Below are 62,944 nucleotides of genomic sequence, written 5' to 3'. Positions count from 1 at the left end.
TCTTACGGGGGTAGGGAGGGAAGCTTACGGGAGGGAAGCTTACGGGAGGGGAAGCTTACGGGAGGGAAGCTTACGGAGGAAGCTTACGGGAGGGAAGCTTACGGGAGGGAAGCTTACGGGAGGAAGCTTACGGGAGGGAAGCTTACGGGAGGGAAGCTTACGGGAGGGAAGCTTACGGGAGGGAAGCTTACGGGAGGGAAGCTTACGGGAGGGAAGCTACGGGAGGGAAGCTTACGGGAGGGAAGCTTACGGGAGGGAAGCTTACGGGAGGGAAGCTTACGGAGGGAAGCTTACGGGAGGGAAGCTTACGGGAGGGAGTTAGGGAGGAGCTTACGGGAGGAAGCTTACGGGAGGAAGCTTACGGGAGGGAAGCTTACGGGAGGGAAGCTTACGGGAGGGAAGCTTACGGGAGGGAAGCTTACGGGAGGGAAGCTTACGGGAGGGAAGCTTACGGGGGAAGCTTACGGGAGGGAAGCTTACGGGAGGGAAGCTTACGGGAGGGAAGCTTACGGGAGGGAAGCTTACGGGAGGAAGCTTACGGAGGGAAGCTTACGGGAGGAAGCTTACGGGAGGGAAGCTTACGGGAGGAAGCTTACGGGAGGGAAGCTTACGGGAGGGAAGCTTACGGGAGGGAAGCTTACGGGAGGGAAGCTTACGGGAGGGAAGCTTACGGGAGGGAAGCTTACGGGAGGGAAGCTTACGGGAGGGAAGCTTACGGGAGGGAAGCTTACGGGAGGGAAGCTTACGGGAGGGAAGCTTACGGAGGGAAGCTTACGGGAGGGAAGCTTACGGGAGGGAAGCTTACGGGAGGGAAGCTTACGGGAGGGAAGCTTACGGGAGGGAAGCTTACGGGAGGGAAGCTTACGGGAGGAGTCACGGAGGAAGCTTACGGGAGGGAAGCTTACGGGAGGGAAGCTTACGGGAGGGAAGCTTACGGGAGGGAAGCTTACGGAGGGAAGCTTACGGGAGGGAAGCTTACGGGAGGGAAGCTTACGGGAGGGAAGCTTACGGGAGGGAAGCTTACGGGAGGGAAGCTTACGGGAGGGAAGCTTACGGGAGGGAAGCTTACGGGAGGGAAGCTTACGGGAGGGAAGCTTACGGGAGGGAAGCTTACGGGAGGGAAGCTTACGGGAGGGAAGCTTACGGGAGGGAAGCTTACGGGAGGGAAGCTTACGGGAGGGAAGCTTACGGGAGGGAAGCTTACGGGAGGGAAGCTTACGGGAGGGAAGCTTACGGGAGGGAAGCTTACGGGAGGGAAGCTTACGGGAGGGAAGCTTACGGGAGGGAAGCTTACGGGAGGGAAGCTTACGGGAGGGAAGCTTACGGGAGGGAAGCTTACGGGAGGGAAGCTTACGGGAGGGAAGCTTACGGGAGGGAAGCTTACGGGAGGGAAGCTTACGGGAGGGAAGCTTACGGGAGGGAAGCTTACGGGAGGGAAGCTTACGGGAGGGAAGCTTACGGGAGGGAAGCTTACGGGAGGGAAGCTTACGGGAGGGAAGCTTACGGGAGGGAAGCTTACGGGAGGGAAGCTTACGGGAGGGAAGCTTACGGGAGGGAAGCTTACGGGAGGGAAGCTTACGGGAGGGAAGCTTACGGGAGGGAAGCTTACGGGAGGGAAGCTTACGGGAGGGAAGCTTACGGGAGGGAAGCTTACGGGAGGGAAGCTTACGGGAGGGAAGCTTACGGGAGGGAAGCTTACGGGAGGGAAGCTTACGGGAGGGAAGCTTACGGGAGGGAAGCTTACGGGAGGGAAGCTTACGGGAGGGAAGCTTACGGGAGGGAAGCTTACGGGAGGGAAGCTTACGGGAGGGAAGCTTACGGGAGGGAAGCTTACGGGAGGGAAGCTTACGGGAGGGAAGCTTACGGGAGGGAAGCTTACGGGAGGGAAGCTTACGGGAGGGAAGCTTACGGGAGGGAAGCTTACGGGAGGGAAGCTTACGGGAGGGAAGCTTACGGGAGGGAAGCTTACGGGAGGGAAGCTTACGGGAGGGAAGCTTACGGGAGGGAAGCTTACGGGAGGGAAGCTTACGGGAGGGAAGCTTACGGGAGGGAAGCTTACGGGAGGGAAGCTTACGGGAGGGAAGCTTACGGGAGGGAAGCTTACGGGAGGGAAGCTTACGGGAGGGAAGCTTACGGGAGGGAAGCTTACGGGAGGGAAGCTTACGGGAGGGAAGCTTACGGGAGGGAAGCTTACGGGAGGGAAGCTTACGGGAGGGAAGCTTACGGGAGGGAAGCTTACGGGAGGGAAGCTTACGGGAGGGAAGCTTACGGGAGGGAAGCTTACGGGAGGGAAGCTTACGGGAGGGAAGCTTACGGGAGGGAAGCTTACGGGAGGGAAGCTTACGGGAGGGAAGCTTACGGGAGGGAAGCTTACGGGAGGGAAGCTTACGGGAGGGAAGCTTACGGGAGGGAAGCTTACGGGAGGGAAGCTTACGGGAGGGAAGCTTACGGGAGGGAAGCTTACGGGAGGGAAGCTTACGGGAGGGAAGCTTACGGGAGGGAAGCTTACGGGAGGGAAGCTTACGGGAGGGAAGCTTACGGGAGGGAAGCTTACGGGAGGGAAGCTTACGGGAGGGAAGCTTACGGGAGGGAAGCTTACGGGAGGGAAGCTTACGGGAGGGAAGCTTACGGGAGGGAAGCTTACGGGAGGGAAGCTTACGGGAGGGAAGCTTACGGGAGGGAAGCTTACGGGAGGGAAGCTTACGGGAGGGAAGCTTACGGGAGGGAAGCTTACGGGAGGGAAGCTTACGGGAGGGAAGCTTACGGGAGGGAAGCTTACGGGAGGGAAGCTTACGGGAGGGAAGCTTACGGGAGGGAAGCTTACGGGAGGGAAGCTTACGGGAGGGAAGCTTACGGGAGGGAAGCTTACGGGAGGGAAGCTTACGGGAGGGAAGCTTACGGGAGGGAAGCTTACGGGAGGGAAGCTTACGGGAGGGAAGCTTACGGGAGGGAAGCTTACGGGAGGGAAGCTTACGGGAGGGAAGCTTACGGGAGGGAAGCTTACGGGAGGGAAGCTTACGGGAGGGAAGCTTACGGGAGGGAAGCTTACGGGAGGGAAGCTTACGGGAGGGAAGCTTACGGGAGGGAAGCTTACGGGAGGGAAGCTTACGGGAGGGAAGCTTACGGGAGGGAAGCTTACGGGAGGGAAGCTTACGGGAGGGAAGCTTACGGGAGGGAAGCTTACGGGAGGGAAGCTTACGGGAGGGAAGCTTACGGGAGGGAAGCTTACGGGAGGGAAGCTTACGGGAGGGAAGCTTACGGGAGGGAAGCTTACGGGAGGGAAGCTTACGGGAGGGAAGCTTACGGGAGGGAAGCTTACGGGAGGGAAGCTTACGGGAGGGAAGCTTACGGGAGGGAAGCTTACGGGAGGGAAGCTTACGGGAGGGAAGCTTACGGGAGGGAAGCTTACGGGAGGGAAGCTTACGGGAGGGAAGCTTACGGGAGGGAAGCTTACGGGAGGGAAGCTTACGGGAGGGAAGCTTACGGGAGGGAAGCTTACGGGAGGGAAGCTTACGGGAGGGAAGCTTACGGGAGGGAAGCTTACGGGAGGGAAGCTTACGGGAGGGAAGCTTACGGGAGGGAAGCTTACGGGAGGGAAGCTTACGGGAGGGAAGCTTACGGGAGGGAAGCTTACGGGAGGGAAGCTTACGGGAGGGAAGCTTACGGGAGGGAAGCTTACGGGAGGGAAGCTTACGGGAGGGAAGCTTACGGGAGGGAAGCTTACGGGAGGGAAGCTTACGGGAGGGAAGCTTACGGGAGGGAAGCTTACGGGAGGGAAGCTTACGGGAGGGAAGCTTACGGGAGGGAAGCTTACGGGAGGGAAGCTTACGGGAGGGAAGCTTACGGGAGGGAAGCTTACGGGAGGGAAGCTTACGGGAGGGAAGCTTACGGGAGGGAAGCTTACGGGAGGGAAGCTTACGGGAGGGAAGCTTACGGGAGGGAAGCTTACGGGAGGGAAGCTTACGGGAGGGAAGCTTACGGGAGGGAAGCTTACGGGAGGGAAGCTTACGGGAGGGAAGCTTACGGGAGGGAAGCTTACGGGAGGGAAGCTTACGGGAGGGAAGCTTACGGGAGGGAAGCTTACGGGAGGGAAGCTTACGGGAGGGAAGCTTACGGGAGGGAAGCTTACGGGAGGGAAGCTTACGGGAGGGAAGCTTACGGGAGGGAAGCTTACGGGAGGGAAGCTTACGGGAGGGAAGCTTACGGGAGGGAAGCTTACGGGAGGGAAGCTTACGGGAGGGAAGCTTACGGGAGGGAAGCTTACGGGAGGGAAGCTTACGGGAGGGAAGCTTACGGGAGGGAAGCTTACGGGAGGGAAGCTTACGGGAGGGAAGCTTACGGGAGGGAAGCTTACGGGAGGGAAGCTTACGGGAGGGAAGCTTACGGGAGGGAAGCTTACGGGAGGGAAGCTTACGGGAGGGAAGCTTACGGGAGGGAAGCTTACGGGAGGGAAGCTTACGGGAGGGAAGCTTACGGGAGGGAAGCTTACGGGAGGGAAGCTTACGGGAGGGAAGCTTACGGGAGGGAAGCTTACGGGAGGGAAGCTTACGGGAGGGAAGCTTACGGGAGGGAAGCTTACGGGAGGGAAGCTTACGGGAGGGAAGCTTACGGGAGGGAAGCTTACGGGAGGGAAGCTTACGGGAGGGAAGCTTACGGGAGGGAAGCTTACGGGAGGGAAGCTTACGGGAGGGAAGCTTACGGGAGGGAAGCTTACGGGAGGGAAGCTTACGGGAGGGAAGCTTACGGGAGGGAAGCTTACGGGAGGGAAGCTTACGGGAGGGAAGCTTACGGGAGGGAAGCTTACGGGAGGGAAGCTTACGGGAGGGAAGCTTACGGGAGGGAAGCTTACGGGAGGGAAGCTTACGGGAGGGAAGCTTACGGGAGGGAAGCTTACGGGAGGGAAGCTTACGGGAGGGAAGCTTACGGGAGGGAAGCTTACGGGAGGGAAGCTTACGGGAGGGAAGCTTACGGGAGGGAAGCTTACGGGAGGGAAGCTTACGGGAGGGAAGCTTACGGGAGGGAAGCTTACGGGAGGGAAGCTTACGGGAGGGAAGCTTACGGGAGGGAAGCTTACGGGAGGGAAGCTTACGGGAGGGAAGCTTACGGGAGGGAAGCTTACGGGAGGGAAGCTTACGGGAGGGAAGCTTACGGGAGGGAAGCTTACGGGAGGGAAGCTTACGGGAGGGAAGCTTACGGGAGGGAAGCTTACGGGAGGGAAGCTTACGGGAGGGAAGCTTACGGGAGGGAAGCTTACGGGAGGGAAGCTTACGGGAGGGAAGCTTACGGGAGGGAAGCTTACGGGAGGGAAGCTTACGGGAGGGAAGCTTACGGGAGGGAAGCTTACGGGAGGGAAGCTTACGGGAGGGAAGCTTACGGGAGGGAAGCTTACGGGAGGGAAGCTTACGGGAGGGAAGCTTACGGGAGGGAAGCTTACGGGAGGGAAGCTTACGGGAGGGAAGCTTACGGGAGGGAAGCTTACGGGAGGGAAGCTTACGGGAGGGAAGCTTACGGGAGGGAAGCTTACGGGAGGGAAGCTTACGGGAGGGAAGCTTACGGGAGGGAAGCTTACGGGAGGGAAGCTTACGGGAGGGAAGCTTACGGGAGGGAAGCTTACGGGAGGGAAGCTTACGGGAGGGAAGCTTACGGGAGGGAAGCTTACGGGAGGGAAGCTTACGGGAGGGAAGCTTACGGGAGGGAAGCTTACGGGAGGGAAGCTTACGGGAGGGAAGCTTACGGGAGGGAAGCTTACGGGAGGGAAGCTTACGGGAGGGAAGCTTACGGGAGGGAAGCTTACGGGAGGGAAGCTTACGGGAGGGAAGCTTACGGGAGGGAAGCTTACGGGAGGGAAGCTTACGGGAGGGAAGCTTACGGGAGGGAAGCTTACGGGAGGGAAGCTTACGGGAGGGAAGCTTACGGGAGGGAAGCTTACGGGAGGGAAGCTTACGGGAGGGAAGCTTACGGGAGGGAAGCTTACGGGAGGGAAGCTTACGGGAGGGAAGCTTACGGGAGGGAAGCTTACGGGAGGGAAGCTTACGGGAGGGAAGCTTACGGGAGGGAAGCTTACGGGAGGGAAGCTTACGGGAGGGAAGCTTACGGGAGGGAAGCTTACGGGAGGGAAGCTTACGGGAGGGAAGCTTACGGGAGGGAAGCTTACGGGAGGGAAGCTTACGGGAGGGAAGCTTACGGGAGGGAAGCTTACGGGAGGGAAGCTTACGGGAGGGAAGCTTACGGGAGGGAAGCTTACGGGAGGGAAGCTTACGGGAGGGAAGCTTACGGGAGGGAAGCTTACGGGAGGGAAGCTTACGGGAGGGAAGCTTACGGGAGGGAAGCTTACGGGAGGGAAGCTTACGGGAGGGAAGCTTACGGGAGGGAAGCTTACGGGAGGGAAGCTTACGGGAGGGAAGCTTACGGGAGGGAAGCTTACGGGAGGGAAGCTTACGGGAGGGAAGCTTACGGGAGGGAAGCTTACGGGAGGGAAGCTTACGGGAGGGAAGCTTACGGGAGGGAAGCTTACGGGAGGGAAGCTTACGGGAGGGAAGCTTACGGGAGGGAAGCTTACGGGAGGGAAGCTTACGGGAGGGAAGCTTACGGGAGGGAAGCTTACGGGAGGGAAGCTTACGGGAGGGAAGCTTACGGGAGGGAAGCTTACGGGAGGGAAGCTTACGGGAGGGAAGCTTACGGGAGGGAAGCTTACGGGAGGGAAGCTTACGGGAGGGAAGCTTACGGGAGGGAAGCTTACGGGAGGGAAGCTTACGGGAGGGAAGCTTACGGGAGGGAAGCTTACGGGAGGGAAGCTTACGGGAGGGAAGCTTACGGGAGGGAAGCTTACGGGAGGGAAGCTTACGGGAGGGAAGCTTACGGGAGGGAAGCTTACGGGAGGGAAGCTTACGGGAGGGAAGCTTACGGGAGGGAAGCTTACGGGAGGGAAGCTTACGGGAGGGAAGCTTACGGGAGGGAAGCTTACGGGAGGGAAGCTTACGGGAGGGAAGCTTACGGGAGGGAAGCTTACGGGAGGGAAGCTTACGGGAGGGAAGCTTACGGGAGGGAAGCTTACGGGAGGGAAGCTTACGGGAGGGAAGCTTACGGGAGGGAAGCTTACGGGAGGGAAGCTTACGGGAGGGAAGCTTACGGGAGGGAAGCTTACGGGAGGGAAGCTTACGGGAGGGAAGCTTACGGGAGGGAAGCTTACGGGAGGGAAGCTTACGGGAGGGAAGCTTACGGGAGGGAAGCTTACGGGAGGGAAGCTTACGGGAGGGAAGCTTACGGGAGGGAAGCTTACGGGAGGGAAGCTTACGGGAGGGAAGCTTACGGGAGGGAAGCTTACGGGAGGGAAGCTTACGGGAGGGAAGCTTACGGGAGGGAAGCTTACGGGAGGGAAGCTTACGGGAGGGAAGCTTACGGGAGGGAAGCTTACGGGAGGGAAGCTTACGGGAGGGAAGCTTACGGGAGGGAAGCTTACGGGAGGGAAGCTTACGGGAGGGAAGCTTACGGGAGGGAAGCTTACGGGAGGGAAGCTTACGGGAGGGAAGCTTACGGGAGGGAAGCTTACGGGAGGGAAGCTTACGGGAGGGAAGCTTACGGGAGGGAAGCTTACGGGAGGGAAGCTTACGGGAGGGAAGCTTACGGGAGGGAAGCTTACGGGAGGGAAGCTTACGGGAGGGAAGCTTACGGGAGGGAAGCTTACGGGAGGGAAGCTTACGGGAGGGAAGCTTACGGGAGGGAAGCTTACGGGAGGGAAGCTTACGGGAGGGAAGCTTACGGGAGGGAAGCTTACGGGAGGGAAGCTTACGGGAGGGAAGCTTACGGGAGGGAAGCTTACGGGAGGGAAGCTTACGGGAGGGAAGCTTACGGGAGGGAAGCTTACGGGAGGGAAGCTTACGGGAGGGAAGCTTACGGGAGGGAAGCTTACGGGAGGGAAGCTTACGGGAGGGAAGCTTACGGGAGGGAAGCTTACGGGAGGGAAGCTTACGGGAGGGAAGCTTACGGGAGGGAAGCTTACGGGAGGGAAGCTTACGGGAGGGAAGCTTACGGGAGGGAAGCTTACGGGAGGGAAGCTTACGGGAGGGAAGCTTACGGGAGGGAAGCTTACGGGAGGGAAGCTTACGGGAGGGAAGCTTACGGGAGGGAAGCTTACGGGAGGGAAGCTTACGGGAGGGAAGCTTACGGGAGGGAAGCTTACGGGAGGGAAGCTTACGGGAGGGAAGCTTACGGGAGGGAAGCTTACGGGAGGGAAGCTTACGGGAGGGAAGCTTACGGGAGGGAAGCTTACGGGAGGGAAGCTTACGGGAGGGAAGCTTACGGGAGGGAAGCTTACGGGAGGGAAGCTTACGGGAGGGAAGCTTACGGGAGGGAAGCTTACGGGAGGGAAGCTTACGGGAGGGAAGCTTACGGGAGGGAAGCTTACGGGAGGGAAGCTTACGGGAGGGAAGCTTACGGGAGGGAAGCTTACGGGAGGGAAGCTTACGGGAGGGAAGCTTACGGGAGGGAAGCTTACGGGAGGGAAGCTTACGGGAGGGAAGCTTACGGGAGGGAAGCTTACGGGAGGGAAGCTTACGGGAGGGAAGCTTACGGGAGGGAAGCTTACGGGAGGGAAGCTTACGGGAGGGAAGCTTACGGGAGGGAAGCTTACGGGAGGGAAGCTTACGGGAGGGAAGCTTACGGGAGGGAAGCTTACGGGAGGGAAGCTTACGGGAGGGAAGCTTACGGGAGGGAAGCTTACGGGAGGGAAGCTTACGGGAGGGAAGCTTACGGGAGGGAAGCTTACGGGAGGGAAGCTTACGGGAGGGAAGCTTACGGGAGGGAAGCTTACGGGAGGGAAGCTTACGGGAGGGAAGCTTACGGGAGGGAAGCTTACGGGAGGGAAGCTTACGGGAGGGAAGCTTACGGGAGGGAAGCTTACGGGAGGGAAGCTTACGGGAGGGAAGCTTACGGGAGGGAAGCTTACGGGAGGGAAGCTTACGGGAGGGAAGCTTACGGGAGGGAAGCTTACGGGAGGGAAGCTTACGGGAGGGAAGCTTACGGGAGGGAAGCTTACGGGAGGGAAGCTTACGGGAGGGAAGCTTACGGGAGGGAAGCTTACGGGAGGGAAGCTTACGGGAGGGAAGCTTACGGGAGGGAAGCTTACGGGAGGGAAGCTTACGGGAGGGAAGCTTACGGGAGGGAAGCTTACGGGAGGGAAGCTTACGGGAGGGAAGCTTACGGGAGGGAAGCTTACGGGAGGGAAGCTTACGGGAGGGAAGCTTACGGGAGGGAAGCTTACGGGAGGGAAGCTTACGGGAGGGAAGCTTACGGGAGGGAAGCTTACGGGAGGGAAGCTTACGGGAGGGAAGCTTACGGGAGGGAAGCTTACGGGAGGGAAGCTTACGGGAGGGAAGCTTACGGGAGGGAAGCTTACGGGAGGGAAGCTTACGGGAGGGAAGCTTACGGGAGGGAAGCTTACGGGAGGGAAGCTTACGGGAGGGAAGCTTACGGGAGGGAAGCTTACGGGAGGGAAGCTTACGGGAGGGAAGCTTACGGGAGGGAAGCTTACGGGAGGGAAGCTTACGGGAGGGAAGCTTACGGGAGGGAAGCTTACGGGAGGGAAGCTTACGGGAGGGAAGCTTACGGGAGGGAAGCTTACGGGAGGGAAGCTTACGGGAGGGAAGCTTACGGGAGGGAAGCTTACGGGAGGGAAGCTTACGGGAGGGAAGCTTACGGGAGGGAAGCTTACGGGAGGGAAGCTTACGGGAGGGAAGCTTACGGGAGGGAAGCTTACGGGAGGGAAGCTTACGGGAGGGAAGCTTACGGGAGGGAAGCTTACGGGAGGGAAGCTTACGGGAGGGAAGCTTACGGGAGGGAAGCTTACGGGAGGGAAGCTTACGGGAGGGAAGCTTACGGGAGGGAAGCTTACGGGAGGGAAGCTTACGGGAGGGAAGCTTACGGGAGGGAAGCTTACGGGAGGGAAGCTTACGGGAGGGAAGCTTACGGGAGGGAAGCTTACGGGAGGGAAGCTTACGGGAGGGAAGCTTACGGGAGGGAAGCTTACGGGAGGGAAGCTTACGGGAGGGAAGCTTACGGGAGGGAAGCTTACGGGAGGGAAGCTTACGGGAGGGAAGCTTACGGGAGGGAAGCTTACGGGAGGGAAGCTTACGGGAGGGAAGCTTACGGGAGGGAAGCTTACGGGAGGGAAGCTTACGGGAGGGAAGCTTACGGGAGGGAAGCTTACGGGAGGGAAGCTTACGGGAGGGAAGCTTACGGGAGGGAAGCTTACGGGAGGGAAGCTTACGGGAGGGAAGCTTACGGGAGGGAAGCTTACGGGAGGGAAGCTTACGGGAGGGAAGCTTACGGGAGGGAAGCTTACGGGAGGGAAGCTTACGGGAGGGAAGCTTACGGGAGGGAAGCTTACGGGAGGGAAGCTTACGGGAGGGAAGCTTACGGGAGGGAAGCTTACGGGAGGGAAGCTTACGGGAGGGAAGCTTACGGGAGGGAAGCTTACGGGAGGGAAGCTTACGGGAGGGAAGCTTACGGGAGGGAAGCTTACGGGAGGGAAGCTTACGGGAGGGAAGCTTACGGGAGGGAAGCTTACGGGAGGGAAGCTTACGGGAGGGAAGCTTACGGGAGGGAAGCTTACGGGAGGGAAGCTTACGGGAGGGAAGCTTACGGGAGGGAAGCTTACGGGAGGGAAGCTTACGGGAGGGAAGCTTACGGGAGGGAAGCTTACGGGAGGGAAGCTTACGGGAGGGAAGCTTACGGGAGGGAAGCTTACGGGAGGGAAGCTTACGGGAGGGAAGCTTACGGGAGGGAAGCTTACGGGAGGGAAGCTTACGGGAGGGAAGCTTACGGGAGGGAAGCTTACGGGAGGGAAGCTTACGGGAGGGAAGCTTACGGGAGGGAAGCTTACGGGAGGGAAGCTTACGGGAGGGAAGCTTACGGGAGGGAAGCTTACGGGAGGGAAGCTTACGGGAGGGAAGCTTACGGGAGGGAAGCTTACGGGAGGGAAGCTTACGGGAGGGAAGCTTACGGGAGGGAAGCTTACGGGAGGGAAGCTTACGGGAGGGAAGCTTACGGGAGGGAAGCTTACGGGAGGGAAGCTTACGGGAGGGAAGCTTACGGGAGGGAAGCTTACGGGAGGGAAGCTTACGGGAGGGAAGCTTACGGGAGGGAAGCTTACGGGAGGGAAGCTTACGGGAGGGAAGCTTACGGGAGGGAAGCTTACGGGAGGGAAGCTTACGGGAGGGAAGCTTACGGGAGGGAAGCTTACGGGAGGGAAGCTTACGGGAGGGAAGCTTACGGGAGGGAAGCTTACGGGAGGGAAGCTTACGGGAGGGAAGCTTACGGGAGGGAAGCTTACGGGAGGGAAGCTTACGGGAGGGAAGCTTACGGGAGGGAAGCTTACGGGAGGGAAGCTTACGGGAGGGAAGCTTACGGGAGGGAAGCTTACGGGAGGGAAGCTTACGGGAGGGAAGCTTACGGGAGGGAAGCTTACGGGAGGGAAGCTTACGGGAGGGAAGCTTACGGGAGGGAAGCTTACGGGAGGGAAGCTTACGGGAGGGAAGCTTACGGGAGGGAAGCTTACGGGAGGGAAGCTTACGGGAGGGAAGCTTACGGGAGGGAAGCTTACGGGAGGGAAGCTTACGGGAGGGAAGCTTACGGGAGGGAAGCTTACGGGAGGGAAGCTTACGGGAGGGAAGCTTACGGGAGGGAAGCTTACGGGAGGGAAGCTTACGGGAGGGAAGCTTACGGGAGGGAAGCTTACGGGAGGGAAGCTTACGGGAGGGAAGCTTACGGGAGGGAAGCTTACGGGAGGGAAGCTTACGGGAGGGAAGCTTACGGGAGGGAAGCTTACGGGAGGGAAGCTTACGGGAGGGAAGCTTACGGGAGGGAAGCTTACGGGAGGGAAGCTTACGGGAGGGAAGCTTACGGGAGGGAAGCTTACGGGAGGGAAGCTTACGGGAGGGAAGCTTACGGGAGGGAAGCTTACGGGAGGGAAGCTTACGGGAGGGAAGCTTACGGGAGGGAAGCTTACGGGAGGGAAGCTTACGGGAGGGAAGCTTACGGGAGGGAAGCTTACGGGAGGGAAGCTTACGGGAGGGAAGCTTACGGGAGGGAAGCTTACGGGAGGGAAGCTTACGGGAGGGAAGCTTACGGGAGGGAAGCTTACGGGAGGGAAGCTTACGGGAGGGAAGCTTACGGGAGGGAAGCTTACGGGAGGGAAGCTTACGGGAGGGAAGCTTACGGGAGGGAAGCTTACGGGAGGGAAGCTTACGGGAGGGAAGCTTACGGGAGGGAAGCTTACGGGAGGGAAGCTTACGGGAGGGAAGCTTACGGGAGGGAAGCTTACGGGAGGGAAGCTTACGGGAGGGAAGCTTACGGGAGGGAAGCTTACGGGAGGGAAGCTTACGGGAGGGAAGCTTACGGGAGGGAAGCTTACGGGAGGGAAGCTTACGGGAGGGAAGCTTACGGGAGGGAAGCTTACGGGAGGGAAGCTTACGGGAGGGAAGCTTACGGGAGGGAAGCTTACGGGAGGGAAGCTTACGGGAGGGAAGCTTACGGGAGGGAAGCTTACGGGAGGGAAGCTTACGGGAGGGAAGCTTACGGGAGGGAAGCTTACGGGAGGGAAGCTTACGGGAGGGAAGCTTACGGGAGGGAAGCTTACGGGAGGGAAGCTTACGGGAGGGAAGCTTACGGGAGGGAAGCTTACGGGAGGGAAGCTTACGGGAGGGAAGCTTACGGGAGGGAAGCTTACGGGAGGGAAGCTTACGGGAGGGAAGCTTACGGGAGGGAAGCTTACGGGAGGGAAGCTTACGGGAGGGAAGCTTACGGGAGGGAAGCTTACGGGAGGGAAGCTTACGGGAGGGAAGCTTACGGGAGGGAAGCTTACGGGAGGGAAGCTTACGGGAGGGAAGCTTACGGGAGGGAAGCTTACGGGAGGGAAGCTTACGGGAGGGAAGCTTACGGGAGGGAAGCTTACGGGAGGGAAGCTTACGGGAGGGAAGCTTACGGGAGGGAAGCTTACGGGAGGGAAGCTTACGGGAGGGAAGCTTACGGGAGGGAAGCTTACGGGAGGGAAGCTTACGGGAGGGAAGCTTACGGGAGGGAAGCTTACGGGAGGGAAGCTTACGGGAGGGAAGCTTACGGGAGGGAAGCTTACGGGAGGGAAGCTTACGGGAGGGAAGCTTACGGGAGGGAAGCTTACGGGAGGGAAGCTTACGGGAGGGAAGCTTACGGGAGGGAAGCTTACGGGAGGGAAGCTTACGGGAGGGAAGCTTACGGGAGGGAAGCTTACGGGAGGGAAGCTTACGGGAGGGAAGCTTACGGGAGGGAAGCTTACGGGAGGGAAGCTTACGGGAGGGAAGCTTACGGGAGGGAAGCTTACGGGAGGGAAGCTTACGGGAGGGAAGCTTACGGGAGGGAAGCTTACGGGAGGGAAGCTTACGGGAGGGAAGCTTACGGGAGGGAAGCTTACGGGAGGGAAGCTTACGGGAGGGAAGCTTACGGGAGGGAAGCTTACGGGAGGGAAGCTTACGGGAGGGAAGCTTACGGGAGGGAAGCTTACGGGAGGGAAGCTTACGGGAGGGAAGCTTACGGGAGGGAAGCTTACGGGAGGGAAGCTTACGGGAGGGAAGCTTACGGGAGGGAAGCTTACGGGAGGGAAGCTTACGGGAGGGAAGCTTACGGGAGGGAAGCTTACGGGAGGGAAGCTTACGGGAGGGAAGCTTACGGGAGGGAAGCTTACGGGAGGGAAGCTTACGGGAGGGAAGCTTACGGGAGGGAAGCTTACGGGAGGGAAGCTTACGGGAGGGAAGCTTACGGGAGGGAAGCTTACGGGAGGGAAGCTTACGGGAGGGAAGCTTACGGGAGGGAAGCTTACGGGAGGGAAGCTTACGGGAGGGAAGCTTACGGGAGGGAAGCTTACGGGAGGGAAGCTTACGGGAGGGAAGCTTACGGGAGGGAAGCTTACGGGAGGGAAGCTTACGGGAGGGAAGCTTACGGGAGGGAAGCTTACGGGAGGGAAGCTTACGGGAGGGAAGCTTACGGGAGGGAAGCTTACGGGAGGGAAGCTTACGGGAGGGAAGCTTACGGGAGGGAAGCTTACGGGAGGGAAGCTTACGGGAGGGAAGCTTACGGGAGGGAAGCTTACGGGAGGGAAGCTTACGGGAGGGAAGCTTACGGGAGGGAAGCTTACGGGAGGGAAGCTTACGGGAGGGAAGCTTACGGGAGGGAAGCTTACGGGAGGGAAGCTTACGGGAGGGAAGCTTACGGGAGGGAAGCTTACGGGAGGGAAGCTTACGGGAGGGAAGCTTACGGGAGGGAAGCTTACGGGAGGGAAGCTTACGGGAGGGAAGCTTACGGGAGGGAAGCTTACGGGAGGGAAGCTTACGGGAGGGAAGCTTACGGGAGGGAAGCTTACGGGAGGGAAGCTTACGGGAGGGAAGCTTACGGGAGGGAAGCTTACGGGAGGGAAGCTTACGGGAGGGAAGCTTACGGGAGGGAAGCTTACGGGAGGGAAGCTTACGGGAGGGAAGCTTACGGGAGGGAAGCTTACGGGAGGGAAGCTTACGGGAGGGAAGCTTACGGGAGGGAAGCTTACGGGAGGGAAGCTTACGGGAGGGAAGCTTACGGGAGGGAAGCTTACGGGAGGGAAGCTTACGGGAGGGAAGCTTACGGGAGGGAAGCTTACGGAGGGAAGCTTACGGGAGGGAAGCTTACGGGAGGGAAGCTTACGGGAGGGAAGCTTACGGGAGGGAAGCTTACGGGAGGGAAGCTTACGGGAGGGAAGCTTACGGGAGGGAAGCTTACGGGAGGGAAGCTTACGGGAGGGAAGCTTACGGGAGGGAAGCTTACGGGAGGGAAGCTTACGGGAGGGAAGCTTACGGGAGGGAAGCTTACGGGAGGGAAGCTTACGGGAGGGAAGCTTACGGGAGGGAAGCTTACGGGAGGGAAGCTTACGGGAGGGAAGCTTACGGGAGGGAAGCTTACGGGAGGGAAGCTTACGGGAGGGAAGCTTACGGGAGGGAAGCTTACGGGAGGGAAGCTTACGGGAGGGAAGCTTACGGGAGGGAAGCTTACGGGAGGGAAGCTTACGGGAGGGAAGCTTACGGGAGGGAAGCTTACGGGAGGGAAGCTTACGGGAGGGAAGCTTACGGGAGGGAAGCTTACGGGAGGGAAGCTTACGGGAGGGAAGCTTACGGGAGGGAAGCTTACGGGAGGGAAGCTTACGGGAGGGAAGCTTACGGGAGGGAAGCTTACGGGAGGGAAGCTTACGGGAGGGAAGCTTACGGGAGGGAAGCTTACGGGAGGGAAGCTTACGGGAGGGAAGCTTACGGGAGGGAAGCTTACGGGAGGGAAGCTTACGGGAGGGAAGCTTACGGGAGGGAAGCTTACGGGAGGGAAGCTTACGGGAGGGAAGCTTACGGGAGGGAAGCTTACGGGAGGGAAGCTTACGGGAGGGAAGCTTACGGGAGGGAAGCTTACGGGAGGGAAGCTTACGGGAGGGAAGCTTACGGGAGGGAAGCTTACGGGAGGGAAGCTTACGGGAGGGAAGCTTACGGGAGGGAAGCTTACGGGAGGGAAGCTTACGGGAGGGAAGCTTACGGGAGGGAAGCTTACGGGAGGGAAGCTTACGGGAGGGAAGCTTACGGGAGGGAAGCTTACGGGAGGGAAGCTTACGGGAGGGAAGCTTACGGGAGGGAAGCTTACGGGAGGGAAGCTTACGGGAGGGAAGCTTACGGGAGGGAAGCTTACGGGAGGGAAGCTTACGGGAGGGAAGCTTACGGGAGGGAAGCTTACGGGAGGGAAGCTTACGGGAGGGAAGCTTACGGGAGGGAAGCTTACGGGAGGGAAGCTTACGGGAGGGAAGCTTACGGGAGGGAAGCTTACGGGAGGGAAGCTTACGGGAGGGAAGCTTACGGGAGGGAAGCTTACGGGAGGGAAGCTTACGGGAGGGAAGCTTACGGGAGGGAAGCTTACGGGAGGGAAGCTTACGGGAGGGAAGCTTACGGGAGGGAAGCTTACGGGAGGGAAGCTTACGGGAGGGAAGCTTACGGGAGGGAAGCTTACGGGAGGGAAGCTTACGGGAGGGAAGCTTACGGGAGGGAAGCTTACGGGAGGGAAGCTTACGGGAGGGAAGCTTACGGGAGGGAAGCTTACGGGAGGGAAGCTTACGGGAGGGAAGCTTACGGGAGGGAAGCTTACGGGAGGGAAGCTTACGGGAGGGAAGCTTACGGGAGGGAAGCTTACGGGAGGGAAGCTTACGGAGGGAAGCTTACGGGAGGGAAGCTTACGGGAGGGAAGCTTACGGGAGGGAAGTTTACGGGAGGGAAGTTTATGGGAGGCATCAGGGGTACTTTAAAAAAAAACGCAGAGAGTTGTGGATGACTGGAAGCCCTCGCCAGGGACGGTGGTGGAGGCACATGGATGGAAGAAAAAGAGGGTTATGGGGTAGGGAGGGTTTAATGCTTTAAGGAATATATGGGTTGGCCCAACAAACCAGGGCCAAAGGGCCTGTGCTGTAGTGTTCGATGTTCTAAAAATGCGAAATGCTGCTCAAGATCATATCTACAGTTTCTTGCATCTTTTACAAGAGGCAGCACAGTTAAGAGTAGCAGTTAGTGTGATGCAATTACAGTGCCAGCAATCCAGTTTGAATCCAGTGCCGTCTGTAAATTGTCCCTGTGTTTGTGTGGGTTTCCTCCCACATTGCAAAGATATACAGGATTAGTAAGTTGACTGGTCACATAGGTGTGTTTGGATAGTGCACCCTGATGGGCTGGGAAGGCCCCTGTGACTGTTCTGCATTTCTAAAGTCAATTAAAATTTTAAAGAATGATCATCGCTTCAATTTTATTGTGAAAGAGTAATAAAATTGATCAGAGTAAACTGGGTCAGAAAGTGTACTCACACTTGGCATTGGAAGGAAAAGTCCATTTTAAAATAGCTCAAGCTGTTACACTGGGCTTCGGAATATCAATCTTGGAACCCATACACAACCGCCCACTAGTCATGTGCTTCTTGCTAGAGCTTCAGGTCCATAGAAGTAAAAATTGTCAAGAAAATTGTTTTTTTTTTCCCAGAACAGGAGAGGAAAAAAAATAATCAGGATTATACTCGTTCTGATGGAGATTGGTGCCAACAGTCCACAAGATGTGACTGCTCAGCATCTCTTCAGTGCTCTAACAAAATACATACGGTATTAGAAACCAGCACTTCATCCATCCAGGTGCAAAGGACCCTTTGGCCCAAGAGGTCTGCAGCAAGCACAATGCCAAATTAGACCCTCTCCTGTCTGCTCATGAACCATTTATCTTCCATTCCCTGCATTTTCATGCATCTCGCTAAAAGTTTCTTAAAAGGCTACTAACATATCAGCTTCCACCACTACCTCAGCAGCCTGTTCTAGGCACCTCGCACTGCTCCAAACACATCCTTTAATCTCAACTTTATCTTCACAAACTTGTGGACTGAAAACTACTGAGAAGCCCAAATAACCATTTCAACGACATTAAATTGACTGGCCCTCGAGTCACTATTTGTGCACAACATTTTACTCCATGTGCCAGTGACTCAAAAGGGCAAGTGTAGCGTGGCGGCATAGTTGAGCAACTGGACTAAGCATTTAAAAAAAAAGGCCTCAATGTAACACTGAAATAGTCAGAAAAGGCTATACAAAGATTTGCAAGTAGGAGGAAACATTTGTCCAACTCGAGAAGAGCCAAGTACCAATAATGAGTTCAAAGTAATGGTTGTGAAGGAACTCTGTCCTTGGATGTGAAAGGCACTATATAAAAAAAACCAGCTCTTCCTTTCCCAGATTTATTATTGCACAAGTTACAAATCCTGACTTTCGTGATACAAATAATTACTGGAACAAAAACACATTTTAAAACATGCATTTGGTTCAAATGTGCGTGATGCACCATAAATGGTCTGGTAAACAGGGCAAAAGTCTGTACAATTTAAAAGGAAACCAAACCAATGCACTTTGCTCTAACTGATACTGAACAGTCTGTCTGGATCAGGGTATTGGCTGCCAACCCAACTTCCTGTCAAGTACACACGCAATGCACAACTTGCCCCAAAAGATTATCAGTAGATTTGGAACACACCTCTAAAATTGCAAGTGTGATAAACTGTAGAGGAAAAGAATCAAGGTCACGCCACACAATGTGTATACAACAGTAACGCTCCACCTCAGTGAAGGAAATTTGCTTGAATTGCAGCCAATACTAACTACAACCAGTCGAATACAATTTTCTCATCACTGAAAGGCAATTAACCCCCCCCCCCCACCTACACAATGCAGGATGGCTATTACATCACCTTGTCAAGATACACAAAATGTTAAATTCATTTGGTCAACGAAACAAATGAACCATGAAGTCCAAAGCATGCACCGAGATAGATTTTCCAGTTCAGATGGCAATTCAAATAATTATTGGTGATAACTTGAAAGTCTTGTGTTTTCTTCTTTAAAACATGTGCAAGAATTTTCAGTGTTAACAGAATTCAAGTCAGTAAGAACATTTCCAAAGTGAATTAATGCACCTACTTTTTCCACATTTAAAAAAAACACCCTCAAAACATAATATAGAAAATAGTGAGTGGTTGCTTTAGCAACAACAGCTGGAATTCTGAATTACTGATAAATAGACATGTTCACGTTCCACCACATCAGTTAAATTTAGTAATTATTAAATGTGAAATCTAAAATTGTGAAACAATCCTACACTTAAGGATTGCTGTTAAAATCCATCTGGTTGACTAACATCCTCGGGTGAAGAAATCTACAGTCTTTATCTGGTCTAGCTGATCCTTTTACATAACCATATAACCATTTACGGAGTGGAAACAGGCCACGTTGGCCTTTCGAGTCCGCACCAGTTCACTGATTTTGTGCGCCCTCTTCAGGCATTGGTGATTTTAAGTGTATCTTTGAGAAGTTTAAGATCTATCCATAGGTTCTCTGTACTTTGGGTGTGAAATCTCATATTAAAATATTCAAAAGCATTGGCTTTGTGGGAGAAGCCAGTGAGTGGCCGTGGACAATAGCTTCTCAGACTGGAGGCCTGTGACTAGTGGTGTGCTGCAGGGATCGGTGCTGGGACCAGCGTAGCTTGTCGTCAGATCCACAATCTGGACAACAATGTGGTGATTGGATCAGCAAGTTTGCAGACAATACTCCTACTCTGTTCTATTGTCTAGTACTTATGGATAGATTTGCTGGATAGCACACAAAGCAAACTGTATCTCATTGAAACTTATTCCAATAGAGTATTTTGAGCCCAAATCCTGAAATGACTCCAGATAATGTCATAGAAGCCAGATAATGAATGGCCAGCTTTTTTTTTTAAATTGCAGACTCTTCAGATGATGCTAAACAAAAAAAAAATTGTTTGGGAATTTTTACTAATGCATTTCACAGTGGAACAAAATTCCCCAAAAGTACAGCTTTATTGAGAAAGTAAGCAAAGAATAAAGAAAGTGGCATTGATGTGGCAAAATTACAGGTATTGACAGTTTCAGCCAAAAAAAAAGCAATTTTGATTTGGTGCCCAAGCAGATTTTAGCAGGCACCTGCAAAGCACCAAGGCACTACCAAAATATCGTGCCAAAATCCTGAATTAGAACGAACCTTGAAATACTGGAAATTCAAGTTCTCCATTTCAGCTGTCTCAGTCACCAAGTTAAATTATAACCCTCTTAAAAACCAATTAGGTATACAATCTGAAGATCAGTATTTAATATCAACTGATTAAAGGGCATATATGACAAACTTACAGAAGCATACTTTTCTCCCAAAAAGAATTAATTGAGTATCAGGCAATGTTTCTTTTTTAATTCCCTCATGTTTCAACAGCCAACACTGCAGTTTACCCTATATTAAGTGCAACTCACTGGATTCCTTCAATGCACAGCGTATCCAAGTAGCTTCAAACATCCTGTACCTTCCTCCAAAACACAAAAAAAGACCACTAAGGTATATCTTGGACTCCATGTCACAGTTTTCAAGGATTACCAACAAGTGCACATACTGTGTCTCCATTTTCCAGGAGTACTTTTATACCCAACCACCAGCTGATTCAAGCATCGAATCCATGCTGCTGAAGACCCAACTGCGCTGGGTGGGTCACGTCTCCAGAATGGAGGACCATCGCCTTCCCAAGATCGTGTTATATGGCGAGCTCTCCACTGGCCACCGAGACAGAGGTGCACCAAGGACTGCTTCAAGAAATCTCTTGGTGCCTGCCACATTGACCACCGCCAGTGGGCTGCTATCACCTCCAACCGTGCATCTTGGCGCCTCACAGTTTGGCGGGCAGCAACCTCCTTGGAAGACGACCGCAGAGCTCACCTCACTGACAAAAGACAAAGGAGGAAAAACCCAACACCCAACCCCAACCCACCAATTTTCCCTTGCAACCGTGTCTGCCTGTCCCGCATCGGACTTGTCAGTCACCAACGAGCCTGCAGCAGACGTGGACATACCCCTCCATAAATCTTCATCCGCGAAGCCAAGCCAAAGATAAAAAAAAAAGAAAAATCTGTTTCATACTGGTGTTTGTACTGTGGTTTAGCCAAAAACTCAGTCCAGAGTATATAATATGAAAGGTTAAAAATGGCTGGAGTCCAAAAGGTTAAACATTCAATGTAGATAATGTATATGCTCATTTTTTAAAAATTACTCACTTCTCATGTAAATCAACCCAAGTGTTGCGCTTTTATCAGAAGCAATGAATGGTACAAATGGACTCAAGACTGGAACTATCTTGCATCAAATTACCATTTTGTACAAAGGAATATTTATTTATAAGAAGGAATCAAGATTGTTTTAGGAAATGAGGCTGGTGGGAGCAGATTAGGCATCATCCATGGAGAGAAATGGTCAGTCGATGTTTTGAGTTGAGATCCGTTAATCAAAAAATTAACTGACCATTTCTTCTTCCCCCAACTCTCGACCCTCCACGTTGACATCTCTGAAGGATAATTTTAAACCATAAATAAAACTGAAGTTATCCATCTTCAAGTCTTTCTTCTGACATCTGGCATACTTTTGGGGAGAAAAATAAACAAATTTACCCTAATTCTATTACTGCAATGTTGAACTAACTTGGCTTTCCACACTGCGAACCAACAAAGGCAATTCAAAGCCAAATCAAAATATCAAGGAATAAAACTTCGCCTTCAATTTTTTTTTGATTTGGAATTGTATTGGAACTCCAAACTCAACATACATTAGCAATTAACATTTGGAAAAATAAGCTTTATCAAGAGCCATTGCAATCTTTAAAATTAATCTATAGTTCACCATCCTATATTCTCACTCAAAAACTTTTCTCATTAAAAAGCCATTCTCCCCCACAGTTAAACACACAGGAAAGCAAAATGATGAAATTGTGATGTATCCCAAACCTTGAGCATTAGATTTAAGAATTTAAAAAACCCATTCGTAATACTTTATCTCAGTCTTTTGTAAAAAAATGCAGTCCTCTTCTGCTATTGTGAAAAGACATGAAATCTGCCAAAGCTATTTTGAAGTTACCATGGACTTCAATAATAGTTAATGACATGACGGAGGAAAACATCCAGAAGCAAAGTGTGCAAATGCAGGATGAACATTTGTTGCTCATTACACTAGTCTTTTTTTCTTTTTCTCTTTGGCTTGGCTTCGCGGACGAAGATTTATGGAGGGGGTAAAAAGTCCACGTCAGCTGCAGGCTCGTTTGTGGCTGACCAGTCCGATGCGGGACAGGCAGACACGATTGCAGCGGTTGCAAGGGAAAATTGGTTGGTTGGGGTTGGGTGTTGGGTTTTTCCTCCTTTGCCTTTTGTCAGTGAGGTGGGCTCTGCGGTCTTCTTCAAAGGAGGCTGCTGCCCGCCAAACTGTGAGGCGCCAAGATGCACGGTTTGAGGCGTTATCAGCCCACTGGCGGTGGTCAATGTGGCAGGCACCAAGAGATTTCTTTAGGCAGTCCTTGTACCTTTTCTTTGGTGCACCTCTGTCACGGTGGCCAGTGGAGAGCTCGCCATATAATACGATCTTGGGAAGGCGATGGTCCTCCATTCTGGAGACGTGACCCATCCAGCGCAGCTGGATCTTCAGCAGCGTGGACTCGATGCTGTCGACCTCTGCCATCTCGAGTACCTCGACGTTAGGGGTGTGAGCGCTCCAATGGATGTTGAGGATGGAGCGGAGACAACGCTGGTGGAAGCGTTCTAGGAGCCGTAGGTGGTGCCGGTAGAGGACCCATGATTCGGAGCCGAACAGGAGTGTGGGTATGACAACGGCTCTGTATACGCTTATCTTTGTGAGGTTTTTCAGTTGGTTGTTTTTCCAGACTCTTTTGTGTAGTCTTCCAAAGGCGCTATTTGCCTTGGCGAGTCTGTTGTCTATCTCATTGTCGATCCTTGCATCTGATGAAATGGTGCAGCCGAGATAGGTAAACTGGTTGACCGTTTTGAGTTTTGTGTGCCCGATGGAGATGTGGGGGGGCTGGTAGTCATGGTGGGGAGCTGGCTGATGGAGGACCTCAGTTTTCTTCAGGCTGACTTCCAGGCCAAACATTTTGGCAGTTTCCGCAAAGCAGGACGTCAAGCGCTGAAGAGCTGGCTCTGAATGGGCAACTAAAGCGGCATCGTCTGCAAAGAGTAGTTCACGGACAAGTTTCTCTTGTGTCTTGGTGTGAGCTTGCAGGCGCCTCAGATTGAAGAGACTGCCATCCGTGCGGTACCGGATGTAAACAGCGTCTTCATTGTTGGGGTCTTTCATGGCTTGGTTCAGCATCATGCTGAAGAAGATTGAAAAGAGGGTTGGTGCGAGAACACAGCCTTGCTTCACGCCATTGTTAATGGAGAAGGGTTCAGAGAGCTCATTGCTGTATCTGACCCGACCTTGTTGGTTTTCGTGCAGTTGGATAATCATGTTGAGGAACTTTGGGGGACATCCGATGCGCTCTAGTATTTGCCAAAGCCCTTTCCTGCTCACTAACAGGACAAAGCTACCCACATGCAGTTGATCATTTCACTGATAAGTTGTTGAGACAAGACACTCCTTGGTCTCCGATTTCTATTGTATCCAGGTGGGAAGAGAAACAAATCTAAATTCTACTACCAGATTTTTTTTCAGGGATAAAGTTTCAGCAGAATTCCCCCCCCACCATTCAAAAATCTGTCTGACTTCCAAGTTTAATTAATTGCTTCTTAGCACAGAGGTTTACATTACAAATCCAGAGATTACTACTTGCCAAATGTTCCAGTTATCCATGTGAAGAAACATGCCTGTTCCTATTCAAATTTGACAGCAAGTCCAAAAGCATATTAAATTGCAACCAGTGTCGTTTTCATGTAATACAGCTACAGATGACATCTGTTTGTTGCCACTTTCATTTCTATTTGAAAAGGACTTTTAAAAATTAAAAATGACAGAAAACTGATAAAATTACCCATTTATAATTATCCAAGACTACAAACTTCTGCCAGTCCAGCAGATTAAATCTTTTACAGAAAGAAAGAGGTGAAATGCAATTGAAGAATAATTTTTTTTGTCTATCATAGACCAGGTCAAAAATGATTCCTGCACATCACGATGCAATACACAAATTGTTCATTTATTCCCAACTACACTTGATAAAAACCTTAAGCTTTGGGAAAAAAAAATAGTTTATAGTTAGTAGGCAACTCAAAACATGCTGGTCTTTATTTCAATAAAGTCTCCAGGGTAACAAAGTCTTGCAACAACTATGCACTGCATGCACACCCGAGAGGAGTATGTGAAGCTTTGGGTTCCATAGCTCAAGGAAGATGCATCTGCCTTGGAGATGGTGCACTTGAACTCATTATATGGATTTATGCAAGGAAGAAGCTGTCAACGAGAGTGATTTCACTCCAGTTCAAAATGAGAGAGGCAACTCCATTGAGGTACACCGAGATCAGAGACATTGACAGGCTCTTTTCTCTGAGCGAGACTCACTTGTTTGGACTTCGGAAAAGAAGGCAGTCAATTGCAGCACTCTAAAAGGAATTTCTCCTTGTACTAAATGACAATTTTGGTGGGTGGGAACCCCGCACAAACAGGGAGAATGTACAAACTCCTGACAGAAAGTGCTGGATTTGAATCTGGGTCACTGGGGCTGTTACAGCATTATGTGCTAACCGCTGAGTGCAACCAATAGCAATTAACATTTAAATGCTTTTGGTGGCAATCCTTGCTCATCCCAACAAATTAAGAGACGGACAGAAGGAGGAGCTTTATGGCAATGAAGAACTGTCTACCAGAAGCCTAGCCAAGGAAAGAAACTTCAGTAAAAGTTCAAAAATCTGGATACTAGAATTCTAGACCATGCTAGGATCCAGACCTCTCAAAAACTCTCATCTGAAATCCTGACCTCATGATATTCTGGACTTTTTGAAAGCACTCTGCTTTTGTGTTCATGAAATGCCACAGATACACAGCGACAACAAGCGACCATGCGGAAGTCGCAGGTATGGAAGCATTTTTTATCTGAAAAAAAAATGCTTCATTAATAAAATATCAAAATTTACTTCTTTAATCATCCTAAATTTGAATTTTAGAATACTGCCCAAGAATCCATAAAATATAAAAATCCAGACTGAACCAATCTCTATGCAGTCTGTATTTTAGGACTTATACTATAGGTCTTTTATTTAAAAAAAAACTTTCTTCATAGCTTCTTGTATTCGCTTAGCATCCTCTGTTATTTGAAACTTGGCCCTGGGGAAATACTACAAGTGGTGTACTTTCATTAACCGGGACAGTAGCTACACAGGTGGGGCAATGATGGAGTGGCTCATTTATTCAAAAACTGAAAATGTTGAAACAGCTCACAATCTGGTTGAAGGGAAATAAATTCCAATGTAACATTTGAAATTCTGCTCAACTACCTAAAAAGTAATTCAGAAGCTAATTTGAGACATTAACGTTGTTTTGAACAGCTGACAGATGACACAGGAAAGAGGTTTGTCCAGGCCAGAAGAAAGGAAGAGTGGCTTACTGTTAGATCACGAGGGAATCCTGCAATTTTAGCAGCTGCTATAATAGTGAATAGCTTTCACTTTTAAAGTAAACCATATAACAGTTTACGGCGTGGAAACAGGCCATGTCGGCCCTTCAAGTCCACGCCAGTTCACTTGCCAATGCCCCGGGCCAGAGTTAGTCCCAACAGTGTTTACATAGGATGGCGGCCACTTCCCCTCTTAGCCATGAAAATATTCACACTCAGGAAGGATCACCAGAAATCACATCTCCAAATCATCAACGTATCACCTCCAGGGTTCCCAACGCAGCAGAATTTAAATGAAATATCCAGTAGTCCAGTGTTACTTTCAGGTTACCGTAATCTCTCAAGACATTCCACCACAAAAGGAATTGCTTTTATTCAGTATTTACTTAAAAATAATCTCGTCAGAATTTGAGTAAAGCCAGAAATTCAATTACCAGGCCACCATGCATCAAGACTGCCGTGATGAACCTACGTTGGGTAGAATGTCAAAACATGCTAAACTTTTAATTCTTTCACTAAAATATAGAGCATTACAGCACAGAAACAGGCCCCTTTGGCCCTTCTCATTTGTGACATTTTTTTTGGCCTCGTCCCACTGGCCTGCACCTAGTCCATCATCCTCCATACCGCTCACCCCCTCCCCAACCAATCCATGTATGTGTCCACATTCTTCAATGTGAAAATTGAGCCCTCATTCACCACTTCAGCTGGCAGCTAGTTCCACATTCCCACTACTGTGTGAAGTTCCCTTTAATGCTCCCCTAAACTTTTTCCCTTTAACCTCTGGTTTGTATCACACCTACCTTCAGTGGAAAAAAGCCTACTGATATTTACTGTCCCCCTCATAATTTTAAATATCCCTATTAAATCTCCCCTCATTCTTCTACGCTCCAAGAAATAAAGTCCTAATGTGTTTAGCCTTTCCCTGTAACACAATTCCTGAAGCCCGGGCAACACCCTTGTAAACTCTTTCAATCTTATTGATATCTTCGATATACTGTGGCAAATATCCTGGAAATGTTCAAGAAATATAGTGCTTACAACACGAGGCTATTTGTGTGCACTTAAAAATCAACACTCCAACCTCGTCAACATTGCAAACAATCCAGTTCACAAAGAAAAATGCAACTTTCCACCAAGATTAAAAGAATTGTTTTAATCATAGCAAGTTTCGACTGATTTTGGCCCAAAGCAACCTTGCAAAGTTGTGAACAGACTGAACTTGCTCATCAAAAAAAAAAATCACCAGATTTAGAATATCCCAGACCATCATTGTTTTTTTAAAAAAAAATCTTGTTATTTACCTAAAAAAATATTAGACTTGGGACTCCCTTTCTCCACTGAATAGATTATTAGGATGGCACAGTTAGTGTAGTGGTTAGAGCAACGCTGCTGCAGCCCCAGCAACCGGGGTTCATATCCCGTGCTGTCTGTCAGGAGTTTGCTCGTTCTCAGTGTTTGCATGGGTTTCCTCCCACCATTCAAAACGTACAGGGGTTGTAGGTTAATTGCGTGTCATTGGGCAGCACAAGTTTGTCTAAATTTTTTTTAAAATTCTTTGGCCTTACCAGTGCAATATTCTTTACCACTATGCTGTGGCACTGTGATTTGTCTGTAGACAATGGGCTCAGATTCCAGGATGTTTTCATCATGGCGATACCTTGTTGGCTTCTCATTGGGCGTCCCCCTGGAACGGGTTCCATTCCGCCTTTCGAAAGTATCTATTTCCTCAAACACGGCTGCTTTGTCAAAGAGTGCCAAGTTGCCTTCAAAATCAAAATCTGTATCTAGGATGACTTCAATTCCATCCCCAAAACATTCATCATCCTTATTTTTCATGGGTCCATTCTTTACTCCATTTTTCTTTGGTGTCACTTGATTAGGAATCTTGCTGCTTGCAGACCCTAAGTAGAAAGAAAGGCGGAGAACAATGTTTAATATATTTAACATGTATGTAAAAACAAGAAGAGTTCTCCCTGTTAATTTCAATTATACTTTGCAACTCAGCTAGAGCATATTCAATAAGGTCACCATATCTTTAAAAAGAATTTGAAGTGCTGGGCAATATGACATCGATCCCATCACTAACCTCTACCCCTGGTTGATCTCTCTCAACTCAATTCTTCCAAACTTATCCAGTTTCCTCTTAGATATACACGTCCTTTCAACTCACCTGGACACCACATTCCATTATCTTTCAGTTACATAACATACATAACAATTACAGCACGGAAACAGGCCATTAGGCCCTTCTAGTCCGCACCGAACCAAACACCCCTTTCTAGTCCCACCTCCCTGCACAATGCCCATAACCCTCCATCTTCTTCTCATCCATATACCTGTCCAACCTTTTCTTAAATAATACAATTGACTCCGCCGCCACTATTTCTCCCGGAAGATCATTCCACACGGCTACCACTCTCTGAGTAAAGAAGTTTCCCCTTATGTTACCTCTAAACCTCTGCCCCTTAACTCTTAACTCATGTCCTTCTACGCAGGTTCTCTCCAAGATTTATTCTATTTTGTGTAACAAATTCTCAACCATAATGGGAACATCTCAAGGTGCAGATAATCTGCCAGTATAGCACTAAAATGGACAAAGATTTTGCTTTCTGAACACTTTTGGGGTTTTTTGTATGGATTATGGGCTGTTGATCACGAAGGTCCACATAAAATTTTCCTATCGTGTACTTAAAAAAAAAATATAACCTATTTTTGTGATTTCCAGTCATATTTGAAGTCTACGTCAAAACCATGATGTGCAACATGTCACTGAAAATTCATTTTCTCCATTTGCACTTCGACATCCTCCCTGCTGATCTTGATGCAGTCAGTGACGAACACGATGGAAGGTTTCGCCAGAACATTGCGACCATGGAAAAGCAGTATCAGGGCAACTGGGATCCATCAACGTTGGCCAACTATTGTTGGACACTGACACAAGAGGCATTAGATGCTGAGTACAAATGAAAATCACTGGCAAAACGTTTTTAAGTCAATTGAACTAACGCAACGTGTCAGCGTCATAATGCAATTAAACTTGCTAAATTCAATAAAGGTTCATTGAAATGATTCCCCAACTTCCTACATGATACAGCACATATACATTTTTCGGACCATGATTGGTGAAGGGAGGCACAGTTGGTGTAGTGGTTAAGCACAATGCCTTAACAGAGCCAGCAATTAGGACCGGACCTTGGTTCGAATCCCACACTATCTGTAGTTTTGTTAGTTTTCCTGTGTCTGTGTGGGTTTTATCTGGGGGCTCTGGTTTCCTCCCACCATTCAAAACGTACCAGGGGTGTAGGTTAATGGGGTGTAAATTGGACGGCATGGACCTGTGGGCTGAAATGGCCTGTTACCATGGTGCATGTCCAAATTTAAAATTTTTTAAAATTAAAAATGTTCCACATGCAGACAATAAACTGCACGTAATCACAAATATACACAAAGGAACAATTTAAAATAAATATATACAAATATTTTGGGCTGATTTACCCAGTTACATCAATCTCACAGTCTGTAGGAAGAAGCTAATCCCCAGCCTGGCAGTCCTGATTTTGATGCTCCTCGACCTCTTCCTTGATGGTAGCGAGTCAAAGATGGTGTTAACTAGATAGACAGGGTCCTCAACAATTCTACGAACCCTATTTAAGCAACAGTCCCGATAAATGTCATCGATAGAGGAAATGGTGACCCAGTGATTTTATCTGCAATTTGACAATGCCTTGCAGCTACCGTACCACACAATGATACAGTCAGACAGGACTCTTAATTGTTTGCCTGTATAATGTTATCAAGGTGCGGGCCGGAACAGATTGAATCATAGCTTAATTTTTCACCAGTTCAGCCTTCCCAGCTATTTTTTTCAAAATTTGAATCTAAAGTCCACAACGTCAGGTAAAGTAGCAAATACTGAAAATCAAATCTGCTATAAGATTTACTTACAGCCAGATAGCAAAGACTTCAGCATGTTGAAATGTCACAAAAGTTAGCTGCGTTTAAAAATTTAAACAGTATAGGCTAGACTGTCTGTGTAACAATTGCAACATCTTCCATCCTTTTGGCACAACGTTTGTCAGGTGGGATTTTATGAATACAGGTCAGATTCGCAAAATGGACCAAAAGCAGCACATTCATGTGGAAAAACTACACTCGAATCTGTTAAGTCAACAGAATAAACAAGCTCTGTTAAACCCGAGGAAATAATTTGCTAACTTGAATTTACAATATCTGCAAGAAATATCAATGAATTTTTTTTTTAAAAATGAGACTCCAAGACATTTAATACAAAATACAAGCAAGCTGACTGTACCCAATATATTTTTCAACATATTCTTTCTACAGCTTCAATGCATATTCTGCATGTATCAACAGCCTTTCAGGAAACTCTTTCCAAAAATGCATCAGTGAGCCACAGTGGGGAAATATGGTCAATGTTTATTTCCTTTTATTACCATGCAAAATCTAACTTTCTGACCAAAGAAAATTTATTGTATTGACACATGGCATGCACAAACTAACACCAGCTTTTGCTGTTCTTCACCCATTATCACTTGCTTTTGCCCACCCCCATCCTTTTTTTTTGATGACCGACAACATTCTTCCACACCTTAATGAAGGGGCTCAAGCCCCTTTCACCTTTGTTATCATTTGACCAGCTGAGTGGAGGATTTTGCAGTTTTACTTCAACCATGGTGTCTTCATGACTTACTTCTGCCCACTGGTCTCTCAACCTTTCTCAATTTTTTTCTGCCTGAACCCCTTCCGACCAACCCCTCTTCCCCCCCCCCCACCACCCTACCCACACCATGTTCATTTTCTTGATACCTCCCCTTATTACTTTAGTCTCAACAAATGACCCAGAACACTGACTGACCATTTGCCTCCATGGATACTGACTGACCAGCCGAGTCCCTCAAGCTTCTCTTTACAGCAGGGGTGTCAAACTCAAATTCACGGAGGGCCAAAATTAAAAACTTGGACTAAGTCGAGGGCAGAACTAAATATTTATTGAAAATTTTCAACAACATCTGCATGTTTTCTCTTCTTTCAACATATGTAATGTTAAACTTTTTCTTATTAAAATAAATGTTTAATAATAGTTTTGGATAAACTCTTTCATTGTCATTGTCCCATTTCCTTTGGAGATCTGAAACCGTGCACATGACGAGTCAATGAGGGATGATTAAAGCAGTGGTCTTCAAACTTTTTCTTCCCACCCACAGACCACCTTAAGCAATCCCTTACTAATCACAGAGCACCAATGGCACAGGGACGCGAGTGGAAAGAAAAAGGTTGAGAACTGTTGTATTGTGGTAACTCCACATCTGATTAGGTTAATTGTTAGGCAAGTGGTCAGAGAAGGACCCCCCCCCCCCACCCCAAGAAAGGCTTAAATCACAGGAACAAAATAAGCTTCCGTCTCACTGCTCCCAATCTTACACACAGTCCTGATGTGGAATGTGGGGTCGCAGCTCCACGTTCACCCGAGTTCAGGAGCTGTCTGTGTGGAGTTTGTACGCTCTCCCCTTGTCTTGGACCAACAGGTCGGTCGCCTGACGAAGGCACCCAAACCCCCCCGTTGAAACGCTGGCGTCCGGGGCGGTGGAGGAATTGGCTGAGAAGAGCGCGTTGCTCCCACCCCCCTCCCATGGTTGGAGAGGGATTAAACTGCGATCTCACGGCGCCGGGCTCGTCTCCAACAAAAGGAGCGGGAGGCAGGGTCCGCCGCGCACGGAGCGAGGGGGAAGGCATCGCCAACGAGATGTTCGGTCCGGCGTCGCCGCTGAAGCGCAGACCCAGCGAGGATGGTCCCCAACTCCAGCCGCATCTGTGTGTCCGGGAGCCGGGCGGGCTGAGTGCAGCGCTCCGATTCCTGGGATTTGGGACTCTGAGATCCCTGTCTTCATTTTCACCTTCAGTGTGCATGCGCTATACTGGCGCGGCGGCCAGCAGGCCAACTCTAATATATATTTAATATGATCTTGCGGGCCAAATATAATTATATCGCGGGCGCCAGAGTTTGACATGTGTGCTTTACAGCATCTGTACTCTTTTTGTGTTTATCTGTATCAACGTACTTTGCTAGTCAGACACTCTAAACAAAGTTGAATGGTCATCAATGCATTTTAGGGCAAAACAGAAATAAATGAGAGAACTTAGTTTATAGTTTGCAAGGTGAATTAACTACAAAAAGAATAATGGGAACAAAATTATTTCACTTTAGGCCACGTAAAGCAAGAGAACATTGAAAAGCAAAAATTATGCTTTGCTGTCATATCAGTACCCCAAATTTTGCCACATTCAAGTCTTTCTCATGCAAACACCAAATGCATACAACAAGCCACGCAATTTTATTACAAGACCTTTGGGAAAAACTAAATGTCATTCTTAGCAAGCAAAGGAACAGTGAGCAAAAATGAACTGACACTTTTAACCAACAAGAAATAGTTAAAAGTGTTTAGGGTTCTATTCATCTTTACTTTGCTACAAATTCTGTAATTTGTCAGTGGAGTTCCCTTTTCTCAGCTGACAGTGGCGTGATAATTTTAAAGAATTGCATGAAAACCTTTGTTACATAACTTTCTTTACCTTTAGCTGTTTATTGACTTTTACACAAGTATTATAAAGTGGAACTTTGGACTTCAGTTAGCACGCTATGGGATCATTTGCTTTCAACCATAGACCCCAATTGAAAAATTGCCTGCAACTGCAAATTTTAACAACCTGCAAGATGAACAAAGAAATCAACTTTATTTAGCATTTGCAAATCACAAATTAATCACTTGGAACATTCAAGAGCACTTCACTTCATTTCAAATGAGGAAAATGTCAACAAATGGATAAGAATTTGAACAGTAAGCTTTGCTTTTTAATGAGAAGAACAGATAAAAAGAATTCTCTGTCCTTCACAGCTGTGCCGAGGAATATTTTCTATATTATGTCAGGCATTTTCTGGGGGGGGGGGGGGGGGAAACATAATTGCCTATTTGTTGACCATAAATTTCCACTGGGGGTGGGGGGGGGGTGGGAATCTCCTACATAAGACTTTTGATCAGGGTTTATCATTGCCACAAAGAAATAGCTCACCCTCCATGTGGAATATGCTCTTGCAATTTCTAATCAGTAACACAATCCTGCAACACCTTTCTGCAATTTTCTGTGACAGCGTTCTCTACTTTTTCTATCAAAGGGTATCAGGATGTACCTACTCCCACCACCTCCATAGCTTCACAAAATCCTCAAAGACCATATTATACCCTTACCTGTTCGTCTCTTCTTTATTCTCCCTAAATTACTATCCATAAAGAACTGATCGAGGATCCAGGCCGACTCAATCCCCAAGTAGTCCATCTCTTCTATTTTCTTGTCTAGTACTTTGGAGAATGCATCAGCCACAATTTTCTCACTCTAAAGGCCAAATATCTATAGCCCTTGGCTGACCAACTTAAAATGCAGCACCTGTATTATTGAATCTGCATCTTCCAACTGTCTGATTCATGTCATTTGTCACCTTGGACTTCACTGTTAAAACACCCCCATGGTTATCCATTCACCCATAACCACCTGAAAAACAATGCAATTCTTTGTCTGATAGCATGGCCAAATATTTAGTTACCTATCTTACTCCATCACCTGCATTACCACTTATATGTGTGACTGAAGGCCCTTTCATAGAATGAAAAAATAATCATAAAGGCATAGATTCTTCCCCCTTACGCCACAGAACTTACTATCATAAATGCTCCATGAGCGATTCCAAGGCACTGACTCCAATTCCACTTCAACTTCATGTCAGCAGTGGAGCAGAGCGCTCCGCCATGCATTGTAAGTGTACTGCAGCTACAAGAGGCTGGCTGGGCCGGGTTGATGATACCACCACCAGGGCTCCCAGTGACTGGTGCTGGGGTTAGTGTTCCCTCCTGCCACCCGGAAATGTCCTCTTCTTATTCCCCCTCCACCTCTTGCTCCTTCCTCAGGGCTGTCAGACTGAGGAGCAGAGAGCATCGAGGAGCCAGAGGCCCATCAGGGGCAAGGAGAGTCAGAGCACACTGAGCTGCCGGGGCCAGAGGGCAAAGGGGACCTGGGTGCTGAGCTCCAAGGCTTAGGAGGAAGGAGGACATATGCTGAGGAATGGTGATGGAAAAGCAGAGCTGGGAGTCCGATAAATGAAAGAGGAGAGCAAAGAGCCAGAAGGGCAGCACCAGGCAGAAGACCTGGAAGAATGATCAACGGCCGACTTCATTACCCATAATCCCTCACACAACCAGATCCGCTGTTTCCCCAGAGCATTTCAACTGCGTGGGGGATTATAGTTAGCCATTTCTCGGTGTGTTTGTTAGACCTCATGGCGACGGGCAGTGCTACGGCACCACTCGCCCCGCTTCCACGTACTCCAGGAGACGCTCCATAAAAAGGCAAGTTCAAATTTTTCTCCACGGATGGAGCTGGCCTTGAGGCTGAGGCCCGGCATAAAAACACCTTGAAACTGCAGAGCACAGGATGTTTGTTTTACCTTAAATGGTATAGATCCAAGCTTTGTAAAGAAAACAAGTTTATAAAATTTGAGTTAGTGTAAGATTTTATCCTCTTGAAGTGTCAATTGTATGACAAGATTCAGCATTAAGAGCATTTCGAATTTCTACATGAATAGTGCTGCTTTATAAACTTTAGGGCACCATCCTCATTTCTAATGTTAGCAACATTCTGTGAACACCCACATGGTCACTTCTCCAAAGTGACAAATCACCCCCTTTCACAATACTCCTTTCCCTTCTTTGCTTTTTAGATGCACAGAATGCTTGCGTGGCCAAATCATGCCACAGATTTTGCTTTGCAGACATTAGCTCATTTCAATTTTATAATGAAGGTGCTTTGGACAGTTTCCTAATCACCACATATGCACCGGCCTTCACTATCTGGTATAAAGTGTGTGATAAGATTACATTGTCAAGACTGATTGAATCCAATCTTATCACCTGCACGAAACAAGCATAGATTAAACCAAGGCTCATGCAAAGTAAAGTGTTCCCTTAGCAGAAGCGACCTCAATCACACAGAGTTCACTGTGCAGGCAAACAACAGCACATGACACAAAACTTCAGCAAACCATTTTGGCTCGAGCTTCTACAGATGATACAAGAAAACAGAATTCTAGTGGACACAGCCCAGGATATCACAGGCAAAATGCTCCCCACCATCGAGAACATCAAGAGAGAACGTTGCTGTTGGAGAGCAGCAGCAATCATCAAGGATCCACACAATACAGCACATGTTCGGTTCTCATTTCTATCATCCGGAAAGAGGTATGGGTATCACAGAAGTTGTACCCCCAGGTTCAGGAACAGCTGCTCCCCCTCCACCATTAGACTCCTCAGCAACAAACTCAATCAGGAACTCATTTAAGGACTCGTACTTTTGCACTTTATTGACCTTTCTCTCTGCATTGCAGTCAGTTTGTTTACAATTCTTTATTTGATTACATGCGTATGTTGAGTGTACTGTTACGGCACGGCCAATAAATAATTCTGCCTCACCAGCAAGAAAAAAGGATCTCAGTGTTGTATGTTATGCCATGTATGCACTCTGACAACAAATCTGAACTTTGGACTTTCATATCAAAATTAGAACAAGCCCTTCATACCTAGAACACCCAGGTTACAAAAATAGTATGAAAAGTCTCCTCCATACTGACAACAGGGGTTTATATGCATGACTGAATACAATTTGCATGGGTACATTACCCACACCTGCCATTTAATATTGCATCAAACTGACAATTCCACTAAGAGTACCTGGTTGTGAGTGAAGCAAATAACAGACCATCATAATACTGTTGAAACAAGGATGCGATTTCAGGGGAGAACACATGGCTGTTGAATTGAAATAGCAAGTCCCAATTAATTACAACTGGGCATGTTGGAGATATGACAGACTCTTCCCATGACAATAGACAATAGGAGCTGGAGTAGGCCCTTTGGCCCGTCGAGCCATTTTACAGATCATGGCTGATCATTACCATCAGTACCCCTTTCCAGCCTTATCCCCATAACCCTGAACTTCTTTGCCCACTAGAGTCTTATCTAACTCTCTTTTGAACATAATCAGCGAATCTGCCTCTACCACCCTCTGTGGCAGAGCATTCCACAGATTCGCACCTCTCTGGGTAAAAAAATGTTTTCTCATCTCCGTCCTAAAGGGCCTACCCTGTATTCTTAAACTATGCCCTCTCGTCCTCGTCTCCCCCATCATTGGGAACAAGTAATCCGACTTCACCCCTGTCTATCCCCCCTGATGATTTTGTATACCTCAATCATGTCCCCCCTCATCCTTCTAAACTCCATCGGATACAAGTCCAGTTTTTCTAGCCTTTCAGCATATGTCAACCCCGCCATCCCTGGAACTAACCTTGTAAATCTGCGCTGCACACCCTCTATAGCTAGTATGTGCTTCCTCAAAATTGGAGACCAGAACTGGACGCAATACTCCAGGTGGGGTCTCACCAGGGCCCTGTACAACTGCAGAAGGGCGTCTCTGTTCCTATACTCCAATCCCCTCTTTATGAAAGCCAACATGCCATTAGCCTTCTTCACAGCTTTCTGAACCTGCATGTTAGCCTTCAGTGACGGGTGAACAAGTACACCCAGATCCATTTGCTCCTCCCCACTCCCTAGCTTGTCTCCATTTAAATAATGCTCAGCTTTCCTATTATTGCCCCCAAAATGGATAACCTCACATTGAACGTCATCTTCCATTCAGCAGCCCACTCCCCCAACCTGTCCAAGTCCCTCTGCATTTTCCTGACATCCTCCTCACACCGCCACCCAGTTTCTTGTCATCTGCAAATTTGCTCAAGTTATTAAGGGACCAATCAAAAAACAAACCAAAAGGAAAGACCAATTTGCCTTTTAATAACCCATCAATTTTACATTGCTGAGGGGAAACATCCATGTTCATTAACAGAAGTTGCTACCTATTACAAGTGCAACCATCTTTACACCCAGGTATCAACCACTTCCAACTTTTAATGAAGTTGGTAATTTACTAACTCTGCATTTTGATTCCATTCAACACCAGACTGAAGAGCAGACAAATGCTACACAAAAAAAACCTCTCAGTTTCTAACAAAGGCAAATTCTGTGAGATAATTCCACTATGAATCACATTGACAGATAAAGGATAGTTTAAACCACAAATAAACTGCCTGTGTTTTTTTTTTAATAATAGAATTGTGTATGGGCATCAATCCCCAGGTTTCACAAAGAATTGAAAAATGTTTCAAGAGTTATTACCACACAAAAACTTTGGGAAGATTTAAAATTGATGGAATGGAAAAGAAAATGTATTGTACAACAAAAGTACAGCATTATACTGGGAATATTGTCAGTCGTTCAGTAAAGAAACAGGCCCGACTCACCCATGCCAACCCAAGTGCATCTCATTTGTTCATTTTTGACCCAAATCCCTTTAAATCTTTTCTATTTGTATACCTGTCCAAACATCTTCTAAACAGTGTGACTGTACTGTCCTCGAACACTTCCTGACAGCTCACAAGAACATAAGGAATGAGAGCAGAAGTAGGCCATCCTTCAAGCCTGCTCTGCAATCATGGCTGATCCGATGATAGGCTCATCTCCACCTACCTGCCTTTTCCTCGTATCCCTTAATTCCTCCATTATGTAAAAATCTATCCAAACTGGTCTTAAATATATTCACTGAGGTCGCCTCCACTGCTTCAATAGGCAGCAAATTCCAGATTCACAACATCTCCATCCTAAATCACTAACTTGAGCCTATGACCCTTAGTTCTCGTCTCCCTTAACAAAAGAAACAACTTACCTACCTATCTTATCTATCATAATTTTAGGATTTTACAAGATCACCTTTCATTCTTCCAAATTCCAGCGAGTACAGTCCCAAACAGCTCAATCTCTCTTCGTAGGCTAATCCCCTCATCTCTGGTGAACTTCCTCTGCACCACCTCCAAAGCCAGTACATCCTTCCTCAAGCAAGGACAGCAGACCTCCACTCCCGTGCTCACTTGCATAATATCCAACACTGTGTGAATAGATTAAAGTTGCTGGGATTCCTGGCTCAATTGATTACTACATAATCCAAGGAAGGAGTTGAACAGCTCCAGAGATTAGAAGTCCTAGTGATGGAATGGCATGGTTACCAAATAATCTACAGGTTCTTTGGGGGGGGGGGGGGGGGGAAAAATAAAATGCTTAAAGCTCTCAGCAGCCAGATTGCATCTTTGGAGATTTCAGTTCAAGGACGAGTCAGGAGTGGAAAAATTGGCTTGAGAAATGGAGGAAAATGAGGAAAAGACTAACTGGCACCTTGACCGTATTTCATATTGGCCATTAGTTACTAGGACAAGTGTGAAAGCACCTTAATTGGCACATAGGGATTGACCGCCTAAGGTAGGCTGCATCATTCCCGGGGTCATCTGATGCCTGCATGCTGATTAGCCCAGTGTGAAAGGGGACTTGCACTATCCAAGGACAAAGTAGTGAAACACTGGCAACGTATTTCACGAGTGCAGGAACGTGAAGGAAAGAAGATTAAAAAGGTATAAACTTTGCTGACCTATATAAACCTTCATAAATTTCAGGGGGGGGGGAATCCATGAAGCAGAGAAATCCCTCCATGCAAATGTTTCCCAATCTTTAAATTAATTTTTAAATTTAAGAATGCAAAAGCAAAACATAATATTATAGAATGCGAGGTTACAGATTATAAATCAAAAGGTTAAACATCCAACAACACAGTAATTAATTCCTCATCTCTAATAATCAAATAATAAAAACAGTGGAAAAAATATGATCTAAACTAATCCTAAACTAAATAAAGTAGCCTGACCCACAACCAAATAGTAGAAATTAGTTGGGATACCTTAAAACAACAAGATTCAATAAACAAGAAAATGTTCTGTAACACGAATAAAAATAGCTGACAAGACAGGAAAAACAATAAAACACTGTGTATTAAAGCGGTTGAAAACTCATGAAAAAATTCATAAACTAGCATCACTTTCTATCAAACAATGTCAGTATAGTTATAGCACATCTGATCTTCTTTAAGTTTAAACAAGCTAAAGTTTGGCACATCCACAGAGGGAGGCAGAATTCTATCTTTCCACCTAAGCAAAATAGATCTCGGCATGAATGCAAACCACATGCCAATCGGATGACGACATGCGTCTACTTCAAATAATGTACAGCTCTTCCTCTACTGCACAGAATTCTGGGAGGGAGGCTCTTTTCCACAGTCTATCAATTGTGCGCGATGGTCACGACCACTTTTCCACGATCCTTTATAAATTTATAAAGGTTTATATTGGTTGCCACAACAACAGGTGCTGAAAGGCTCATGCGGTATGATTAATTTTCTTTAAATACAATATCATAATATATTGATCAGGACTTAGGGCAGGGCCACCATCGTTCGATGCGTCCCTCAGACGTCACCGGAGGATAGACTCCCTTATTCCCAGGGATGCCTTGTGACGAGTGTGAAAGGACACAGAGAACCAGTTAAAGTGGTCCAGTGTGAAATTTAGGCTGCATCCCATCACAAATGTTCCCCTTTATTCTTACCACAACTGTAAAACATGCATGTTTTCTTCACATTTCCAGTTCTGAATACAGTGTTTTGCTCACCACTGGTGTTGCCTGATCAACTGGTCACTGGCTCACTTCATGTTACTACTGGAACTGGACATAACATTCAAGTGCAGTTTGAACCCCAAGTACAAGAAATATTGAGAGGAGATTTACAAGACCAGAAAATACAAACTAAGATTTTTTTTTAATTGGATAAACTGTAGCTGCTTGCTTTGGAACAGAGGGAGTCCCAAATTTGTGTCCTGGATAGATTAAAGATAAATCAGAAAGGATGAAAATCCACAGGCCACAGATTTGAAGTCTGGGAGAAGGATTTTTTCCTCTCCACTTTGTTGTTTATGGACCTGCTGATCTGAAAAAAGTGAAAGTGGCATAAACAATTGCTACTTTTTAAAATGTACTCGCATGTGTTCTTGAAGAACTATGATCTCCATGGAATATTTATTAGAATGTGACTAGGCCTCAGCAGTATCTTGAAAAATTATTCACCTCATTTATATATATTTGGTCTTCAGTTATGTGATCCTAAAAATAAATCCACATCAAAGTCCAAATAAATTTTACTCAAGTTAAAATACAAAGCCTGGATATAAACATCAATTCAATTTTCCTCTTAAGTGATTCCAATAATTATTCTAGCAAATTTCTGCAAATCAAAAGGAAATATAAAACGGAATTCAGTAAAATAATATTTGAACAGCATTTCGACCTCTTTGGGAACTTGACCTCCAACAAATCCACCACCGGATTTCCTGTGAAATGTACACCTAACTATATTGAAGAATGTTACATCCACATGGATATCCTGTCACCCTTCCCCACCATAAATTTCTACTTTCATATTTGAAAAGGGAAATCGTCCAATTTGTCAGAATGCAATTACATAATCTTGCCAGAGATGTCGCTGTTCTATTCTCGCTGCTGCCATCAGGAAAGAGGTGTGGGTGCCTCAAGACTCGCACCCCCAGGTTCAGCTCCACCCTCAGACTCCTCAACATCAAACTCAATCAGGGACTCATTTAAGGACTCTTTCTAGTGCACTTTATTGATTATTTTTATTCTCTCTGTATTGCACTGTTGGCTTGTTTACATTCATTATCTGCTTATATGTTTTTTTTTGCACGACCAAAAAGTAGTAAAATTCTGCCTTGTCCACAGAAAAAAAATCTGAGTTGTAGGTGATATCATACATGTACTCTGACACTATATTCCAATAAAGATTTCAGATTTAATGCAATTGCAGTTGAAGTGAGCTTGGAACACAATCCCTTCAAGTGCACATGGGAATTTTAAAATCACTCATGGCTCCAATTTTGATGTCAGTTGAATGACATGTGCCCATTCTCTTATTACGGTTTCCAAAAATGACTCAAGACAACACAACCTTCAAGCCTCAAGTGAAAAATCAAAAATCTAAATATTTCAACTGATTTACTTCGTTGATAACGAAACAACATGACCAAAGGTCGACTTGATTTCATTCAATTTCACACTGTTCATGCAAACTGAGCATTTAAAATAGAAATTGCAAATTAAACAAACTAGAAAATCTCTACAGTCATTCTCGCTTCCCTTGCCAGATGTTTGTTTTAGTTTCATTAATTCTTTTAAAGAAATCTTGCCTAAAATATGGCTTTAATGCAACATCTAGAATTGAAAATAACAAAGAGGTTTGGTTGTCCTAAGAATCGTGCAGGAAATGCACTTTTCTTTTGGTTGGTTTACTTTAATCCATTTTGTTCTCTATCAGACCAATGAAGTTTAGGTTTCCTGCAGCACCAATTATCTTATGTACGTCGAGTCACTGGAATAAGTAACGTTCCAACCAAATGAACATGTACTTGAATACTTCTATCACAATCCCAGAAAAAAAAAACTTCAGCCAATTTAGATTTAAAGCGTTATGACTAACTCAAGAAGAAACAATTTCAGTGCATTGATTCATTGTTAACAACATACAACAATTAATTAAATTGAATACATTGAACTATGCAAATTATTTCTCATGCATCTAGTTTCCACCATCAGTGTGAAAGGAAATGCAAAAGGATTTTAGGAAATGGTGAAAGGGAAAATTTTGTGGCAGACATCCTGAACTCCTTAAGAGAAGTTAAGTTGATTGTCATCTGATGCAAATACATCCCAACAAAACAGCATTCTCCAGTCATCAGTGTAAAATGTGCAGATACACAACCAAACACAATGCCCATGCAGACAAATTGTACATATGCAGGACAAGTGCTTTCGAAAGACAAAAAGCGCTTTGTACAAATGAGAAGATGGTGAGTGTGGGCAGTTCCTTTGGTCGTTCAGCGTCCTCGCTGCCCGTGGGAAGAAGCTGTTCCTCAGCCTGGTGGTGCTGGGTCTGATCCTCCTGGATCATTTGGAAGGGGGGGGGGTGGGGGGGAAGGGAAGAAAAAAAACCAGACCTTTCTTCAGCATCATCCTGTTCTTCTCATCAAACCTTGCATAGAAGGTATTCAGTCTGTCCGGAAGGGAGGCGTTATTGTTCTTAATTCCCAAGGTTGATTGGTGATCCGTAATAGTCTTGATCCCTTGCCACATGCGCCTCGTGTTGCTGGTGTAGCACAGCTCTTCGTGGATCTTCTGTGCATACCCTCACTTTGCCTTCCACATTGTGCATGAAACTTCAGCCCTGGCTGAACTTAGTGCCATCTTACACCCTGACCGGAAGGCAGCATCATGAGATCTGAGAAGGGCCAGGACCTCTGCAACCAACCATCATTTCTGGTTAGCCCTGCTTGGAAAGCATTTGATCTCACTGACATCCTCAATGCACTGAGCTAGTGTACTCATCTAGGTTTACGTGACCATTGGGTCGAAAAAGGTTCCATCGTACAATCACACAGAAGGAGCCTTAGCTGGAGCCTTCCCTCAGAAAAGGGAGGTACAATTAGCGCAATGGTTCATGCAATGTTGTTACAGTACCAGTGACCGGGACCAGGGTTCAAATCCGGTGCTGTCTGTAAGGAGTTTGCATGTTCTCACTGTGTCTGTGGACGTTTCCTCCAGGTGCTCTGGTTTCCTCCCGCCATTCAAAACGTACTGAAGGTTGTAAGTCAATCGATTGTAATTGGGCGGCGTGGGCTCATGGGTCGCAAGGCCTGTATATCTAAAAACTTTAAATTAAGTGTCTGGTTATTCAGTTGACTTCAACCATCAGCAAATGATGATCTCAATTCTGTTTGCAGAAATATGCAAATTGGCTGTCATCTTTCCTAATCAAGATTGCATTTCACAATTAATTAAATCACTGTGAAGTGATCAGTTGATACCCTGAATATTACCAAATACAAGGGCCGGTTTTGTAACAATGGCAATGGACATTCCACAAACAATTCCATTTGCAATTTTGAACTACTCTTACCCAGCTTATCACTCATCTTACCCGAGAAAGATAACATTGTTCATTCTCAAGTATAAAAATTCTCTATTTATAACTCCAAATTGATGTCATTAATAATCACTCTCAAGGTAAACCAAGTTGGGCAAGATAAATTCTTTCATCAATCATTTTGGCATAGTTAGAGCCACTTCAAATCCGATGCTGTCTGACGGAGTTTGTACATTCTCCCTGTGTCTGTGGCTAGTTTCTTCCCACCCTTCAAAAAAAAAATACCGTACTGGAGGGGTGCAAGTCAATTGGGCAGCAGGACTCATGGGCCGAAAGGGCCTGTTACCATGCTGTAGATCTAAATTTAATATTTATTACTAATTCAAAAGCTGATTTCACACTACAACATGCAAGCCCTTCCCAACTATACTTATCAACGCTTGGACTGGTCCCAACTGCCGAAGCGAGGCAACGACTGCACACTTGTAGTAGGTTGTCAGGGCGCCGGTAGCAGCTTCTCCACCTCCCCCGACCGGGACATTGCTCGGACTCTGGCTGTTCTTCCTTCTTGACAAGGGGTGTTCCCACCCCTCGGAGAGTCTAAACTTCAGCAGCAGGACCACAGGCTTATATACCCCAAAAACAATTAATCATGCGCCTACTCCTTCTAATATTTGTCAGTCAAAATCAAAACTGAACATTATATTCTACAATTTAGAAGATTAATTATTATGGAACCAGGATGTTTTGATTTCCTGGTTTATCTTGTAGATACAAAGACTTATTAAAACTTCTCGAGCAAGACAGGTTGTGACCAATTCGTCAATTTGAGTGTTGCATTTGACAACTGCTTTCCCTGGGCCTCGCAGTGGAATTCCATTTCAAAGTGTATCTTCAGATAAGTCCCCATGGCTGAGTTTAATTACATCTGCTAGTTCTGAAAGCAAGGTGACCTGCGTGTGGACCCAGTGTCGTCAGTTCCACATAAGCAAAAAGCATCTGGGCACATGGCTTTAATCCTCCATTACAGCCTATTACCATGCTGTAGATCTAAATTTAAACCTCAAAACTTCTGCAAGGATGAAGATCATGACTCTTTCCAGTAATAGTTGGTTCGAGTTGGGAACATTTTCGCCTTAAGGCCAGAAAACATTAGCAGTTTGGTGTTGGGTCTTCTTCCGGGATGTCACTGCAAGGTCTATGCAAATGTAGTGATACTGTCAAGAGAGGGTGTCACGTTGTTAAGAGGAACCTGCCCTTCATTGAGCTGAATACTAACAATGTGTGGCAGAAACTGAAAAAAAACTATCTTTCTATGCAAACCAATATTCCTCCAGTTGCTGACAAATGCATTGGTCATTCAACTCATTCTTGTGGACAGGATCATACTAAATGCTCAAGCTTTTTTAAAAAAAATTAAATTCTAAATTTTTAGATTTAAAAAAAATTTAGTATAGCTTGGTAAGAGGCCCTTCCAATCCACAAGCCTGCACCGCCCATATACACCGATTAACCTACAAACCCCGTACGTTTTTAAAAAGTTGGGCGGAAACCGGAGCGCCCACAGAAAACCCAAGCAGACACATGGAAAAAAAATACAAACTCCTTTTATTAAAAGTTGATACAATTTTTAAAGAAAATTACAGGGTAAATGGGTGTAATGAAGTGTTTTGTGACTTGCTCAAATTTTGTTAGGCTAAATTAAAATATGCTCAGTTACAAGGTGGAACCATTATTCCAAAAAAATGTTCAGTGAAGAAACCGATCAAGACAAGAAATGTTAAACTATGACATCTAAATGTCACCATTATTCTTTACTGACAACACACATGCAATGCCAACAACCCTGCAAACAGTTGAAAAGTTTCAATGCTCTTGATGAAAATCTACTCCTGCTTCACCTATTTTGACATTATGCCAGGAATATGTTTATAAACAGTAAATACTAGTCAGAATCCCCTGATAATTATTACAAAATTAAGACAACATTCACATTTAGGAAATAACTAACTTCAACATTACATGCTTACTGGTTAAAAATTATCTCAGGAAATGCTCACTAGAATATACGGCAATGGAACTTCAAGATCTTCAGGACATTTTGGTTTTATCCTTCAAAACCGAGAGCTCTCCGCCTTAGGGCGGCACAACTGCTATAGTGGTTTGCGCAATGCTGTTACAGCTCCAGGAATTAGGACAAGGGTTTGAATTCCGCGCTGTCTGTAAGGAGTTATTATGTTCTCCCAGTGTCTGCATAGGATTTCCCCCATGAGGTCTGGTTTCCTCCCACTGTTCGAAACGTGCTGGTGGTGTAAGTTAATTGGGTGGCATGGAAACCATGCTCTATGTCTAAATTTAAAAAAGAACGTGAAGATTTCAGGTAATTAAAAACTATAGTTTTATTTTGGAAAATTAAAAAGTACCAAATGTGTAGCCAAATGCATTTAGCTTTAAGCCACGTGATGCCATGATGACACATTCAGAAAGACAATAACTGCTCGATTTATAACTCAATTGCAAGTTGTAACCCTTAAATAGTGCCAGGAAGAATCAGTATTGTACCACAAGTCAGTTGCTCTGATGTAGAACCTGTGAAATGAATGATTTCTGTCGCGCATTCCTCACCTGACATTGTTGGGGGTGGGGCGCTGGGGAAGAGAAAGCACTGACCAAGCAGGCATTCCTAATTTGGGGTGTCTCAATTATCAGTAGACAATATCTACTCAGAGATCAGCTCTTTCCAGCATGTAATCCAATCAAGAGATGAAGTTTGGCAGCCAGGAAAGTAGAACAGGTATCACAAATATTCTAGAAGCCCCAGAAGTTATCTTATCAACTGCAATATTATAGAATTTTATACTTCAATTCTTGATCATTTACTCAAAATCCACTGCTTATTTTTATCTTTGCTTATTGGCCTTCTCCTCCTCTCCTTCATATTCTACTTGAAATGGTGATATCAGTCAAAAAAAAATCTCCAGCAGAAAGATTTTCTTTGCAACTTCACCAAGATGGAAGAAGTCTCATCTACTCCAGTCACACAAGAGTACATTTCAATGAAGCAATACTTAAGAGTACCGGTATCAAGTCCAGTTGTTGTGACATTATAGAAAAAGCTGTGATCAAGTTCGAGAGAATGTAACAAAGATTTGAAGGATGCTGCTTGGGTTGGATGGCTTGAGTAGCAAGGAGAGATAGGATAGGCTAGGTCTGTTTTACCTAGAGCAAAGGAGACTGAGAAGTTACATGATAGACATTCAAAACTACAAGAGCTCATGGGCCAAAAGGGCCTGTTACCATGCTGTATGTCTAAATGAAAAAAAAATAGGGTAGATCGTCAGCGTCTATGTCCCATGTTAGGGATTCCAAAACTAGCGGATCTATGATTAAAGAGCAAAGAGATTTAAATTCTATGGAGACAAGAGGCTGAAGATACTGGAACCTGAAGCAGGAGACAAATTGCTGGAGGGTAAGCAGCAATTGTTGAGGGAAACAGATAGTCAAAAATCTCAGGTCGAGAGCATTCATCTGGACGAGGAGAATGCAATCAAAGAGGAGAGCAGTGGAAATCACTGAAGGAAAGCAGTGAGAAGGTCTCAGAGAACTCCCACCGAAGAATGGGCATGCCTCAAAGAGATCTCAATCCAAATCAAGTCTCTCAACCCAAAACATCACGTCTATTCCCTAATCCGCAAGGTTCCTCCAGCAGTTTTGTTGTTTTATGACTGTAGGATAGTTTCATGAAAAAGCATGACGAGGGAGATTTTAGCCAAAAGCAGAACATTATTCTCAATGGTGGCAAAGAGCCAAGCAGTACAAAAGACAAAGTTAGTTATCCAAGACTGCTCCCTGCTGTGGTTAACCCTCAAGTGCCCACGTTATAGACTAAAGACTACATGGCTAGATGCTGCCAAGTGGCAAGTCAGCCAACTATCAATAGACAGTGGACATGCATCTATTGGCCAACTCCAAACCAGTAAGGTAGAGGGCAAAAACAACTTGAGCATTAAATGTATCTCTGAGATGTCGAGGTGGAATGGGATCAGGCATGTTGAGTTCCCTCTTATGAAAAGCATCTTGCTAATTCACCAGCGTTCTCATCTGAAAAACAGAAGTACAAGTCCACAAAAAGTATTTCAATTCAACATTTAGTTCTCAGAAGTGGGGGAGGAGAAATCAGAATAATTTTAAAAAGCCCCCCAACCACTCTTTCCTTCAACAGACATTATATTGAAAGCTCTTTCTAATGGTTACTCCTATTCATTTGTGGCCTTGTCACAGAGATAACAATATTTTTGTTAAATCCAATCGGCTAAACTTTGGGTTCTCTTTGGCTTGGCTTCGCGGACGAAGATTTATGGAGGGGTATGTCCACGTCTGCTGCAGGCTCGATGGTGACTGATAAGTCCGATGCGGGACAGGCAGGCACGGTTGCAGCGGTTGCAAGGGAAAATTAGTGGGTTGGGGTTGGGTGTTGGGTTTTTCCTCCTTTGACTTTTGTCAGTGAGGTGGGCTCTGCGGTCTTCTTCAAAGGAGGTTGCTGCCCGCCGAACTGTGAGGCACCAAGATGCACAGTTGGAGGCGATATCAGCCCACTGGCGGTGGTCAATGTGGCAGGCACCAAGAGATTTCTTATAGCAGTCCTTGGACCTCTTCTTTGGTGCTCCTCTGTCTCGGTGGCCAGTGGAGAGCTCGCCAGGTAACACGATCTTGGGGAGGCGATGGTCCTCCATTCTGGAGACGTGACCCACCCAGCGCAGTTGGGTCTTGCGGACTCTGCCAGCTCGAGTACTTCGATGTTAGTGATGAAGTCGCCCCAATGAATGTTGAGGATGGAGCGGAGACAGCGCTGGTGGAAGCGTTCTAGGAGCCGTGGGTGATGCCGGTAGAGGACCCATGATTCGGAGCCGAACAGGGGCGTGGGCATGACAACGGCTCTGTACACGCTGATCTTTGTGTTAACGTCTGAAGATAAACCCCATTTGGTAAACTCTTGAGGGATGAACTAGATTATCACTGATTATATTTGAATAAATTCATTGCTTGCAATGAATTACAAAGAAAATCAAAACCAAAAACCAGAAGCAGAAGCTACAGAATTATTTTCTCAAATAAATATCTTGGTTATTTAACACAATGGATGACTTGACTCACAAAAGTTTTATAGATCGTTCAAAATCAAGGATCAAAAAGAGATTTATAAACTATTCATGTATCACATATCCAAATTCCCAAAGGACTGAAATCCCAAAGTCCCGACTTACTGCCAACATCAGCTATCACAAGATGCCACAAAGTTAACATCCGAAGAATCACCTTGATGGTCTCCCCCAAAGACAGCACAGTTTCACCAATATTACTGCAATCTTCCCAGAACCTTGGCTTTAACAACAGATTTGAACATTGATCCATTTCAGGCAGGTCATTAAGGTCAGCATTGGGTGAAGATGAAATGTTTAAAAAACTTGCAAGAAAAGCTGAAAGATTTTAAATCAATTGCACTTAGCAAATAAAAGTTATCTATTTAAATTTTCATAGAGGAAAAATATCTGCATTTGTAGGAAAGTCCTGTACATGATTGCATACTAAGTCAATACATTTTTTAAAACTCTGAATCTTTTTAAAAAAAATTCAAGCTTACATCTCATAGAACATTACAACACAGTACAGGCCCTTCATCCTATGATATTATGCCAACTTGTATAAAAAACTAAGCCTCCCGACCGCAAACCTTTTATTTTTCTTTCCAATAATCTCTAAATGCCCCTATTGTTCCAGCCTCCATTACCACCCCTGACAATGCATTCAGGCACTCATGTGGAAAGATTAATTTAATTTGTTCAAAATTCCAGTTAATGAATCCCAAACTTTATCACCCATAATTGATCTATCAAATAGCAGCTATTTCTATAACCAAAACATTAGTATTTAATAGTCAGAAATCTTTTGATACGGTACCACAATTCGCAAAAGGTCTACCCCCACCTACTCACAGGAATTGTGTCTTCGACGAAACGCTTTAGATGGAGTCAGGGCAGAATCCATATGGCGATCCACATAGCTTTTGGAATACTGCTGTGGTGATGTGACTAGATCCTGAACTTTAAGTTCTGCACGACGTGGAATTGCTTGTGGAGCAGTTCCTGATGAATTGGATTTCTTTACTCCTTTACCAGCTCCATTCTGAGACGAGTACGGATTATGAGATAAATTGGTAGATGTAAACATTGAAGGCTGAGCTAGGCCTGTGGTCAACTGTGAATTCGGCAGCTCTAATATTTTGAGATCTTTGATATCAATTGCACTGGAACACAAGAGAAAAAGATCAAGACCAAACAATAATTTTATGTCTGGCATTAATAACTCAGTTTACCATAACCATATAACCACTTACAGCACAGAACAGGCCAGTTCGGCCCTACTAGTCCATGCCGTAACAAATCCCCACCCTCCTAGTCCCACTGACCAGCACCCGGTCCATACCCTTCCAGTCCTATATAAAAGTAAATGTTCTTTGAAGTAACACATAAACCTATTCACCCAGTGGAGGGCCTTGGTCGGGCTTTGCTCAGAACAGCTGTTTGAATAAAGTTGTGTCAAACAGCAATGGCGTCGACAAAAGATGAAGAGCTGGGGCGACTCTCTTAAAATTTCTCCTTATCCCTGCTTAGTAAGTCATCCCAGTCAGAGGTTTTATCTGTAAACTTGGGGGAAGGGGGCTAATGATCTATAATCTTTCAGACAGCTCCATGGAGGGGAAGGAACCGCCAGATGCAGTAGGCCTTTTCATACCGCCATGTAACCCTCCTGTCAACCGGCAGTGTGAAAATGTCAGCCCAGGAAAATTACCTGGGTACCTCCCGGGTAGGGCTGTGGACTCAGGTAATTTTCCTGGGCCTCCCTCTCCCTGCAGTCTGAATTAGCACGTGTGCTGTGTCATCCTGCCATCATTTAAGCTTGTCAACCTCAATTTGCCTTCAATAAATCAGTTCATTCTGCTATTTGTTCATTGATGTGTCTGTGCGTGTCTGTGCGTGTCTGTGCGTGTCTGTGCGTGTCTGTGCGTGTCTGTGCGTGTCTGTGCGTGTCTGTGCGTGTCTGTGCGTGTCTGTGTATACATAAATATAAATACGCACACACACAGTCTTCCAACTGCCATGAGGACTTCCTGTGAGTGTGTAATCACTGACTTGACATATTAGCAAGATTTAGTCAAGGCATTGAATATATGAGCAGGGAGGTCATGATCCAATTTTATGAAACATTGTTCAGACTTCAGCTAGAGTACTGCCTGCAGTTCTGGTCTCCACCCCAGAGGAAGGAAGTGATAGCACTGGAGAGGCTGCAGAGGAGACTTACAAGGATGTTGCCCGAGATGGCACATTTCTGTTACTAGGAGAAAATGGAGAGACTAGGTCTGCTTTCCCAAAAAGCAAAGGTCAAGAGAGATGTAATAAAATTAGGACGAATATAGATTGAGTAAACAGCAGGTTTCCTTTCTGCTGATCAGAGGTAAGTGAAACTAGAGAACATAGATTTAATATAAGGATAAGAAATGAGAGGACATCGGAGGGGGAACTTTCACACCAAGACAATGGTCTGGACCTCAAATGCATTGCCAGAGAGTTGTAGAAACAATTGCTGAAAGCATTCGCGTGCCTAGACGAGTACTTGAATCGATTTGGCATAGAACATATGAGCCAAATGCTGGAAGATGGGATTCATGCAAATGAATGAATGTGGTGGACCAAAGGGCGTAGGACAAAATTAAATTGTAGTGCTGCATCTAATACCAGATAGAAATTGAAGTGGGTTTCCTACCAACATTAAAAAATAGATAGTTGAAATTAAATGGAGGTATATGGAAATGAAATAGGATTTAAAATCTCAGACAAAATATCACATTGAGGGTGAAAGCTAACATGGGTTGGTTGTACCAAATAGGACGATCCAAGCTCTCACAAATTAAGATTTATTTACTTATTTTTAAAACCGGGCTTTTGTCATAGGAAATAAAATTGCAAATACAGTAAAAGACCAAAACTCCGGATGCCAGAAATCCAGACCACTCAAGAATCCAGACCTTTCAAATACACTCAAACTTTAAAAAATTTAGCAGGCATTTGTGCGCTTGCGCAAAAGCCACAGATGCACTGCAGCAACAAGCTGCTTTAGAAAATGAACCACGCTGTATGAATAAACGATCAAAATTTACCCATTAATCTCTTCTTTATTCCTCCTTAAATTTGAATTTTAAAAGTACTGCCCAGGAACCCAGTAAATCCAAAAATCCAATCCCCATGCAGTTCTGATTTTCACACTTCTACTGTAAATGAATGTTGGACAAGCAACTGTTATCTTTAATTCAATGCATATTTGCCACCCATAAAATCCCCCAGCAGCTGATGTTTGAAAGATATTATGTCAACCATCAATTTAAGAAATTAATGTTCATGACAATCTTTTAGACCACTGAAAAAATGGTCTAAAAGCAAATTATAGTTCTAATTTACAGGTGGGGGCCCAGGAGACATGGGAATTGATACCATAATTGTAATTTTCAATGAGCCTGCAAATTAACATATGTAAGTTTCAAAGTAGTAACCAAAATAATGTTGCCGAGAACATTCCATGGTGTGTTTTGATAATCCATCAAGGATGAAAAACAACAACTTGTTTGGTAAGGGAGTAAAGACTATTCACCATAGGTTAAGGGACACAACCCAGATCAATGAATCCCAAGAGAATTCTAAGGAATATGTACTAACAGTCTGTTCAAATGTTCAAGAAACCTCGGGGGTCTGAAGGTATAAAGGCACGATCGGAAGCCACAAGGAGTCTCTCTGGGGCAAAACTAGCTGTTCTTGGCAGCTTTGAAAAATGATAAAAAGTCCATTTGTGCAGCTGTTTTCGTGTTTGTGAACCAAAGGTTCACTTTAAAATGACCACAAGGAGGAAAGGATGGATTTCATATCTTCAAAATCCTGAATTGTGAAGAATAAATCCTGTACATGGCCACATGCAAATCAATGCGGTTTCTCCAATTCTGGGACTTGATGTCATTTCCAATACTCCTTGACCCATTCCATGTATGGAATGGCTATCTATCAATGCAAAATTTATAATTTTTAAGGTGGGAAATAATTTGCATGCTAATTTGCAGAACATAATCAAGGAAGAATGGCCATAACGTGAGATCTTACACAACTGTTTAAAATATTTTGGAACTGAACCTTTTACTGACAGGGGTATAGTCGGCACCACAATTACAAGCACCCTCTGCTGAAGAACCTCAATGAAACATGATCAGAAACAATCTTGCAGTGCTTTAAACATGAAGAATCCAATAAACAGAAGACATGTAATATAAAAGGCAACAAATTGATTTGGTCAGAAAAGGTTCACCATCTCAGAGGAATGGGGTTCTCTTAAATTAAGACGGATTTTGTATTATTAGGTAATGACACAGAAAGTTTTTTTTAAATATATAGTTTGAAATGGAGAATTTTTCCAACGTGCAGACTCATGCCAGGATCACGTATTCAAAACAAAATTGACGGGCGGCACAGTTTGCATAAAGGTTAGTGCAACGCCATTATAGTACCAGCGACCCAGGTTCTAACCCGCTGCTGTCTGCAAGGAGTTTGTATGTTCTCCCCATGTCTGTGTGGGTTTCCTCCAGATAGTCGTTTCCTCCCACCCTCCAAAAATGTATGAGGTTAATTGGTGTATTTGGGTGGCACTGGCTCATAGGCCAGAAGGGACTGTTCCCCTGCTGCATCTCAAAATTTAAAAAAATGTTTGGGGATAATACCATAACTAAAACCAAAATACTTCCCTGCACCAGCCAGGAGGAATTGGAGTGGAGTAGATCCCATTCAGCCAAGTGAGACAGAAGGCCTTAATATTCTGTCTGCAAAAGAATCTTTTCCAACACCACTTCACATCCAAACGTGTCGAAGAATAGGATAACTGCATTGACCACGGTAAATATGTGTGTAATAACTGATGTAAAAGTCAAACACCCTGAACCCCAAAATTTTGGCTCCGACCGCCTGCCCACCGGAACTCCCAATGCTTTGAACGCAGACTCTCACCTCAGCTGCCCACCTATCCAAGATCCCGACAACCCAAGTGTGGGCTCTCGCCTTGGCTCCAGATGCCTGCCCATCCGAATTCCTGAAACCCCGAACGTGGACTTACCACTCGCCCGCCTGAGTTCCCAGCGAAACATGCATCTACTGTGTCAAAAGTAGTGTGTATGCAAGTCAACCACCCAAATTTTACCCCAAAAAATGGTGCACAAAATTCTACTATTACACGGGCATATATGGTAAATTGAAGCACACATGTATTTCATTCATTCATTTTTTTTTTAAAAATATTAATGGATATACTCAGTTCAACTGAAAGTAATTAATTATTGAAGGGCACTTACCTAAAAGTTAACTCTGGAACTGAACATTTGACTCCATTACGGAATGGCTGCGTAAGAGATATTGTCTGACTGGCTTGGTCGACGGCAGAAATTTTTCCCTGATATACTCCAAGTGTCTCTCCACAATTAATAGAAACAAGGCTTCCAATCCAATTGACAGCCATATTCTACAACATAATAAAAAAATTTAAGGCAGCAGTTAAAAAGAAATGTTGCAACCAGTGATGTGATCCAGAAAAGTAGCCACACATTAGCCAATCGTGTGATAGGAACTGGAGCAAAAGCTAAAATAAAAAAACAACACTGGAGAAACTCAGCAAAGATATAAACCAATGTCTCGGGCTTGAGTCCTTCATGATGATCCCTTAATGAAGGGCTCAAGCCCAAAACATTGGTTCTGTATTTTTATCTTTGCTACATAAAGGACACTGTTTGACCTGCTGAGTTTCTCCAGCGTTATGTTTTTACTTCAATCACTGCGCGCCTGCAGACTTTCGTGTTTTACTTTTTTTAATAATTTTTTTTATTTTTCACACTGTGAACCCTAACAACCAAAATACGTACAAACGTTTCTCATTAAATATACACAATGGCATTTCCCCCCTTTTTTTTAACCCCCTCCAAAACTAATAAATATTCAACATATACAATACAATAAAACCATAAAGCAATGTCTCACACAAAGGAAAAACAAACGAGAAAAATGTGTCATCTACTTTTACACATTGGACGAGTCGTACTACCTTCTTATCATTTTGGGGGCTGGAGGTCTGAGGCAAGCCCTCGCTGTTAGGTTCCACGTAAGATTCCCAAATTGTTCGAACAATGTGACTTTATTTTTAAATTATGTTATTTTTTCCAGTGGTATACATTTATTCATTTCCATGTACCATTGCTGTATTCTCAGGCTCTCTTCCATTTTTCAAGTTGACATTATACATTTTTTTTGCTACTGCTAAGGCTATCATAATAAATCTTTTTTGTGCTTTATCCAATTTGAGGCCTAATTCTTTATGTTACTTAAAAGAAAGATCTCTGGAATTTTTGGCATGTTGTTTTTTGTGATTTTATTTAATATCTGATTTAATTCTTACCCAAAACGTATTCACTTTTGTACATGCCCAAGTTGCATGTATTGTTGTTCCCATTTCCTTCTTACAGCCAAAACATCTATCTGATACTGTTGGGTCCCATTCTTTTAAACTTTTGGGGCATGATATATAACCTATGTAACCAATTATACTGTATCGTGCGTAACCTCGTGTTTATTGTATTCTTCATAGTTACAGAACATAACTTTTCCCATGTTTCATTCTTTATCTTATGTTTAAATCCTTTTCCCACTTTTGTTTGGGTTTATAGCTTATTTCCTCATTTTCTTATCTTGCAGCTTATTGTACATGTTCGTTATAAATCTTTTAATTATCATTGTGTCTGTATTCACATATTCAAAGCTGCTTCCTTCCTGGTAATCTCAGTCTGCTCCCAATTTATCCTTTAAATAAGCTTTCAGTTGATGATATGCAAACATTTTACATTGAGTTATTCCATATTTGGTCCGTCAACTGTTCAAATGTTAATAAATTATTTCCCAAAAAACAATTTTCTATTCTTTTGATTCCTTTTCTCTCCCATTCGCTAAAGGAAAGGTTATCTATTGTAAAAGGGATTAGTGGTTTTTGCATCAATAACAATTTTGTATTTGGTAGTTCATTTCTTTTCTTTCTACTGGGTCTTCTTCCATATATTAAGTAAATGATGCAGTACTGGTGAGCTTTTATATTGCACCAGCTTTTCATCCACTTATAAAGAATATGTTCTGGTACCTTCTCTCCCCTATTTTATCTAGTTCTATTTTAGTTCAGTCTGGTTTTTCCTCTTGTCTGGTAAAAATCTGATAAATACCTCAATTGTGCAGCTCTATAATAATTTCTGAAGTAACTGCAAACACCCTGGTTATATCTGTTAATTTATCTAACGCTACCCTTGGTTTCCCCCCCTTTCCACAAGAATTTCTTATTATGCTCTTGAGTTCATCAAACAATTTCTCTGTTAAGGGAATTGGTAACGTTTGATATCTCTGGTTCTGTTAGGTATACTATGATGTCATCTGCAAATAAGCTGTTTTTATACTCCTCCTTTATTTTTATCCCTTTATTTTGTTTTCTATTCTTAACAGCTCTACCAATGGTTCTATTGCTAAGGCAAACAATGAGGGGATAATAGACATCCCTGTCTAGTTGATCTACTTAATTTGAATTGGTTTGATACATATCCATTTACTACCATTTTTGCCAACAGTCCATTATATAATGCTTTAATCCAATTAATACTTTTTTTCTGGCAGATTGAACATCTGTAATACCTTAAATAAGTAGTTCCACTCTACCCTGTCAAAGGCTTTCTCTGCATCTAAGGCAACAGCCACCATTGGTTTCTATTTCATTGAGCTGCATTTATTAGATTAATAAGTTTACAGACATTATCCACTGTTTGTCTTTTCTTAATAAATGCAGTTTGATCTTGTTTAACAATTTTTGGTACACAGTCGGCCAATCTATTTGCTAATATTTTCACTATTTATCTTATCATCTGAGTTAAGTAGAGATATTGGTCTATATGATGCTGGTGTTAATGGATCCTTCCCCTCTTTGGTATTACTGTAATTATTGCTGTCTTACATGAGTCTGGCAAGTTTGTGTTTCTTCTATCTGATTAATTACTTACAGGAGAGGCGCAATTAATAACTCTTTAAATGTTTTATAAAATTCAATTGGGAATCCATCCTCTCCTGGTGTTCTATTGTTCAGCAGCTTTTTAATATATCCTGTACTTCCTCGATTTCAAAAGGTTTTATCAGTTTTTGTTCCTCTTCTTTGCAATTTTGGCAGTTCAATTTTAGCTAAAAACTCTTCTATTTTATCATCTTTACCCTCATTCTCAGTTTGGTATAATTGTTCATAAATTCCTTAAAGTTTTCATTAATCTCTGTTGGGTTATATGTGATTTGTTTTGGCCTTTTTCCTTGATGCCAATACAATTCTTTCAGCTTGTCTGTTTAAGGTGCCGGGCCAATATTTTATCTGTTTTTTTCTCCCAATTCATAATATTTTCGCTGTTTTCATTATGTTCTTTTCTACCTTTGTAATCTTTCTTATTTTATTTTTTTGTCTTATCAATTCTCTCTTTTTTAAATATTGTTCTTTTTCACTAGTTCCTTTTCTATACATGCTATCTCCCTTTACAGCTCCTCTATTTCCCGATTGTAATCCTTTTTCATCTTAGTTACATAACTTATCATCTTTCACTATTATCTTATCATATTGTCTTAAGCTTTCATTGCGTCCCATAGTGTAAATTTATCTTTCACCGATTCTGTGTTTATTTAAAAATGTTTTAATTTGTCATTCAATAAATTCTCTATTGCTAATAACAGGGGTGAATGATCTGATAGTAGTCTAGCTTTATACTCAGTTTTTCCTAACTCTTCCTTGAATATGGGCCGACAACAAAAACACGTCAATCCTTGAGTAAGTTTTGTGTCTACTCGAATAATAGGAGTATCCTTCTCTCTTGGGTGTTGCCTCCTCCATATTTTCCATAAGTTTCATTTCCTGCATTGATTTAACCATAAATTTGTCTATTTTATTCTTTTTACTTATCTTTTTTCCAGTTTTATCCAACATTGTATCCAAATTAAGGTTAAAATCCCCTCCTATCAATATATTTCCTTGTGTGTCTGCAATCTTCAAAAAAAAAATCCTGCATAAACTTTGATCCTCTTCATTAGGTGCATATATATTGTGCAAATTCCAAGATTCTGAGTATATCTGACACTTTATCATTACATACCTCCCTGCTGGATCTATTATTTCCTCATCTATTTGATTGGTACATTTTTGTTAAATAATATGGCTACACCTCTAGCTTTTGAATTATATGATGCTGCCATTAAGTGTCCTACCCAGTCTCTCTTTAATTTGTTATGTTCCACTTCAGTTAGATGCGTTTCCTGCACAAATGCTATGTTTATTTTTTCTTTTCTCAGTAAATTTAATAGCCTCTTCCTTTTAATTTGGTTATGTATTCATTAATGTTTATCGTCATACAGTTCAACGTGGCCATCTAATATCTTGTTTACACCTCTTTTCCCGCCTCCTCGCCACCTCTGTCCCCCTTTTTATCTTTTATTTTCCCCTTTTTAAACTTAATGTATGACAACACATTTAAAACATAAAATATTCCAACAATTCCCACACCTAATAACACCTTAACCCCAAATGCACCCCCCCCCCTCTCTGAGCTGCCCTTTATCCCTTGCCGGGCAACCACAACTCCCCTTTCATTTGTTTGCGATCTTGCTCACAAACATCAGCTGATTTTGCAGTGATGGTTATTCTTCCCCCACCCCCCCAGGAAACACTTTTTTTTAAAAAATATACATATCACAAAGCTCTCTTTCCCCCCCCCCCCCTTCTTCCTTCCTTCCCTTCTCTTTTCCATCTTTAGTTCTTTACATATACATTATTTTTACATCTTTATATATACTTTATCACTGGTCTTCTTTCTTGTTACATCTCTTCTCTCCTGCAAACACTGCGATTTCCTTGTGCTTCCTCGGATCCAAGAACAGTCTGTTTTGCTCCCCAGGTATAAATATTTTAAGTACGGCTGGATGTCTTAATATAAATTTATAACCTTTTTTCTATAAAATCATTTCGCTATATTAAATTCCTCCTTCTTTAAGAGTTCAAAACTTATGTCTAGGTAAAAAAAAAATTTTTTGTCCCTTATATTCAACGGCTTATTATCTTCTCTAACTTTGTTCCTTGCCCACTCCAGTATATTTTCTCTAGTCGTATATCTTAAAAATTTTACTAAGATGGATCTTGGTTTTTGATGTATCTGTGATTTCTGAGCTAGTGCTCTGTGTGCCCTTTCTATTTCCATTTCTTCATATAATTCTGTCATTTCCAAAACCTTCAGAATCATCCTTTTATAAATTACTTCATGTCTGCACCTTCTTCATCTTCCTTCAGGCCCACTATTTTTATGTTGTTTCACCTACTATAGTTTTCCAACATATCAATTTTCTGAGATAACAACTCTTGTGTCTCTTTAATTTTTTTGTCACTTTCTTCCAATTTTTCTCTTAAATAATTTACTCCCGTTTCTACAGCCTTCCCCGCTCCTTCACGTTTTCTACTCTTTTCCCTATTTCTGTCATGACCAGTTCTAAACCTTGCATTTTGTCTTCTGCTCCTTTCATTTTTCTTTTAATTGCACCAAATTCTAATGATAACCATTCTTTTAATTATCTCATTTGTTCTTCAAAAAGGCTTTATCTATATTCTGTCCATCTGTTTTACCTTCTATTTCCCAGTGAAGATCTTGGTCTTCTTCTGTATCTGTACCTGTGTTTGTGTCTTCTTCTTCTCTTCTGTTTTTCCAGAAGAATTACTTCTACGTCTTTGTCGGGACTCCTCTTGCTGTTGGTCTTCCTTTCGTGGGCCTGTCTGTCTGTCTGGCCTCCTGCTGTTGATCCTCTTGTTGTCGGTCACCCCGCTGTCATTCTCCCTCATCCGACTCCTTGCTCCGTTGTTTATATCCTCCAGCTGAGCGCCCTGATGCCGGGCATCCCCCAGCTGTTCATGTTGTAACTGCCCACATCCTTGGCTGAGCACCCCTCCCGCCGGTGTTCACTTTTTCCTTTGATTGCACACTTTTGCTCAGCTCCGTGAGCCATTTTTGGAGTCCACCGGTCGGGAGGTCGCGACTTTGCAGGGCACTCACCAACCTTGGAGATCGTCTGCTCTTCACCACCGCAGCTCCTTCGTGCAGGTAAGGCCTTCTCCTTCTTCTCTGGTGATTTTTCTTCTTCTTTTCCCGTTGTTCTTACTTTCTCTTTCTTGGATGCCATCTTCTTGTTCTTTCTCTCTAACTTTATCTTCCATTTCTTGAGTTTTGTATTCGCTGAGCCTTGTCTTTTCCAAACTTTTTTTCTGGAGAGGGCTGGTTCAACCCGACCGGCCACTACTCCATCACGTGACTCTGTGTTTTACTTATTGTTACAAAAAACTATTTCATTCATTTTTGTTTTGTCTTGGTAATGCATCTTGGAAGCTTACCTTAAGAAAACCTGTCTGGTTTTCATCTACTGTATTCTCAAACATACTTCAGAAGCAGCTTTTGTTGCAATGACATTTCAGAAACAAAGCTATAAAGTTCCATGACGGTATTAAATCATTATTTCTCACTAGGTTTCATTTCGGACTAAATAAAAACAAATGTTAATGATCAACTTAAAATTATCAGTTGAAAAAAAATTAAAATCTGTTTGGCTAATTAGGAAGAAATCTCACAACTTTACCCACAAGAAGTTGTTCAGATTCAAACTTTCTGATTTATTTAGTGCCTCACTAACAATAAAATTTTTTAAATGTTCAGAAAAGACACTATAAATGTCAAAAGAATAACATTGGAAGAAATCAGCAGGTAAAGCAGCTTCTAAAACACTGACTTACCTCATGGTTTCCCTTCCACTCACAAACCACTAAGTAATCCTTATGCCATCATTGCTCTGTGATTAGGAAGGGATTGTGTAAGGTGATACGTGAGTGAGAAGGGAAGGTCAAGAATCACTGCTCTCAATCAATTGTTATTGACAGATTGGCTTTGAGAAAAATTGTCATGGCCCATTTCCTTTGGAGTTATGAAACCGTGCACATAACGGTCAATGAGGTACGATTAAAACAGTGGTTTTCAAACTTTTTCTTTCCACCCACATCCCACTTTAGCAATCCCTTACTAATCAGAGCATCAATGGCATAGGGGATGACTTAAAGTGGTATGCGAGTGGATATAAAAGTTTGGGAAACCTTGGCTTACACCGTTTGACAGGCTAAATTCTTCCAATATTTAGTTTCTGGTTTCAAATTCTACTCTTTGCAATTTATTTTGTATTCATAAACGGTTAAAAAAAGTTATTATTTTTGTTTTTACTGCTAGCTTAAGTGTAATCAAAGCAGAATACCCATTTAAAAATTAATCATCTATCAACTTGACACAAATGTAAAGGCAGCCCAGTTGAATAACAGTTAGTGCAATGCTTTACAGCGCCAGCGATCGTGATCAGGGTTTGAATCCTGCGCTGTCGAAAAGGAATTTGGACATACTCCCCATGTCTGCATGGGTTTTCTCTGGGGCTCCTGTTTCCTCCCACCGTTCAAAACATACCAGAGGTTGTAAGTTAATGGGTGTAATGGACTGAACTGACTCGTGGACCAAAAGGGTCTGAAACTGTGTGTATGCATGTCTAAATTCACAAACAAAGAACTGACTAGAAGCTACCAGTAACCATTTATCCTTCAGGAAGATAAGGAACAATTTTCAATGATTAAATTGAAAATTTATTTCAATTAATTTTATTTTTTCAAGTCCTCAACTTATGACCAAAATTGGGACCAAAGGATTGGTCACAGCTCGGATTGATCGCTTAGGATTTGCATGTCTTAATGAGGTATTAAAGCAATTATTCAAAAAAACCTCAAAGAATGAACCTTGAATGAAGAATCTCAGCATACGTAGTTTTTTGTTAATATTTGGCCGTATGTACGGGTGGACGTAACTAGGGATGGTTTGCAAGTTGAGGACGAGCTATATTCAAATATAAATGAGTAATTATAAGAAAAACAACAGTTGATCAACTGTGCTCAATACACACTTCTCCCACCACACACCTCCTTGCAAGCACAAATTTCCCTAACCTGCTGCACAAAGGGTAAATACAGCTCAAAAGAAGAAAAAACACATTTAGCAGAATAATGATCGATTAAGCAGGCCATAATCCTATGAAGGAGTAAGCAGTATCAAGTAAGAAATATAAGCAACAATCTTCAAAAAATTTAAGTAGAATCAAATAGTGAAAATATTAGAAAACAAAAATCAGAAAACGTTGGATCTCGTCAGGAGATAGGGAGACATATGTAGCACGAGAAATAACTAACATTTCCGGTCAGATCAGAATTTATTGTCATGAACACATCACAAATTTGTTCTTTGCATCAGTGGAAACATTTATATTAAACCACCTTACGAATAAAAGTAGTGCAAAATAAGAAAAGAACAAATATAAAGTAAAGAAGTATCTGAGGCTCCCAGTTCATTCAGTAAAGTCAATTGTTTCTCATCAGAATTAAGAGAGATTTAAATACCAGTTCTCACTCTTGCTCCACCCTGACCAGAAGTAAAACACAGAAGTCTGTATTCACCGCGGTTCAAGTAAAAACAATGTTTACATAGGATGGCGGCCACTTCCCCTCTTAGCCATGAAAATATTCACACTCAGGAAGGATCACCAGAAATCACATCTCAAATCATCAACGTATCACCTCCAGGGTTCCCAATGTTGGAGAACTCAGAAGGTCAAACAGTGTACTTTATGTAGCAAAGACAAAAATACATAACCATGTTTCAGGCTTGAGCCCCTTCATCAGGTGTGTATTGACGAAGAGCTCAGGCCTGAAAATTTGGCTTTAAAATAAAATACACTGTTTGACTGATTTCTCCAGCATTGCATTTTTACTCCATCCAATCAAAGAGGGCCAAAACACCCTGCAAAACCAGAATAAACTGAAACACCAGTTCTTGTAACTCCCAAAAAGGGTCAAGTCAATGAAACAGAATCGCCCATTTTCAAGACCTCCCATAGAGTTCAGCAGCAGCACGAGTGGAGAACATAGCCCACGTTCCAGAGGAATATTCCCCTAACCTTTTCACACTTCACCCTTAATCCAGGTCCTGTGGTTTGGAGAAGCCAAACGAAAACACATAAATGCTGGAGGAACTCAGCAGGTCAACCGAGGCCTTATGGAGCAAAGGTGCAGCTACGTCGCCAATGTTCCCAGGGCCCGAGCCCTTCATCAAGGTCATCACCAACGTTCCAGGCCCGAGCCCTTCATCAAGGTCATCGCCAACGTTCCTGCCCTGAGCCCTTCATCAAGGTCATCGCCAACGTTCCTGCCCTGAGCCCTTCATCAAGGTCATCGCCAACGTTCCTGCCCTGAGCCCTCATCAAGGTCATCGCCAACGTTCCGGGCCCGAGCCCTTTCATCAAGGTCATCGCCAACGTTCCGGCCCGAGCCCTTCATCAAGGTCATCGCAACGTTCCTGCCCTGAGCCCTTCATCAAGGTCATCGCCAACGGTCCGGGCCCGAGCCCTTCATCAAGGTCATCGCCAACGGTCCGGGGCCGAGTCCTTCATCAAGTCATCGGCAACGGTCCGGGCCCGAGCCCTCATCAAGGTCATCGCCAACGGTCCGGGGCCGAGTCCTTCATCAAGGTCATCGCCAACGGTCCGGGCCCGAGCCCTTCATCAAGGTCATCGCCAACGGTCCGGGCCCGAGCCCTTCATCAAGGTCATCGCCAACGGTCCGGGGCCGAGTCTTCATCAAGGTCATCGCCAACGGTCCGGGCCTGAGCCCTTCATCAAGGTCATCACCAACGTTCCGGGCTGAGCCCTTCATCAAGGTCATCGCCAACGGTCGGGCCTGAGCCCTTCATCAAGGTCATCGCCAACGTTCCGGGCCTGAGCCCTTCATCAAGGTCATCACTCACACTCCCCTCAGTGGGGAGGGGTAAAAAAAAAAAGCCTGCAGGCATTGACTGACTTATACCCTTGAGAAATACCTGTCAAATCTTCTACGCTCCAGGGAACACAGCCCTAACCTACTTAACCTTTCCCCGTAACTCAGCTCTTGGAGGTCTCCGGCAACATCCTAGTAAATCTCCTCTGCCCTCTTCCCACCTTACTGATATCTCTCCTGCAGTTAGGTGACCAAAGCCAGCACACCATCCTCCAAATTTGGCCTCAGATGCAACTTTACCATCACGTCCATCTCATCTTCTCAGTACTTTGATTTAAGAAGTCCCATTTTCAGATTTAAGGCCATCACCCAACAACGAACGGGGTGGGGGGGGGGGGGCTGTTGACTTCGGTCTGGGGTGAGCACCGCATCAACTAGGCCCCAACAGCTCCATCAGCGCCCGCTTCCTCCCCCCTCGCCCTACCCCTCGCCCCTGCTCGCGGCCGGTCACCACCTTCCGTCCTGGGAGAGGTCCGCCTTCACCCTAGACCACCGCAGCGCGCCCTTTAAATAACGTCCCGAGCCAGAGCGGCGCCGGCATCCATCGCCCGTTCCTCCATCGAGCCCGCCCGCTCACTCACTGTCCACGCCTGCGCGCCGCCCGCTGACGTCACTTCCTCCTAGCAACCCGCTCCCTGGTCCATGGCGCCCTGGTGAAGCAACTGGTCGCATCAGGGTTGAGGGGGCGGCCGCCCGCTGACGTCACTTCCTCCTAGCAACCCGCTCCTGGTCCATGGCGCCCTGGTGGAAGCAACTGGTCGCATCAGGGTTGAGGGGGCGGCCGCCCGCTGACGTCACTTCCTCCTAGCAACCCGCTCCCTGGTCCATGGCGCCCTGGTGGGAGCAACTGGTCGCATCAGGTTGAGGGGGCGGCCGCCCGA

At 45.8% G+C, this 62,944-nt stretch overlaps 1 protein-coding gene across 1 annotated transcript; it reads right to left on the bottom strand.

Annotated features, from left to right (window-relative positions):
• Nucleotides 1–26,466: 26,466 nt before the first annotated feature.
• edc3 (enhancer of mRNA decapping 3 homolog (S. cerevisiae)) lies at nucleotides 26,467–62,676 on the bottom strand. The gene is made up of 4 exons (XM_069913180.1): nucleotides 62,518–62,676; nucleotides 52,420–52,586; nucleotides 47,975–48,285; nucleotides 26,467–26,899 (listed from the first exon to the last, which is right to left on the bottom strand). The coding sequence occupies exons 2-4, from the start codon at nucleotides 52,581–52,583 to the stop codon at nucleotides 26,544–26,546; spliced, it is 831 nt and encodes a 276-aa protein (XP_069769281.1). The 5' UTR covers nucleotides 52,584–52,586; nucleotides 62,518–62,676; the 3' UTR covers nucleotides 26,467–26,543.
• Nucleotides 62,677–62,944: the final 268 nt, after the last annotated feature.

Source organism: Narcine bancroftii, unplaced genomic scaffold, assembly GCF_036971445.1.
Source record: "Narcine bancroftii isolate sNarBan1 unplaced genomic scaffold, sNarBan1.hap1 Scaffold_695, whole genome shotgun sequence".
NCBI classification, from domain to species: Eukaryota; Metazoa; Chordata; class Chondrichthyes; order Torpediniformes; family Narcinidae; genus Narcine; species Narcine bancroftii.
Note: the sequence above shows the minus strand (reverse complement) of the source record. Positions and strands in the feature narration are given on the sequence as shown.

What these genes read in the sequence shown, in the direction of transcription:
- edc3 (XM_069913180.1), bottom strand. Translation starts at nt 52,583, where the DNA reads ATGGCTGTCAATTGGATTGGAAGCCTTGTTTCTATTAATTGTGGAGAG. An exon ending in GTTCCAGAGTTAACTTTTAG is followed by an intron (nt 48,286 to 52,419) that starts GTAAGTGCCCTT and finishes CTTGTGTTCCAG; the next exon opens with TGCAATTGATATCAAAGATC. An exon ending in TCGTCGAAGACACAATTCCT is followed by an intron (nt 26,900 to 47,974) that starts GTGAGTAGGTGG and finishes CTTTCTACTTAG; the next exon opens with GGTCTGCAAGCAGCAAGATT.